The 65,432-nt window shown below is 33.7% G+C and overlaps 1 protein-coding gene across 1 annotated transcript; it reads right to left on the bottom strand.

Moving 5' to 3' along the window:
• Positions 1-11,449: 11,449 nt before the first annotated feature.
• On the bottom strand, positions 11,450-16,687 carry LOC131851826 (uncharacterized). The gene has a single exon (XM_059202389.1). It carries the CDS (start codon positions 16,685-16,687, stop codon positions 11,450-11,452), a length of 5,238 nt encoding a protein of 1,745 aa, XP_059058372.1.
• Between the last annotated feature and the right edge of the window lie 48,745 nt (positions 16,688-65,432).

The raw sequence follows: 65,432 nt of genomic DNA, 5'->3' as shown, positions 1-65,432 counted from the left end.
ATATTTACTAAAGTAAATACTTATTGTTTAATTTGTGTCTGCAATTAAAAAACAATTTTATACTCTCTCGGCATTACACTTGAATTATACCACAACATCCTCACATTATCTTATATATAAAATTCTCGTATCACAATGTTAGTTACCATACTCCTCCGAAACGACTTGACCGATTTTTATGAAATTCTATATCCATATTCAGTAGGTCTGAGAATCGGCTACTATTTTCTATTGCCCCAAAATGATAAGGGTTGTTTTTTTTTATTTCTTGGACAAATTTTTATGTAGCTTTAAAAAATACATAAAACCCTTAATTTTCACCCTTCAATCACCAACACCAACCCCTATTATTTAATAGCGATTTTAATTTATATGACAAAACAACATTTGCGAGGTCAACTAGTATTTGTATACGACCCTGTATATCTTACTTGGAGATATAAGAAAATACGCGTCGTACTGCACGGCGCTATTAAATTAATACAAATTACCTGAAATCCTTCTATGTTGGGGTGAGTGCAAGTTTATGTTATATATAAACGTGTTATATATAAATATATCTCGGGGTAGTTATAAAATACGTGCACAAACGTATGACGTGCACAAGAACTAGAAAGGTCGTATTTTAATAAATGAGTTTGAATAGAAAACAACCAAATACCAGATGCTTTAACAACATATATACATTTGACTGTAAATTGGAGGGCCTTAGTGATATAAAGAGAATGAAAGTAAGTCAAACTCTACTACGGCAATTAGGAAGCATATGTGTACACTGTCGAGATACAAGAGTAACTATTTGTATATTATTTGTATAACTTTATATTTTAGCATGTCCCCAGTGTACTCTGGCGAAAGTTTTAAACACACTTCGTTGAAATGTGTACGCGTAACTAACTATACATATATTGTGTAACCGCTAGGAAGGGAGAAAAGTTTGTATAAGTATATTAGATAAGCCATACTGGAGAAGTGGTGGTTACAATAACGGTTGGAGAATATGAGATGAGATAATTACAATGCAGACATATAGTATATGAACATACTTTCCTATTTCATGTAATATAGGTACTATATATAATACATTTTCATAACTAGTCTATACATATAGAAATAGAGATCTTTTCTAGAGACTAAAACTCACCCCCAGACTGTCAACAATCATTTTCCATTTAGATCACCCTTCGTAGCTACACACGTTCTTTGAAAGTCGCAATATTTTTTATTATATTTGCTCTCTGTCTCCTTGCCTAGCTCATTCTTTAAATGCTCACTTTTTTCTGTCTCACTTCGTATATGCTTCTACTTATTACTTTGGATTTATTTTGTTTAATGCTGCTACAATTAATGACATTATCGATAGCGGAATTAAACAAAATAATATAAATCCAATAAATAATGAAATGCACTTCCGTAAAATATCATCTATTTCGATAAAATTTCTACCTATTTTTATTTATTTTTTTATTGTCTAAAATTATAATTTTCTAATTTATTTATTTATTTCCCCTCACAAACATGGATGGCAACAAATACGACTACATGTAGTATATTTTATAATATAATATATAAATTTACTATAATAATCAATATCCTGTGAGGAGCTGTTGTCTCAAATAGGTATAACCTCTAATATCACTAGGCCCCAAACCGAATATACTGTGTTATAAGTTCGTGACCACGACTAGTGCAACCTAGTCGAAACGTCGAGAGAGGTAAATACCTTCATTTGCCATAAAATCATTCGTGTTAAGACCCAGTTAATAATATAAGTTAGAATGGTTTTTGTTTCCATAATACGAAAGGGCGTCTGGAATAATGTTACGTCGAGAATGCTTCTTGGGATTGCGTTCTGATTAGTACCAACAGCACGGACATCTTTAAGTAATTGTTCCCGTCTTATCTACTAAAGCCAATGCAAATGGCGGCGATATTAAACCCGCAGTGGTCTAATTGCGGTTCGGCACAGATACCTAAATGTGATGCTAGCTTTACAGTCTGTGTACTATGAGCCACGAGTAAACATAATATCTATGTTCTATAGTTTTAAGTTCACCGCCAAAAATAAACTGCGTATAACATATACATATATATTTTTTCAGTTATCTATATAAAGAGAATACAGATTACTTACAGAGAACAGATAAATACGCAACAACATTAAAAAAAAATTATTTAAGTTTTGAAAAATTTTACCTTAGTTTTTCTGATTCAATCATCGAATAAGCAAAGGTTGTGTGAAGAGGAAAGTAAGAAGAATATTATGTGACTTTGGAATGTAAGCATTATCCCAATGCGGAATATTGGGCGTATATCATAATATTTTCCTAATATTATGAGGCATAGATCATAAAGAAAAAAAAGTATACGTGTGTAGAACATAGAGAAGGCAAAAGATTTCAGATATGGCGCTAGTACAGAATAATATTCTATACTAGCGCTAGCGCTAGTGAATTTAAAACTAATACTTCATTTTTTATTAAATATAGAACTTTAGTTGTACAAACTAATGTTATAAAAAAAAATACAAAATATTTTCTTTATACAATAAACCAAGAAAATAGTGTCCAAACTGAAATCGCTATTGTTTTCACAATTGCAATTTATGGCAGTATTATATTTAAAGAAAACAAAGTTGCCTACCCACTTATTTCCCAGGTGTATCAGAAGTCATGTTGACGCAACGATACCCAAAAGAGCGGGAAGAAACCCCCACAGCCACCCTCGATGTTCTCGTGATTAAAAATTGTTGCCTGCTTCAAGACTTACCGTTCCCTAGAGGGGTAGATGTGGTTGAATCAGCGCGGCTAACGCGTGAAATAGAAAAATGGCCGCAGACAGTTCGCTTCATCTTAGATTACTACGAGTATAAAAATTCAATGCTGTTCGTAATTACTCTACGGATTTTTAATCTATAGCAACAGCATTATTATTCACGTAAGTGTTTTTTATATGGTACACATATTTCATGATTACAACATAAGACTTCGAAATGTTTTAGCAAAAGTATTGTTATTTACGTAAATGTTTTTTTATATGGTTCAGGATATTTCGTTATAACAACATATTAGTTGGATGTGTTTTAATATGAATCTAAATGAACTGTCCAGTTAAAACTCCGTATAAAAAATACTTCAATAGTAACACGTTGATGGTGTGAAAAATGGTGCTTCAAATAAACGTGGTCATTAGAGGCCGATATCATTAAATTTAAAATGGAACTTACGACATTGCCTAAATGTTGGTAACTCGAAAATAAATCTAATGTCAAATATTTAAAAACTAATATAACTATAGGTTTTTTTATTTTTTTTTATACCACGTAGGTGGCAAACAAGCATACGGCCCATCTGATGGTAAACGGTCACCGCAGCCTATGGACGCCTGAAACACCAGGGGTGTCACATGCGCGTTGCCGACCCTAACTTACATAAATAATAAATACTGTAATAATAAAACAATAAAGATTAATTCATGGAGCGACGATGTATGTAAGATTTCAGGTAAAGATTGGACGAGAGGGGTTCGTGAACGTGCTCAGTTGTGTGCCTTGGGAAAGGCCACGTCTAGCAGTGGACAGCAGTGGGCTGATGATGATGAAAGATTCATTCTTAGATATATTTATTATTTTACATTATAAGTAAAACAAAATTTTGTCTGTTTTACAATAAACAATCCAATCCAAATCCAGATGCGTAATAGAAGCAACGATATTGAATAACTTTAGCTAAAATTAGAATTTCTTAAAAGTTACTTTGTAGATTTAGTACCTAGTTAGCAACTATTTATACCCGTTGAAATGCGAATAAATTGTATGCAAATTACTCCCAACACACCAATTTACTTTTTAAAGGATTCCCGCAAATTAAAAGCGTCTTAATTGCTATAAAAGTTATATTCAATATTAATCACATTCAATGACACACAGAGAGGCGTCGGCCCGATCCTTGACACGAACGAGGACCCTTGACCCGCTGGAAGCTGCACTGCACAAAATATATTAATCTGCAGTGAATCTTATTGCTGCTTTTACTCTAAACTCTAACCAAATGATGAAACACCATTTGAATAGACAGATGTAAAGATTTTCGTTATATTACTAATATTATAAATGCGAAAGTTTGTGCCAATGGATGGATGGATGAATGGTTGTAATCTCATGCTTATCCAGCACTAGTGCTACGTGTAGTATATATGTGTACCGTTAGTACAGGCGCTTGTACCATTCCATTATGATCTATTTAAAAAACTCATCAAGCTAACTACAGCTTAATACGTAAGCTGCTTAGCTGCTGGAATAGGTACACAACGGAACCCACGCAGACGACTTCTACAAAGTCTTTAGTTAAAATATGATACATGTCTATACATGTATGTTAATAAAAGAGATTGCATGCGCGCATTCTATACAATATGAGCAGTATTACAGAATTTAAATTAGTTTCCTACCTACCGCTTTGTTTCTGTCGGATAAAGCAATTCAAAAAGGAAAACGAAATACGTGCCTTAACAACCATGAGACTTACACTCAACATAATTTCTTTGCCCGTTGCAAATAAAAAAGGCCATTTGTTTAACTCTATTTACTCCACGGCATTTATACCCTAAAGTGCCTTAATAAAATTGCATTATTTCTCTCAGTGTCGCTTAATTATAAGGGCGACTACGCGTTCAGTTAATTCGTATTAACGACTTTAATGTCCGCCGAAACGACTGTTTAGGTAAAGGTGTGTAACGAACAAAACTGCTAAATCCGTTGTTTATATTAAAAAAAAGTTTACGTTTACAACGCAGATTCTAGAGTAAATAATTTTGAATTAAGATTAAGCAATGTAATTGCTTAATCTCAATTCAATATTCGAATAGTCTGTGAAAAGTGTTTATTCTATTTTACATTTTAATCTAGATTGATGTGGTAAATCCATATCGTAGTAATAATATTTAATCGAGAAACATTATTATTTAAGCATTGCAACGAATTTATGATTACAAATATTTGTTTTCATTGTCGGCATGAATTCAGCAAATACCTTAAATAATTTAATTTGAAGAAATGTTAATATTATATACAAAGACAAAATCAAACATTTATTTAGGTTCATAATTGTGTAACATTTGTTGTCACTGTTCAATGAATTTGGATTAAATTTTGATGCTATTATTCTTATAATTGTAAAGATATCTGTGTACTTAATTACAGATGATTTAAACTCAATGTGTTGAGCCTGGTATTATGGTATACTCTGCAATAAGAGTATATTGCTAAGACAATAAGAGCATAAGCGAAAACAATATCTTACGTCGAACTTTGTAATGTCCATAGTCCAGCCCAGTAGTGGAATAGTGAACGAAATGATCAAATAAACGATTTATCTAAGATTATACATTTATGACATTTTAAATATGAAGGTGGAGATTATATACATTTGATGCTGTTTTTACTCTAGTAAAAAACAACCCTTGTAAAGAAAGCGGTTAGTAGCTCAACGGCATTAAGGCGTCACGTGCGCATTGTCTACCCTTGGGCAACCTTTCCATGCCCTTTGAAGAATCCCATGTTCTCTGGGGAAAACGATGGGGAGCTCATTTTAGAACCTGAATGTTTGCGATTTTAGTGTATTCTAATAGGATCATCCATGTAAAATATGTAATTCAAGTAATATATTATTTGGTGATCCCAAAATCCATCTATAGACCTCACTACAGAACTAATGTTAAAATCTATTTGCAAACTTCCATATGTAGTACTACCATCACTCTAGACGATGATTTGATAAAATAATTCACATTTAGAGAGGTATATTGACATTATCTCACAATTTAATTTCATGCTTCCTGTAATCTATAGTTGAGAATGCACAATAATTGTTATTTGTGCTTGTGAACACCAGAAAATTGTGTTGTAAAAAGTCATTAGCAAATTCATTTACGTTCTTACAATTCAGATATTTGCAAAGTATATTGATGTTTTGCTCGTAAATTGGAGATGCGTATAATAATGAAATTGTAATGACTGTCATTAATCAAAGTCACATTTTGCCGCCATTACATTAAACAGACATTCCGTTTGGTCGTTAACATCCGTAGAGTGGTTATCGAGCACTTATAATATTTAAAATTAGATTGGAAAGCAAAATATACTGTAGGCTATGCATAACCCGAAATAGTACCTACTACATATCTACAAATATCAACGTACCAAGTATCAATCCTTGTGGAACACCCAAAATACTGGATCAAGGTAAGTTATGAGAAATCCAGGGAATTATAAAACTATAAAAACTAATTTTCATTACTGTCCCCATATAGCTAAACGTAACTCACATAATTGTTATAATTCTGTCCGATGTAACAAACGTAGTTATAAATCCCAAGACTGCAGTAAATTTTCCCTTAGGAGTTGTTTTGCTGAAACGTTAAATCCAATAGTTTGGACTATGCTATTTATTATAAGTCAATCAATTCTCTACTCTCCAAAAGAAATTAGACAGTTTAATTAATATTACTAACAAACAGTACCTACCACTAGGTATAAATATTATAAATGATTATCATTTATCGAGCTTCTTTTGTTGAGATTCTGTAGCATGTCATGTCGTAGCATGTGATATACAATCATGCAATTTTCTATGTATATTTGTATGTATGTGTTAATTTAGCACATGGTTCTTGATATATTACATCCTATATTATATAGTAACCTACCGAAATTCAATGTCTATTAGTACTAACAAAGGTACCATCTGTTTAATTACTCCTGTTACATCACAAACATACCATGGTAACAGGTTGTCCAATATTATGTGTAATTTCATGCATATTGTGCAACAACGATACACTGAAGACGTTTACAGGATTTACTACCGTATAACGTTTTCATAAGTCTATAATTTGAATTATAGTAGTAATATCAATGTATCTGTTTACGATAAAGAATGAGGGCAAGAACTTCAGTGCTTTCTATCTATATCAAAGAGGAATAAATATGCCAAAATAACAGTTTCATTAATTGGATTCTGTATTTTCCTGTTCTATAAAGACAGCGATGTAAGTATTATTATTTATACGTACATTCTTACAGTTCTTAATGTATTTTAACTATATATTTTTAGTGTGTATTAAATATTTTTATTACAATTATTGTTCGGCATATTAATATGTATATAAATTTCGTTCGCTTACTGGATTATACAAATTTGAAAACTGACATTGATTAAAGTGGAATAATAATTATTTATGAAAAAGAAAATAAGAGAAACAAAACAAAAAATGTTGATATAAACTCTAAAAATGAGATGACAATCGATGACATGTGAAATAACGCAATAGAGAATAGAAAAGAGTGAAAAATAACAGGTAAAAACCTACCGTACCGATCCCAAAGCCCGAAGGATAATGATTATGATTATGGCTGGCTATAGACGTTTGGATCGTTTGAAGGGGTTAAGTAAGCACTATTGAAACTGGACAAAATGTTTTATGAAACTTACTGGTATTTCTTGTCATCATACAATAAAGACTATAGTAAAAATATGTATTACATAAAACTGCACACAAGAAATTGTGATATATACGTAAGTACTTATTTTCGATATGGTAAATATTATAGCTTAGGTGGTCTAGCGATTTAGCACTTTACTTTTTGCCTGATGGTCGCGGGTTCGATTCCTCGCACGATATAAATATGTTTTATTTTAACATTTACTTAACATTTACTTTACATTATATTTACTTTACATTTTAGGTGAGACTGAGTTACCCACGTAGGCAGCTTTGTACAAAGTCTAACTTGGTAAGAAAAACATGATTTTATAATCGAAGACTAGGAGAACTTCGAAATAAATATTAGACCACAGTTTTAGTTTAAAAATATTGCAGCAAACACGCGTGAAGTTTAACATATACTATACACAGTTCATTTATATACAATTGGTTTCATTATAAAAAAAGCTATAAAAGCGAACACACGTCACAAACTGTATACGATCCTACCCTTGCCACACACAATAAATCCACCGACATAACACAGGCTATCAATGAAACCCGCAATGAATGTAGATAAGGGAGAGCCTTAGTCGAAATACTCGTAAAACCCAAATAAATATTCCACATATACCAAAGCCAGGCTGATGTGAAACTTATTCCTTTTTATATGGTTTTGGCTACAGGAATACAACGGATTATAGTTCAATTCGCGGATGGTACGAATCTGTGCGTCAAAACAGCAGCAAAGCCGCTGAAAATAGTATTAATTATTTCAAATACTGAAACGGTTTCTCGTTTAGTTAATAATAGATCTGAGTATGTCAATAAGGAATTGGCACATTATTTTACTTCTAATGGTATCAAACGTGAAATTAAATAGGACGTGTAGTGGCGTTTCCTCTTCAATTCCAAACGGAAGAGGTAACGCCGCTATACAACCGATGTAGTTGTAGCCCACTCATGCATAAACGAAATATCTCCATTGGAAAGTACACACTCTATTCTTAGAAGATAAAAACCATCGTTTGTAAGAATATCTTTCAATTTTTGTCCCTGAAAGGCCGGGAAAGGAGGCAGCGAACTCAAAAAAGAGGATAGGGCAAGCACAATAGATGGTACACGTCTCTGTAGCACCAACAATTAGTCCAAACGTCTTAATAAAAAATATCATGAAACAATAGTGCCAGTGAAGTAAGCAAAACGAGGTGAGTGAACGATGTAACCATAGAATTCCAACATTCATCATTACGGAAAATAAAAATCTAGTGGTCAAATCTAGATGCCAGAAAAGATATTCAAATTACCTGTAGCGTAAATCTACAAAAAACACAATATTGTTTTGCTTTATTTTGTACTCTTAATATTTTAGGGTATTTTTATTTTGTTTTAGTTTTTACATTGTACTGTGTTCTATATACAAATTTCTTATTATGTATTAAAATTTCTCGTTGTATATTAAGCCTCTTGTTTCTCTAGTCGAATGCTTACCGCATAAATGTTATTTAATTTATTTTTATATTGCGACTACAACTTCATTTCAACAGTTTTCCATGTTACGAACTATTGAAGAAAGCAGTTTATTGGAAAACAGAAATTTCCCAGCAGTTTGTAAGTGTAGATTCCTTAGAGGCCGGTAGCTTGTGTTGAAACTGTCCAACTTACACGGTAAATCAATTCGTGTTCCACACTCGTGGAGACCAAATGAAAAAAGGTGAATTTCTTTATTACCTCCACGGGAATAGTGGGACGTTGTACGTTGTAACGACGGCATGCTCGGCTGTCGTACCAGAATATATGGGCCTCCATTACTGTTTCCGCTCCGTCGCCATGCTTCCAGGGATCTAAACTTGTATTAGCTTTAGAAATTCACAATGAATCATGTTTGTTGATCTCTTCGTGAGGGCCTTGACAATGAAGTATATAAGCAACCTTTAAATTAAAAATAATTATATTTTTCATAGAAATTTTATTTACAATATGAGTGTAGATTCAATGACGTTCAGAAATGTATTAGTAATAGGAAATGTCGTAATGCTTCTAGTAGCGTTGATCAGTACAATATTGAATTATCTAAAAAATCACAAACTTTGGAAAATCTACGCTACAGCATTATCTTTAAAGTCTAATTTCAATTTTTTTTTTAATTTATGTCCTAATTTTTTATTGTAGTACTAGGTTTGCATTTTTGGTTTCACACGTACTAATGGTAGCGGAATTATATAAAATTATATCAATGCATTAACTAGACATTTTTTCATGTTACTTTCACCTAATGGTAAACATCGTTTATACCTTATATACCTTATTATACATTAATATGCTCTCATGCATTGCCTTTCCTAAACTCCAATGTTATCCATATCTAATTCATATTTGCAGTATAAACAAAATAATTTACATAAAATAAAACCTAACACTAGTAATATCTCTGGCATAGCAATATCAAAAAATATTCAGCTTATCAGAAATAAATAGGAACATAACTCAAAAGGAAACTGCTAGTGACAAAAATAGGTAATTCAGAGATACACACGCAAACAACGTTTATTGTAGACTACATTTTAAAGTAGATGAAGTAGAAGTATCTCAATTCCAACCTACTTCCTACGACGAGGTGCAATCTAGGTTAAAACGTCACGTGGGTAATAAAAGCAAAATGTTTAAAAGTCCGCTTTGCGAGAATAATAATAGGATTCATTTTGTATAACCTGCTAAGTTTAATGGGTCTTTCTCATTGAAGGAGTAATATAAAAGGACTAGTATATAGTATAGTATTTTTATTTGTATTCAAAAGTATTCAAATTTTTTTTTATTATTTTATGTACACAACTGCAAATGTACCAAAAATATTTACTGAATGTTGGAGGGAACTGGCTTTTATGGCACAGGTTCACCTATATCGAAAGCCAGGGCTAGCTATATTTAATTGTACCGTACATTTATGAACAAAGTTTATTATTATTATATTATCTTTATCAGTGTTTTTTCATGGTTGAAGTAGTTCTTTTTTGAGGTATTAAATTTACTCAATAATAAACAAAAACTTAAGATATTTCAGGTGTAAGTTAATCCTAGCAAAATAGTAGTAAATAAAAATATATTAAAAGAACTACATTCAGTAACTTAACCAATGTCTTACATATCAGTTTAAATTAATATAGATGTCATAATATTATTAGTCTCACTACTAATATTACAAAAACTGTTTCTTTACAGTTGGCTTGTAAAAGATAGTGATACGTATGTAAAACCTTTTTAACATTCAAAATAATTGCATTTATTTCCAACAAAACACATTAATTTGTTTCGACTATTTTGTAAGCAAAAAAACAAAATATTAGAACTAACATTTTAATTACTGTTAATTTTGTATATATTAGTGGTATTCGGTGGTAATAATTTCGTCACCTATTCTTCACCCCGCGTTAAAGTCGCTGGTTCAGGGCGTTTACAAATATACCTCTGCCGATGCCTATTATCTAATCACTTTTGTGTACACGAAATAATAAATAAAATATAAAATTGTCCCTATACTCACCCCAAATACACCAAAAATCCGCCAATTTGCACCAAGTTTTTAATATGACCGCCGTAACCGCTGTTCGTTCCCGCGATCGAATGTGTCACTAGTGTTGCGCGCCGCGTCCGCCAGAGGGCAGGATTTTTTCATATCCCCAACATTAAGACTTTATAGGGACGTATATATACATTTATAGTGTAGGTGTGTTGTGGTATGTTGAAGGTGTAGTGCCGCGAAAAATGACAATAATTGCAGGAAAATTACACATCCCCCTGCCCGAGAAAGGCTGATTGCCTTTATCAAAACAAAAAGTAAATAAATACAGAAAAACAAAAATTATAAAATTATATAGACCGCTCATGTACAGAATTCGCTAAAAATACCGCAAGAAAACTAACACAATAAGATTTTTAAAAAATAATGAAATAAATAAATATGAAACCATTAGTTAGTGGGGAGTCTACAAATCTTCACAACCGGACGAGTTATAGTGCCTGTTGAAGTGATAAGCCTTACCACTCGTACTACACCATCTTTACCCGGCAACAATTCTACAATCCTGCCCAATCTCCACTTTAAAGGAGGTAAATTTTCCTCTTTAATTAGGACCAAGTCATCCACCTTAGGAGGATCTATAGGAGACGTCCATTTATTCCGCATTTGAAGAGAATGGAGGTACCGCTCACTCCATTTTCTCCAGAATCTCTGTGAAAGAGCCTGAATTAGATTGTACCGACTCAACCGTGAGTTTGGGATGTCTTCAAAATTATATTCCGGTACAGATAATAACGAGCGTCCGATTAAAAAATGCGCAGGTGTTAACACCTCCAAATCTTGGGGATCCTGCGTCAGAGGACACAACGGGCGACAATTGAGGACGGCTTCAACTTTAGTGAATATAGTTACTAGCTCCTCAAATGTCAATATCTGGTCACCGATGACTCTCCGCAATAAAGTCTTCGCCGCCTTTACAGTTGCCTCAAAAAGACCGCCAAAATGAGGCGCTGCAGGTGCATTAAAACGCCAGGTAATATCGCGTTTACCTGCGCTACTACTAAGTTGCGATTGTACTTCCCGAGAAGCTAAATACCTTTGTACCTCATCTAAGTGTCGATTGGTACCTACATAGTTAGTGCCGTTATCCGAACGAATCACACGAGGTAGTCCGCGTCGAGACGTAAATCTCGTTAGAGCCGCAAGAAAACCCTCTGTCGAGAGGTCCGTAACACATTCAAGATGAACGCACTTAGTCGAAGAACAAATGAAAACACAAAGATATGCTTTCAATGGTTTTGCGTTACGTAAACGAGAAGATTTTATTATAAATGGTCCGGCAAAATCCGTTTGCACGGTATGAAAAACTCCAGTAGCAACTACTCTATCCGTAGGTAAGGCAGACATTAATGGTTCTGTAGGTTTAGCCTTTGTCCGAAAACAAGAAATACATTTAAAAATTCTGGTACGTATAGCTTGTCGTGCCGAAATGATCCAAAATTGAGTCTGTAAAATGGCTTGCAAGGCAGTCGATCCCGCATGACAGTGAATTTTATGATGATGATCTATAATTAAACTCGTTAATGGATGATCCTTTGGCAAAAGAACCGGATGCTTTCGATTATATGACAAATCGGAATGATTTAAGCGTCCTCCGACACGCAAAAGGCCCTCCCCGCAAATAAAAGGCATAAGCCGCCTTAAACGTAAAGAACAAAAACTACTCCGCTTGAGGCAACTTAAATCATCCGCAAACTCCGCAATTTGGACTAGTTTTATCAACCGCAGTAAAACCGATTGTCGTTCTTTTGTTGTCAAAACTCCGGTAACCTTATGGTTTGGATTTTTACAATTACTAAAAAACCTATAACAATACGCCACTACCGCTAACAGCATATTCAAAGAACTAAACCGCAAAAAAATAGGATCTCTCTTGACCATCACCGCGTGAACCTTCACCACCGTCTTTCGAATACCAGGTAAGTCATACTCAGTTTTATTAATTTCACTCAAAGGCCAGGTATCCGCATGACCTTGAAGCCAGGAGGGGCCCCACCACAATTTGTGCTCGAGCAGTTCCGAAGCTCGACAACCACGACTTGCTATGTCGGCAGGGTTCAGTTCCGAGGGTACGTGTCGCCACGTTATATTCAAACCGCAATTAATAATTTGTGAGACTCTGTTTCCTTCAAATGTCTGTAAAAGATGGGGTGATATCCGCAACCAAGAAAGTACGATAGTACTATCAGACCAGCACACAACATCCTCAATGTTCACATGCTCGTTAATTGAATCCACCACGTACTTTACAAGCCGCACAAGTAAAGCTGCTCCGCAAAGCTCCAGTTTCGGAATAGTAAGCCTTGACTTTACAGGTGAAACCCGTGATTTAGCCATCATTAAAACGATCTTAACTTGACCGCTTTTTCCCACTGTTCTCAAATAAACAGCAGCCCCATATCCAAGTTCAGACGCATCCGCAAAACCATGTATAGAACACGTTCCAGAGTTTCCCAATGCAAATCGTTCCATTTTAAGATTTCCAATCATAGGCAGATTGTTTAAAATACCTTGCCATTCCGCAACAACGTCTGCCGGAGGTTTGTCATCCCATGACAACCTTAACAACCATAGACGTTGCATTAAAATCTTTCCCTGAAAAATTACAGGGGAGATCCAACCCAATGGGTCAAAGGTCCGTGCTAATGTCGATAAGATCGATCGTTTTGTACAAATTTCCATATCATTAAATCTGGTATGGTAAGAAAAACTGTCACTACTTGGATCCCATTGGATTCCCAATAGCTTAATGAAGCTAGGCCCATCCGCGTTGTCTTTAAAAATTCGAGGTTTCTCCAAATGTTCCGCTGGAATGTCTTTTAACAAATCCGTAGTATTTGACGTCCATTTACTGAGTTCAAATCCGCCAGACTTCAGTAAATCCACTACGTCCCGCTTAAGACTTTGAGTCTCCTCCAGGGTATCCGCACCGCCCAAAATATCGTCCATATAAACTGAAGACCGGAGAAGACGCGCCGCCGCCGGAAATCGTCTTTCTTCGTCATCCGCTAATTGTCTCAACGTCCGTATTGCGAGATAAGGACTAGACTTCATGCCATACGTTACTGTGTTCAATTCATACAGTTGAAGGGGCATATCAGGAGACTCCCTCCAGAAGATGAGTTGATGTGCACGATCTTTCGGAGTAATTAAAATCTGTCGGAACATCATTCGGATATCCGTAGTGAATACATATTTATGTAGTCTAAATCTGCAAATGATCTCCATAATATCACGTTGTAACTTTGGTCCAGCATGTAAACAGTCATTAAGACTTACTCCGTTGCTAGTCTTGCCGCTAGCATCAAATACGACTCTTATATTATCTGAATCTGTTTTAAAGATTCCATGGTGACATATAATATAACAACCGGAATCATAGTCTTCTGGTTTTCCGACACAGAGTGACATATGTCCCTTTTCCGCATATTCCCGCATAAAATCTACATATTTTTTCCGCAGCGACTCATTTAACTGCAGTTTTCGTTCCATTGTGAAAAAACGCCTTTTAGCCAATAAAACTGAATCTCCAAGAGACGGCCTGTTCGATAAAAAAGGTAAGTTTACGACATACCTTCCGCTCTCGTACCGCTGATGAGTACCAACAAACATAGACTCGCATTCCATATCCTTAGGATCTTCCACTGCGCTAGGAATATCTTCCACCTCCCAAAATCGCTCCAAAATGCTATCGGTTGAAATATTACAGCAAAAAGTTTGCAAAAAATGAGTCTCCTGAGAAGCTGGTTCCGCAACCGGACAAATAACAGGCCCAGTCAACACATGCCCGAACACCGTATTCATGGCACGAGGTAAATTATCATGTATCTTTATAGTACCATCCCCCAAATAAATATCTGCAATAAGATCCGCACCAATTAAAATATCAATTCCCCGACTGATATAAAATTGTTCATCAGCAAGAAGTATACCTCTATAACTTTCCGCTAAATGAGGAGATAAGGAAAAACCTGGCAAATTTCGCGTGATCTTATTTAACACTGTAGCTGCAGTGTAAAGAACAGGTAGATCTGTGTACCTAGGCATTATATTTAAATTAACTACTCCCTTGCAGCCAGTTACAGGAATACCACTCAGTCCCGTGACTGATATAACATTAGACCTCAACCGCTTTAAGCCCAGTCTGTTGGCACAATGTTCCGAAATAAAGGTACCCTGACTGCCGCCATCTAGTAATGCACGTGCCTCCTGGTAATAACCGTGTTTATCCAGTACTCGTATGATAGCCGTTGACAGTAATACCGTCCGTTGATAAGTACCAGTGGCCTGTGATGCCATTCCTCCAAACACCTCATTGCTGCCTGTACTTGCCGATGAAACCCTAGCTGTAGGAGCCGTCTCCTGAGGCGGATGTTCCGTAGCATCCGTCTTGCTTGGGACATTATTAATAGATAAACGGGGTTGACGTTCCCGTGACCCCGCAGGTATGTCAAAATGTAATAAGGAATGATGTTTAGGTGAACTGCATTTATAACAATTTCGATTATATTGGCAATTAGCAATGTTATGACTATTAAGGCATCGAAAGCATAAGTTAGTGGATATTACGTGTCGCTTTCGGATGGTAGGCTTTAAACTCAAAAACTTCTCGCACTTAGCGATGAAGTGACCGCTCTTTCCGCAGTATTTACATACCGAGCTAACTTCATTGTGAACTACCGAATGTACAGCCCGTACCGCTGGAGCTGACGTTCTACGCCGCATATGAGCACTGGAATCAGGATCCGCACTAGATTCCAATTTACGAATCTCACCTTCTAAAAATTTCAATAAATCTTCAAAGGCAGGTAGTTCCTTTTCATCAAACTTATTTTCAAAATCCCTTTTTAAGTTACTATCTAATTTTTGAAAATTTATGTAAAATAATATATAAGACCACGAATCTACTGGAAAATTCATCTTTTCTAAAGCCTTCGTATTTTCGAGCAAAGTATTCACAAACAATTTTAGTCCACTCAAATTTTTATATGTGACGGGCGCCGCGCTTAATAAATTGTGTAATAATTTATCCGCTAACAAACGTTTATTATTATAACGTGCCTTAAGTAATTCTAATGCAATGGAGTAATTATCACCGACAATAGATAAATGCTGAATTAATGTTTTTGGTTCTCCTACTAAAGAACTAGATAAATAATACAATTTTTCAGTATTAGTTAATGTTACATCTTGATCAATCAATGATTGAAAAAGTTCCATGAAGGAATTAAATTCCTGTAATTTCCCTGAAAATGAGGGCAGCGCTAACCTAGGTAAAATCACTTTAGACTTGAGATTAGTGTCGGTCTTTATATTGTCACCACAGTAATCCGCTTTAGTTTCAAGAGATAACTCAATATATCGCCGCTTTATAAAATAATACTTCTTATTATATGTCTCAAAGACCGTCTTAAGTTTCTCTAACTCCGATTCATCCGCCTTGAGTTGCATCTCCGAATGCATAGAATCAAATTCTTGATAATTATTTTCTAAGTCCGCATACCTAACTTGAAACTCAGTCTTTTGTTCCAATGTTAACGAATCTGTCCGCACGAGATCATAAATGTAATCAATATTGTGAGTGGCTTTATCGTACCTAAATTGAATTTTCTTAACCGCCGTTGTCATTTTCGATAGTAAGTGACAAAACAAACAAACGTAAGTAAAACAAAACCCCAATTCAAAAAAACGTAAGCAAACGCGAACTATCAATTTTGTAAAAGTACTTAATATATAATAAACTCAAGTTTAATTTACTTATAAATATTTAAAAAATAACACAAATTATACTTATACAAATACCTTCAACTGGCACTATAACTTATACTAAACAAGTATATTCAGTAACAACAATTACATAAAAAACAAAGTAAGTTATGCCTAAACTACTACAGGAATAATACTTAATTTTCCGATTCAAGTATTAAAAACTATCGCAAATATCTAACGCTCATTAATCGACAATAAACCACAAAATAGTTATTAATGTAAACTATTTCTAAAGACACCTAATTACAAATTAGCTTAGTTACACTGTTTGCAAAAATTATGAAAATAATAATAAAAAAAAAAAAAAAAAAAAAAAAATATATTATACAAATACACTGAAATTTTATAACAAACCCCAAGGAATAACGTAAATAATAAAATAAACAAAAAAAAACAAAAACAGTTGTTGGGATTTGAAGTACCAACTTAATAATACGAAGTCGAACTATTGAACGCAAGGCCAATTAATGTATAGTCAAAGTAATGAAATTAGAATACTATATCTACTACCATTTAACAATAATTTATTACCAAAAGTAAATAAGACCGTCTTTATTTACTTTGGATTTAAAATAAAACACACACAAAACTAATAACAATATAACCCCTAATATCCAGGAGACAATAATTTAACCGCAATTAAACTACAAAATATCAAATATGCCGGTAAGGTGAAGTATTTGTCATGTAAAAGTAATGAAATTGTGAAAGTATAATTATATGGGAGGGAACCAAAACATATATATACCAATGCCTAACACTGAAACATAAATATTACCGCAAATTATGTGTATAGTGTGCAATTAGTTTTTAAATTATGATAATTTTATTACGTAGGTAGGAATAACCTCAAATATAGTGTATCCGCGATTTTATGTGTTTTTCTGTAAATGATTAGAAATAAACAACGACAAAGGATAAACTCCGATCCGTCTCGAAGTGACCAATGTTAATTTTATATATATTAGTGGTATTCGGTGGTAATAATTTCGTCACCTTTTCTTCACCCCGCGTTAAAGTCGCTGGTTCAGGGCGTTTACAAATATACCTCTGCCGATGCCTATTATCTAATCACTTTTGTGTACACGAAATAATAAATAAAATATAAAATTGTCCCTATACTCACCCCAAATACACCAAAAATCCGCCAATTTGCACCAAGTTTTTAATATGACCGCCGTAACCGCTGTTCGTTCCCGCGATCGAATGTGTCACTAGTGTTGCGCGCCGCGTCCGCCAGAGGGCAGGATTTTTTCATATCCCCAACATTAAGACTTTTGGTTGGTCTATATCGGACCGCAGTTATAGTTATGTGTGTTTCTGCCGGTCGGCCACCGTTTGTGTACATTACAGTCAGTCGCCAAAATACAACCGTTATGGTTGGTCTATATCGGACCGCAGTTATAGTTATGTGTGTTTCTGCCGGTCGGCCACCGTTTGTGTACATTACAGTCAGTCGCCAAAATACAACCGTGAAGACACGTCGTTTCATTTAAATTTAAGTACAAAATTTCCACTTCTCCCAAAGCAAACAGAAAGCAGCTTTAACACAATCACCATATGGTCGAAATCGAGCCGGATTGCAATTGCATTGTTTACCTGCGTTGAGAACAAAAGACACACTGTAACTCGGGTCTCAAGACAAAAGGAGTTCGAGAAACATCTAATTTTTGTGAGTTATAATGAATAATAGAATTACAACGTTTTAAAACTTGAACATTATAAACATATTCAAGCTGTTTATTGCTGTTGGGAGTGAGCAGCAATACAAAGTGGATTTTAGAATATTTGAAGTGTTTACGAAACGTCGTTTTAAACAAGATGTCCGTTGTTGAACAATACATGACAGTAATAGAAGACACAGCAAGCTTATTACAAAGAGCACAAATCAATTTAAAGAAGTGTCCAAAGCAACGATTAACACAAGGGTACATAGAAACTAGATTAAAATGCATAGAAGAATATTGGAACACTTTCAAAGAAGCTAATCAAAATCTATGCAAATCTACACCTCGAGATAAACGTGCCGAAATACCTTACTTTGTCAATGAAGATTATTTTATTATAGAAGACCTGTATTTGTGTTTAGAAGCGGACCTGAAAGATATGTTACGTGGTATGCAGACTCGAAGCAAAGAGCAACAATCGACTTCGTATAGCAATGTAGACGTTGAAGAAAGGACTTCACAAGTGAAATTACCCAGAATTGAAATCCCCGCATTCCAAGGGAAATATGAGGACTGGGCTACATATCATGATTTGTTCACATCATTGGTGCATAATAACACATCACTTAGTAACGTGCAAAAGTTACATTATCTGAAGACCAGTACTGCCGGGGAAGCAGCTTACCTGTTGAAACACATACAAGTTACAGATAACAATTACAATCAAGCATGGGATATTCTCAAAAACAGGTATGGAAACAGGCGTATGATACTTGCCTCCATTTTAAAGCGATTGTTTGGCCAGAAAAAGATATCTACACAGTCAGCCTACACTATAAGATCATTACTAGATACCACTTCAGAATGTATTAATAATTTACATAATTTATCTATATCTACGGACTCTTGGGATCCAGTAATTATATATTTGGTGGTGCAAAAATTGGACTTGGAGTCACATAAGGAGTGGGAAGAGTATGCGTACAAAGAAAACTCAGAAGATTTACCTTCGTGGACGGAGCTGAAGAAGTTTCTGGAATCTAAATTTCGTACATTGGAGCTTGTTAATCCCTATACATCATCATCAATAAAAGAAAGGCCAGTAGCTACTAAGGAACGAACTTTTCATGCTACAACTACTGAAAAAACGTGTTTCATGTGCAAAGAGAATCATACACTGTGTCATTGTAAAGAATTTGCAAAAATGGACCCTCAACAAAGAAGTCACTACGTGAAAACCAATAATTTATGTTATAATTGTTTATTGCCCGGACATACAGTATTTAAATGTCGAATAGCCATGACATGTCGCATATGTCATAGGCGCCATCACTCTCTACTGCATGAAGATAAGAATAACAACGCTAACACGTCGGGTCACCTGGAGAAGTCATTACAACCTAACGTGTCAGCGCATTTTAGAGTAGAGGAGCGAGATTACAATACAGTGATTGCGTCGAATTATAGCAGTAATTGCGGGAAGAAGACAGCCTTTTTAGCAACCGCAATGGTGACAGTGAAGAATAAAAAAGGACATGCTGTTGTATTAAGGGCATTAATTGATCAAGGGTCTGAACAGAGTTTTATAAGTGAAAAGGCGGCTCAATTATTACAATTAGAGAGAACACCAATTAAGGCAACTGTGGTTGGAATGGGATCTATGAAGTCACAATTAAAGCAAGTGGTGCAGGATCAGGTTTCATCTAAATGGGACAACAATAGCAGTCATCATATATCAGCATATGTGATGTCAAAACAACTGACCACCAAAATACCACAGAGGGTTGTCACTGGACATAAGTGGCAACATATACAAGGACTTATCTTAGCCGATCCAACATACTACAAACCTGGGGTAATTGATTTGCTTCTGGATGTGAAGGTTTATTCAAGAATAATAGAAAATCAATTAATCAAAGGGCCACCAGGGACTCCTAGTGCACAAAAAACATCCCTGGGCTGGATCCTATTTGGAGAAATAAATACAGCACCGAGCAATGAACCGCTCGTTGTAATGCATGCTCAAGTAGATGTAGAAGAAAACATAAAAATTCGGAATGGAAACACAGAAAATACAGTAAGAGAACGTAACAAAAATCCAAAATTCAAAGAGAAATGTACAACATTTATGGAACATGCACCTCAAAATGAGATTAATATTAAAAAATGTACAGGATGTTCTTATTTACCAAAGCATGATCAAACATTGTACAGTGTAGTTTTAAGTTACATTTGTAAAAAGGACTTACAGTCCTTTTGGTGGGCGGTATGGTTGGTCTATATCGGACCGCAGTTATAGTTATGTGTGTTTCTGCCGGTCGGCCACCGTTTGTGTACATTACAGTCAGTCGCCAAAATACAACCGTAAAGACATAACGTCGTGTCATTTAAATTTAAGTACAAAATTTCCACTTCTCCCAAAGCAAACAGAAAGCAGCTTTAACACAATCAACAACTTTATAGGGACGTATATATACATTTATAGTGTAGGTGTGTTGTAGTATGTTGAAGGTGTAGTGCCGCGAAAAATGACAATAATTGCAGGAAAATTACACAATTACTTAATGTTGACGGCTTCGGTGCTCTAACGGTTAACGACACACCGGTTTACTGCCGATGGTTGCGGGTTCGATTCGTCGCACGTGCAAACATTTGTATTCGTGATTATGATTGTTTGTATCGGTCTGGGTGTAAATATTACATATGTATTTACAATTTTTTTTTTGTAAATACCGTTTTGTAATTTATATCAGTTGTCTATTGTCCTAACACAAGCTCTGCTTACCGTGAGCTTACTAGCTGGCGCTATGTTAATTGTCCAGGGGTTAATTAATACATATCAGACAGGCATGGAGAAAAAACGATATTATAGGAAGTTGGTTAGAAATAAATTGCACCGTGCGCTTTTATGTACATCTTTAAAAACCTTAATGATATTAAGAACTAGACACTTGAACCGCAATAACGATTTTATTGTTATGACGCACGTTTCTGAGTTTTATTAAGGTGCTTTAAACACAGGCATTATGGGAAGATAAGGAGTAAATTGAGGAACAGCAGAAAAACGAAATATACCAAATTAAGGACATAGAAATAAGGTTTATGTAGCTACTAGTTGATAAAAATAAGAAGCATAAATGTAAGCAAAATAGGTTGGAGGAATAATAAAAACATGGAGCTGTTCAGAATATGCAGATTACTGGACTTAAAAAATAAAAAGTAATTTATTCTTTTGATGATTATTGGATGTAAAAAATAAAAAGTAAATTATTAATTTTAATGTAACTTTTTAAGAATAATATTTAAATTTAATGTTATTCATAAAATGTAATTACATTGTAAATTATATATTAAAACATGGATCAAAATGTAATTTTGATCCAATATATTATATGTTACCTACCAAAAAATATTAGATTATTAGATAACGTAACAAAAAGTTATTTAAGAAAATAGATAATATTTTCGTAACCCTGTTTATTTTGTGCTTATGATTTTGTATAAAAATTCGTGTCAAAAATAAAATTAAAAAAAAAAACTAGTCGTTATTTTTTGGAATGGCAAATGAGTTGAGGGGTCACTTAAAATGGCAACTGTCGCATATAGGAACAGCAACGCAGACATACCGTCATCACGTCATCACAATTATACCCCTCATGCGTTGCCATTCCGAGGGACTAAAGTGTTACGCCTCGGTAACCTGTAATTTAACTGCCATATACCCAGACCGCTTCAAAGATCTAGTACATTGCTTTACTACCGATGGCGCGGGTTCAATTCCTTGCACGGTACAAACATTTGTATTCATAAGTATGGTGTTTTATATGTATATTATGTATGTATTTAAAAACATATATAAGTATTTATATCACAATAACCAAGCAGACCAATACAAGCTCTGCTTACCAGATGGCGTTGTGTGAATTGTCCATGGGTATTATTATTATTATATCGCAATACACTTTCAGCTTATAATGTAATTATTTAATGAATATTCTAGAAACTCAGATGTTCCGCTCAGCACACTCAGCAACCTATACCTAATCTAGGTACAGGATTTGTTTAAAATTCCTCACAAATTGCCAACAAATTGGAGTTGTTGCCAAGGGATTTCAAATAATATCCAATCAACGTATACTATTATTTCTTGCGGTCAGCACCACACTAAAAGGAGGGGAATTGTCTCGCTTATCCACAAGAGTGAAAAAGAGATAGCGGTATAAAATCCCCTATAGTTTATCGCTCTTTGGAATATAAATGTTAGGGAACAAGTAAAGGTGAGAATTTGTACCCTAGCAAAATGTTGTCTACGGTCGGATATTGGTTAATAAGTATCAAGGAATTCCTTGAGTTCTATTATAATAGATAGACCTGACAGATGACATAATTAGATAGCGGTAATCGATGAGACACCGTAAATTTTACAAGGCAAATTAGTATTACCACAACTTTGATGAATTATATTATTTTCACGGCTAGTATGCGATGTCTAAATTAAACAATCGAAATAATCGATTTAAATTTAGACTATTTAATGGTGAGTAAATAATCACTACGTTTTCATTTTATATTATTGTATATAATATAAAATGAAAACGTAGTGGTAATATAGTTGCATTGTAAATTTATGTCGCGATCCAACTTCAACAAACTATTTTAAAAGGTTTTATTTCGAAAATGGAACATATCGTTACGTTATTTTATATTTTCTAATTAAATAAATAAATTAGCAAGTATCGTGTAGTTTGTAGTACACTGTAGTACTGTACAATTTGTTATACATAGTAAATAAATGCAATATAACATTAATAAATTAAAATATTTTTGAAAATAGAACATGACATGTTTTACTTTTTCTGTATAAATAAATATATACGGTAGCGTCCGAATATAATAAAAAAATATTTTAAGAGCAATTTCTGAAATAAGAAGCAGACTAATAGTAATGCAAATAAGTAATTGAAAAAACTAATATACAATAATAAAGTAATGACTCCGAAACACAATATTAAAAACAATAACGGTTGTAGATTAGTAAAACAGCTTTATTAATCATAAAACAAATGGAGCTGTTTCACCACAAGTACTGAAGCTATTTTGAATATAAATAAACCATAACCTTCATTTTTTCTTCATAAAATAAAAATTTGCAATTTTAATTCGACCCCGGCGTATAAAGTTTGCACGAGTTTTGAGAGCGAGTGGTTGTACAAAGAAAGCATTATTCAAGCCTTAATACATTTTATAAAAGCCAAATTTATTATGTAACAACAGGGTGTAAAATTAAAATATTCCTATCACGAAACGTCATGATCCGCCAACTCGTTTACGCGCCAACTTTCGGGCAAGTTCATTTACCTACGAATAAAACTCGCGGGCACAGACTAAACGTCACAAGTATCTCAATCGATATAACAAAAACATGCAGACATGGCTGTATGTACGCAGTTCCCTTTGCCTTTCTTTCAAAGAAACCCAAAAAAATTGTAATAACTTGAGCGTTTTTTTAAAATTATTGTCGCGAACTTTATTAATAGAAAAAACCAATCAAATTGAACCTTAAAATTTAATCTTTCTAATGTTTTTTTATCCTGTCTATCAAAACTTGTAGTGGCCCGTAATAGCTTCCCCCGGGTCCATTTTATATACATGCTGCCACTTTTTAATAATAAACCTTCTAATAATGACAGTATTTCTTAAATTGCAATGAGTCCGGAATTTATTTACCTTATAACTGTGACTACTTTTGCTGATTAATAAATGATACAACCAACAAATTTAATGTATTGAATTACAATTATTGGAGTTCTTGTTAAAAAATTGTGTATATGAAAAGTCATTTACACAATTTTTGAAGAAGTACATACCGGTTCCGATGTTCAGAAACATATATCGGAATTCCGAAATACTAGTGTAGAACTCATAACAATTAGATATATATTTCGATATATATTTATTTACGTTTTTATTTCGGGTCGAAATATATTTATCAGTATACTAATCAACTTTAACAACATCCTAGCAGACTGGCATGTTGTTTTCAAAAAATTTCAAATATCTATAAAAAAAATTTTTGTTTCAATAGACAACGAATATTTTGTTTTCAAAATGACGAAATTTATGCATTATCACTATCGGATTGTACTGTATTGTAACATAATGTACTATACTGTACGTACACATTCATTGTACACATTGTACATGTATTACGAAGTTAAATTGTCTACCCACGTTTGAAAGAAATAGCGAAAGCATAAAAGCACGTAGACACTAGTATTTCCCCTACGTACACTCGCAATTACGTATCGACTTTGCATCGAAACAAATTTCCGGGTCACTGGCGGCGCAACATCGCGATCGTTGAAAGTTACATGAAAGTACTCACTGGAGGACCGATAATAGTTTACTGGAAATGTTTCGAGGGTGAACACTTAAAAAACAAAAGAAGATACAATACAAATGTATTGAAAAAAATATTACCATAACAATATGTATGGTTTTATATATATAAAGTCTAGCGGTTTAAGGTTCAATAAGAGTCACTGGCAGTTTTTATATTCCTTTATCCATTTTTAAAATATGAGAGTTTTTTATATACATTTTGTTTTATAGCACTTCTTACACTGCGCTCTTCTATAATCAACGTCTAAAAAGCACCTCTTAAGTTTCATCCATTATTACTTTCATGAATATGATTACGTTATAGCTATCCTAGCCGCTAGACCAACCAGATTGTGACTAAACTTGAACTATTATAACGTTTTTTATGTAAGTGGCAAACCAGTTAACACCAACCATTTGTAACTGGCAACTGTCATACATACATGATCTGCTCTCAATATAAAAGTGCAGCATTTCGTGGAAGTTTTAAATATACTGCCACAAAAAGCTGGAACAATTTACCTGCCTTCCCGGTACAAAATACTACAGTCAGTTTCGTCTTTTAAACATCATTCAAAGAATATTTACTACAAGTACAAAAATACCAAAAATCTTAAGTAATATGTTGCTTGTATTTTATTTAAGTTAGGTATATTGCACAATTAGGACTTCAACACAATTTTTTTCGTTATATATTTTTCTTCCATTAATTACACATACTTTTAATTCATCCATTTAACTTACTCTTCATTTTATATATTTTATAGTCAATAATATTAAGAATGCCTTTTCTTTTTTTCGAGTGGCTCCACCGAAAATCAGCGCTGCAGTGACACGATGCGGTACCAACTGTGTGGCACCATTTCAGCACATAGCGCGATATTAGCTTATAAGTTTTTCTATAATTTTACTCTGTGTTATGTTATGCTGAATAAATGATTATTATTATTAAAATCATGTTATGTCATTTCAGAGGACTGTACTGCCTTGTTACCTTTTAATTTCACTGTATAATCTCACCGTTCAACTGAAACAGGTTGTAAAGATGCTCTGTCGTATATATACGCTGAGTAACTTACCTGAAACAAATATAAAATATTGTTAGACATAGTCTTCTAGAATTAAAATATTAGAAAATAATAATATGAAAATAAATAAACAGTTGAGAAGGTGAAAGCCCTATGTAAACCGTAAAATCCAGAACATTCTACAACAACCTAATACAAAACAAAAAAAATATCAGTATACCTAGAATGTAAAATACTGAGAAATGTTCAATTATTCATAATACAAAGCCTAGAAACCGTACATACAGAACTAGACCCTTTTCAATCTTTTAACTACGTACTGACAGCTCGATCATTAATCAATTAGTAATACTGTAGAAGTTCTGATCCTATTAGGGTTCACGTACATTTCCGATAAGAGTCGGACGGCCCGTGCCGACGATCAACCTCGGTAGATTGGTGCATTAGTTAATCAAGGCGCTCTCTTTCTAAACACGGTATCAAATGGCGCAGTAGTTGCTCTCTTTGGAAATACGTCATGCGAAGGGTCGGCACGGGTCGTCCGGACTGAACCTGACAATGTGAGCTCAGGTTAATGTATCATCGATTCGATTACAAGTACGTAAATAAAGATTTTAATTTGTTTGACAATTTACATATAATCTTTACAGTATTACAAAAAGGAAAACAAATTAAATTAAATATTTATTTCCTGAAATTTAATGTTGACGTCTGATACCATTTTTCCCCCCGCTTCACATTTAATTTGGCCGTTCCCGCCATTTTCCAATACAGACTCTATAAACTGCACAGAATATGTTATAAACATCATAGATTATACATAGATTATATTATGCTATATAATTATATATTAGACATAGATTATACAAAAGACTATATATACTACAATCAGATATATACAATCTTCGTAATCCACTCCATTAGTAAATATGTTGAGTCATCACGAATAATAATCAGAAGTCGGCGTATACAGTAAGTACATAGGGACCTAGTGCCGCCAACCGCAGTGCAACGAGTCAATGACCGTGTTAACGATCGTAGTCACATGCGATCAGGGTTGCCAACAAATACCATAATTCGTCATTCCAATTTCAAAAAAATATTTCAAAAGGAGAAAATATTTTTTTTAAATTGGACGTTGACGACATTTTGGAATGTGGTACCTTCGTTTACATACATGAATCACGGACATTAGAAAATAAACGTTTCCCAAATGCTAAGTTTCTGTACTTCCGGTATTCTGTAATTTCACTAATACAATTTATCCTGCAAATCACAGCTTACTCGAAACTTGAACGACAACAGAATTAGGAGCGATAGAAATACCAATGCAGACTTTTACTTCATTACATAGTATAAAACAAAGTCGCTGTCGCTGTCTGTCCGTCCCTATGTATGCTTAAATCTTTAAAACTACGCAACGGATTTTGAAGCGGTTTTTTTAAATAGATAGAGTGGTTCTACAGGAAGGTTTATATATATAATACATGTACACCCGTGCGAAGCCAGGGGTAAGCCAGCTAGTATTTATTATAAAAATAAATGGATAAAGATTTTGTATAAAATTATTTTTACAATATTTTTTTAATTTAGCAATTTTTTTTCACTCTACCATTACGAATTTTGTACAGTCTCAATCAAATCACAGTATATTAACAAAATATATTGGCAGCAATGGACCAGACTTCTATATTAACAATCTCCTTCCCCTTTTTGTACATAGGAAAAATCCTCACTGAAACTCGCCTACAGCCGGTACTGCCGGCCTCTTACCGGCTAAAAAACTCGGGCTGTTCTCCACTTGCTTTTGATCGGCGCGAGGTCTCGCTAGCATTCTACCACGGCCCTGGCAGCGCGGCCTATGGACCTCACTCCTCGAGTGGCTTCCGAGGACACCACGAACATGAACTCCAGGTCTTTATTCTGCATAGCTGGCAGCGGGCGCCACGGGGCCGTGCGATATAATGCGTGCCCTATGAATATGTTTGAGTGTATACAAACATAGTGTATATAGTATCTACATTTCAACATCACTATTATATTTTGATACAGTTTCATTACTATGAGTTTTACTATGTACATACAATAAGGAAACAGTAAATATAGGATATTTACAGAACGTTCGCGGACAGCTCTGTAAACATCTGCCACGTATTGTATAGAAAAACATATCGAAGTGAATACAGTGAGGAGTACAGCGGATACTCTTTTAACCAACTACAAAGTCTTAATCAGGTTTAAAATATTAAAAATGATTTTGACTATGGTTATGCCTCGACCAGACTAAAAGTCTAATCACTACTTTCAACTCTAAGAATAGGTATTATCAGGTAGCGCTCTCTTCTAGGTAGAAGAGAGCGCTATGTAGACGTAAATCGTCTGCGTATCTATGACTCAGCCATATGAACCATCCGCAAAGCAGCTTCTTTGTTAGTAGTGGTGTTTTTGGCTATGACTCTGTGAACTGTTTTGGCTGAGGGTGAAATATGGTAGTAAATTATAAAGTACGGAGCCACTATGGCTCTGTACTTTATAATTTAGTTCTCTCTCTTTAACCTAAGTTATCTGGAATAAGAACGCATAATAGTTTCTATTTCTATCCCATAAGGGGTAAGAGTGGCGTCACAAGATAACGTGACGTCGTTGGAGCTTTTCACATAGATAGACGACCATTGTCATTTATCACCAGGTGGACCGTCGATATTCCGTATAAAATTGTAAGTTGTGCGAGCAAGTCCTTATGAGCCCCCGGATACGGACCACGAGTCTACACTCTGTACCCGGGCGTACTGCTAGGATGAACCACCCAAGCGTCGCCTCGTTTGTTTTCCTTGTAAGTTGTTCTTATACCTCGTACCGAAGACAAAAAATCTCGTACCGGTACGAAGATCCTCGTTCGATCGATTGTCAGCTCTGTTCGCAATGTCGTACCGAGTACGACATTTTTGCGTAACTTTCGACGTTTCGTACCGAATAACTCTGATACTTTTACCGTATTTATTACTTCAGAGTTGGACGGATCGGGGAGAATCCCACCTTCTATTACGTAATTACTTTCTTATGGGTCACTGATAACTTTGTTTTGTTTTTTTTTTGCGTAAAATCACTTTGTAGCAATTTCTTGAAATCTGTTTCTCTTCATTATAGAACCTTTGTGCAATCTAGGTAAGGTACACTAATTAAAAATAGTTTGCTCTTGGGTATACACTTAGAATTACAATTTATTTATTGTACGTTTGGCTATAACATTGGCTATTAATGACTATTTATATAGTAGAGGTCGAGGATTCGATTCTTCGCATGATAAAAATATTTGTATTAGTCTGGCTATTTTGTATGTATATTATATACGTATGTATTTAACATTTCTATATTTATTTATATATAATTTAGGAGTCATAGTACAAGCACTGCTGCATTTGGGAGTAGACGACGCAGTGTGAAATGTCCAGAGTAGTTATTATTATACTTAGAATGTCGTTAAATACAGTTTAAATAGAAAATTGTTTTCAACATACATTTATTTAATATCGTAGGACCCAGCTTATATTTACCCAATATATATATTTTTAATTTCATCTTAACAATGTTACCTGTATAGTCATTGGCCATAGCTAATTCGTATCTGTCATTGATAATAATAATAAAAATATCATGGATTAACAACCATTGATTCTTGTCTAAAGGCCAATGTTTTTCAGTCTCTTTCTGTCTCAATTATTTTAGCCGACAAACTGCCAACCTTTCTTTGAAAGCTGTATTTCGGTTATAGGATAAGACGCAAGACATGGGATTTAATTAATTACTTATCAATATATGAAACTTTGTTTTAATTTAAAGTTAGCATTATTGTATCTAATTATATCATAAAGGCTACAACGTTTTTATTACATATCTAAGTTTTAATTTTAAATTTGTAAGTAATAAAATGTTCCCAGTTTTACGGCATAAACCCTCTTCAAATGTTTGAAGGTAATTTTACATTGCTATAAGGCTTCAATTCAATCTGTTAAGTTATGAGGTCGCTGTTACCATTATTATTAACATCAATAAAAGGTTTTACAATACGTTGTACAGCTTAGAAATAAATACTAAAACATTTAGTATTTCATTTCTTTTCTACAATATTTATAAATAGAATCGCAGGTATAAAGACTTTCTGTGAATTCTTTAATAACGAAATACGAGTTTGACCGAAATCTGACCTGATGTCAAGCGATGATGTCGTCTGAGCTGTTACATCAAGCTCAAAAAGTGCCTATTCACTCTTGATTTGAAAGACCCAATGTTGTATTCACCTGTACCTTTTTGACACTATTTTATAAAGATTTTGGCTCGCAGATAGAAAATATTACAAAGAGTAGCTTAAACTACATTTATTTTAGAAATTTTATATTTGTATTTTTATATATTTATACACAATATGAATAAAAAAAGAAAATCAATGGGGACGAAGTCGCGAGTAACAGTTAGTTTCAAATAACTGAACCCTTATCCTTCAACCCATCGCGTAGTACTACCCTTGTGCTATTTCTTCTTCTGTATCGATTAGAGTTCATTCTGACTTTTTCTCTATTTGCTCGATTCTTAAGTGTTCGTAGCTAGATGTTTATTATATAACATTCTTTCGTAATTGAGCTATAAAATGTAAAGTTTTTTATTACATAATAATGCGTCAAAAATCTCTACAATCTTCTATATTAGTATAGATAGACTTTATAAAAGGTCCACATAATAAACAATAGAAAACAAACTTCATGGATCATTAATTGAATAGCTATATCTATTTCGCTCTGGTACTCTGCGTTTATTAATGAGTGAGAGAGCTAGCTGGAGCCTCCTTAGCATTCAAGAAGCTTTCCTCTTCGGCTGTAAGTGACAGTGCCGCCTTTGTTCCAAGTGAATGGCGACATTATCCCAGGTGTCTTGGTATAACTAGGTCAACGCATTATTTTATTCTATCACCATTATACATATATAATTATATCTATCTACACCTTCACGGCATAAAGTGTGATAAAATTTGGACTGTGTTTTTTTTATTACTATACTAGCTACTCGCCCCGGTGTACATGTAGGTATTATACATATAAACCTTCCTCTAGAATCACTCTATCGTAGTTTTAAAGATTTAAGCATACATAGGGACAGACAGCGACAGTGATTTGACACCTAATATTAAGCGATGATGCGATCTAATCTGTTACACGCAAGCTCAAATAATGCCTATACACTCTTGACTTGTAAGACTCAATGTTGTATGAGGCAGGAAACATAGACGTTCGGAGAGAGTTCCACTCCTTAGCTGCTCGCATAAGGAAAGATGATGCAAATCAGTTGGCACGAGCAGCAGGGATGTCAATAGTGCATGGGTGGTGTCGCTACCTACGTCTTGTTGTATTGTGGTGAAATGGTGTTAGAGGTATGAAGTGATGTTAGGCTATCAAGTTTCTGAGCACATTCGCCGAAAGGCAAACGATAGAACACCGATAGGCGAAGACTCTCAAGCTACTTAGACACAAGCTTCGGTAACTAATAGAATATTTAGCCGTTTTAGCCCATAAGAATCCGACAGTCACCATTGGTCTCATCCCTAAACCGATGGTGCTCTATGAATATTTTCTTTAAGTTAAAAAAGATACATATATTTATATCTGCTAAGTATCTTTTTTATAATATTTATGTAATAGAAACAAATATTCGAATGCTTCAATATTAAATATTAATTTAGTTGAATCACTGAACTGAATATACGCTCTCGTACACCTACGTGATAAGGTACTGGTACTCGTATGTGTACAGGATGTTAATTGATTTAACAAATCCCTTTTGTCCCAAAACTGAGGCGCACCCTCAGAAAATTACGTTTATGATATTTCGCAAATACGAGTAGATACATGTATTATATATACATTTGTATATAGTCGTACATACTTGGCACTTAACATGGCAATGGCTCTTCCATTGCCATTATTAAGTGGCAAATATGGCAATGGAAGGGAATTTTCAGTAATGGTTCAGGTTGACCTCCATGTAATCTAGGATTTTTTTTGTGAATTTCACTACTTCAGTTGTGCTTTGCTACAATATCATTCACTGTTTCATCATCAGCATCAGGTTGATCGTTACGTAGTAACTCCTGAAAACCATCGTGATAAGTTCCTGGAATTTGCAACGATGTAGTACCTGACTTGAACTCATTACCTTATCATCCTCCATGCCACGATGGACTTGAACTCATCATCTTATCATCCTCCACAGTTGCCCCGCCAGCGTATACCGTTAGCTCAGGCAGGTGCATCATTCCATTATCATCAATTAAATAATATACTTGTAATATGAAATAAGGTCGTATGCTTTTTATTTATTCAGCTTCAGTAGTGAAGGTTATGGAAGGCTTGTGTGAACGTTTCTTATATTACACATGAAATTTAATGAAGTTATAAGACAGATTACATGTTTAATTTTCAGTAAAAACATCTTACAATCATAATCTCAGGACAATTCACACAGCGCCATCTAGACCTAACTTAAGCTAGCTAGAGCGTATTATACATAAAACACCCAGACCGATACAAACAATCATAGTCATGAATACAAATATTTGTGCCATGCGATGAATCGAACCCGCGACCATAGGAAGTAAGGCGGTGTGCTAAACCGCTGGATCACCGAGGCCAATCTATGATTACAACTATTTAATGTAATTACAAGAGTTACCATCACAGTCCACATCAACGTCAGTGGCTAATATAATAAATTATTATATTAAAGGTAGTTTGACCTGCAAACGGTACTAAGGAAAGCCGTCATTAATTCTTGCTAAATAGCGCATATATACAATAAATAATTCAAATAGAAGTCCAGTAATGAATTCCCTAAATCCTCCCTCATTAACAATGAACATGATATAATTATTATGACAAACAAAATAAAGGAAATGATGTTGTGCGAACAATCTGTATTTTTTAGCTCGAAACGAGGATTAACAAGTTATATGACTGAACTAGTTCGCAAAGCACCACGTCTCTTACAACCTAGTAAGAGATTTTAAGACTTTAGTATAATTTTCCACTGATGTCTATACAGCGTTTATCGTTAGACCAGACGGTAGCATTATTCTTTCATCAACTTTAAAACAATAATAACTCTAGGACAGTTCAGACAGCGCCATCTAGTCCCAATGTAAGCAGAGCTTGTGCCATGAAAACTAGACAACTGATAGATTTACGTAAATATATATTGTTTGTAAATTCATGCATAGTATACGTAGAGAACATCCAACCAATACAAACAATCGTACTCGTATCGTTATAAATAAGTAAATAACCCTGGACAACACAGCGTCAGCTAGTCCCCCGGTAAGCAGAGCTTATGTTATGTATTTACTAAACAATATAAATATAATACATATTTTTTTTATAAATACATACATACATATACACAGAAAATACTCACACCAATACAAACAATGCAACGCACTTGTAAATACAAATGTTTGTATAGTGCAAGCAACCTGCAACCATCGGACGTAAGGTGGTGCTGAACCGCTAGATCAACAAAGTTGTGAAAAGTAAGGAGATTTTCATGTATTGAATTCAATATTTTACAAATATGCCCTATAAACATAAATACCTTACATTATATCATAAATATGACAATGTTAAGATTTGATTATCCTATACTGACGTCGCACGTATGTACGAATATTATCTCCCCTTATCCACCTCCATTCATGATCTCAGCAGATTACTCAGCATTCGGCGCGGGAAACATTTGAATTCGACTAATTATCGAATACCCCTCGAATCCTGCGACATATAGGGCATGAGTCATCTATAGAATTTAGTCGGATTGTTTTGTACAGTGGGGGAGCGACGTTCGCTTTGTTCGTATTATAATTGGACGATAAATCGTGACGTGATATTGATTTTTGAAATTATGGTAATCCGTTTTATATTGAACGCTACTTTGTTGGGGTAGGTGTGTATATTGCATGTGATACGATGGGAATAGAAATAAGTGGTTATTAGTCACGTTTCAATGGTATATATACTAATACGTGAGACAAAAACTTTGTACCCCTTTTTACGAAAATTGCGCTCACAGAGACGTATATAATTTCGCGCACTTATACATTATCTTCAACCTTAAGTTATGCATAAAAATACATTACACACACACTACCATGTATTTGACACAGATCCATACATACTCTTTCGTTTATTGTTAACTAGCTACCCCCCCGACATCGCACGGGTGTACATGTATTATACATTCTTCTCTTGAATGACTATATCTATTGCTAAAAACTACACTAAAATTCGTTGCGTAGTTTAAAAGATCTAAGCGAACAGACAGCAGAAGTGTTCATTTTATACTGTGTAAAGAAGTCTGTGGTATAATTGAGAATAGATTAACATCATTTGTCTTTAATATTATTTGTCTATAGTCTTACTGAATATTAAATTATCTATGGTCGAATTTCGACAACTGGGCGACCACTATTATGTATAGACACTTGACAGAAATGTATTCATTTTGTATTTAAACTTTATACATTGCAGACTTTGTGCAAAGTTGTTTGCCTCTATTATATTAATTTCAATGAGTCATAGCTTCTTTGTAAGTTGTGTTTAATTTGGGAACAAATTATTATAAAGGAAATTACAAACAAAGAAACCAATGTTGTTTGTTAAATGTATGAAAATTAATTAGAGAAAAATACATAATATTTTAAATTTTATATATCTTTTGTAGTGTTTGTTTTTCCATTTATAGGTATTTTCCATTTTAATTACCTACTCTTTTTCTCAAATCTTCACCATCTACCTAAATTGCTTAGCGATAAGGCAGGCTTTTGTACTTATTATTGTGTATACATATACATATTTATATATTAATTAATATTTTTCTGTATGTGGTGCAATAAATGGTATAAATAAACAATGTACCTAATTTCGAGAATTTTTTTCTAAAGGTTCACATATATATGTTTATTCTATATACATGTAGGTGTAAACAACCCTCGTCCGAGGGTTACTAGTAATCCCCACCCAGAATGAATACCCTAATACAGTCCAAAATCCAGTTATGAAAGCCGTGAAATTGGACGAATTTCTAAAGAATATAATTCGCATCAATGTCAAAACTTTCTCGAACCTTTCATATGAGTTTATTCTAAACTACCGTTCAATACCGTTCGAAATATGCATACGAAAAGTCTGTCCGTCCTTTGTGCATGTTATATTATATGAAACATACACAGAGGACAGCGCTTTGTCTTTTGAAATGTAACTATTGAATATGCTTACAAACTTGTTCTGTACTGAATTTTGTTATTTACATGTAATTTTAGTATACTACTTAAATGGTATTATGAAATTAAGTTTTGATAAATGGAATAATACATAAATATTAATAACTGTAATTACAGATAATAACAGCAAAAATATCAGCACAAAAAGGTCAAAAGTGTCGCACTATACGAAGACAAGTTTACGTCAAATAAAAAAATTCACGCATTCGTTTTTTTGTGAGAGAAATTACTCAATAATCGGCACAAAAACGTCGAATGTATATTTTTAAATTTCGAAACTCGACCCTCACACTAATGAACGCTAAATTTTACGTCAAATAAAACAATACACACATTCGCCTTTTTGTGAGGGAAATTATTAAATAATAGACACAAAACTTCGATTGTATATTTTCGAATTTCGAAACTCAACGCTCACACAACTGTAGGCTAGAGAAGTTTACGTTTATTAAAACAATACACACATTCGCCTTTTTGTGAGGGAAATTATTAAATAATAGACACAAAAGTTCGAATGTGTATTTTCGAATTTAGAAACTGTACTCTCACACAACTGTAGGCTAGAAAAGTTTACGTTTATTAAAACAATACACACATTCGACTTTTTGTAAGGAAAATTATTCAATAATCGGCACAAAAAGGTCGAATGTATATTTTCGAATTTCGAAACTCACTCTCACACAACTGTAGGCTAGAGAAGTTTACGTTTATTAAAACAATACACACATTCGCCTTTTTGTAAGGAAAATAATACAATAATCGACAAAAAAGGTAGAATGTATATTTTCGATTTTCGAAACTCAACGCTCTCACTGCTGAAGGTTAAATAAGTTGACATCAAGTAAAACAATACACACATTCGTCTTTTTGTGAGGAAAATTATTCAATAATCGGCACAAAAAGGTCGAATGTATATTCTCGATTTTCGAAACTCAACGCTCTCACTGCTGAAGGTTAAATAAGTTGACATAAAGTAAAACAATACATACATTCGTCTTTTTGTGAGGAAAATTATTCAATAATCGGCACAAAAAGGTAGAATGTATATTCTCGAATTTCCAAACTCAACCCTCACACTATACGAAAGCTAGAGAAGTTTACGTTAAATAAAACAGTTGATGCCGAGGCTAACGTAACACAATTGCTTCGCGGGGAAGCTCGCTAAAAATAACCTCTCCGGCTCAACGCTGTCACGACTCACGATTACAGTCCACACCCCAGTGTTTCGCAAGTTATTATTGTTCCGCTGCTTCGCTTCACAAAGCTTGCTACTCGCATCCTAAAATGTTGTAGTTTTCAAATTACTTCGGTCTGTCGCCTTTGTTTTATAGCAGCTTTGATCAAAGAAGCAACAGTGGTGAGTACTAATTTTATTATTAAGATTTTTATGTATGGAATTTAACTATCATCTTTCTTGTATTGTAAAGATACCTTTATGGATAATGACAGACTGACCAAATGATATACCCCGTCCTAGAAATTAGCCAAAACTCGTCTAAAGTTTAGGTGTTTTTGTATCGCATAATAATACTTTTTAATTATTGAGACCTCGCAAATATCATTGCATCCCGTTTACATAATGTGTACAATTCCTGGAAATTGACAAATTCTTGCTACGATTGTGTAGATTTGTAACGAAAAATCTATTTCAAGATAATTACATTAATTGTTAAATCACTTCAAATTGGATGGTGAAAACCGGTTTGATTGTAAACATAAACTAGACAAACAGTTATTCCATTGGAATGAAGGATAATTGTGATAAAATTACTATTTAACTTATCTGTTTTCTCTCCTACGTATATTAAAGGTTAAACATATGAAAGAGAGAGAGAGAGAGAGAGCTGAGTCCAGGCAGGTACTGTCACCGGTGACATATATAAAAATAAATAAAAAATAGTGAAATCTACAAAAAAAAACCAAGATTTAAATATTTCTTTCTCTATGTCTTCTTTATGTTTTGAGATAAAGAAGACATAGAGGAAGAAAGGGGGCTAAGTTCAGGCAGGTATTGACAACAGTGGAACATATAAAATAAATAAAAAAATGTGAAATATCTGTAGATTATCTCTCACTATTTTTTATTAAAAACATTTAAAGCTACACAGTCAATCAATACAGGCTTTGGATAAAACGATAAATAACCTTGTCTGGCACGCAATAACGTCTAGAGTCTAGACTACACCCATACGGGATCGCTTCCACATTTCGACTTGGAGAATTGTGGTCTCATTAGCGAGCCGGGAGGCATGCAAAATGGCCACCATCAATATTTTAGAGAGTTCAAAACGTTTGGAAATTGAGCTATGAAAATGGAGTGTGCGTTTAAATGAAAAACTGAAACTCACGACGTATCCGTATTGGATATTACTTCCATTTCGTTCATATTTCATAATTGTTTATGGAGTAAGCATAAAGATGGCTATACCAGACGGTATGAGAGTACGACGGCTTCGGTGGTCTAGTGGTTTAGCACAACGCTTTACTTCCAATAGTCGCGAGTTCGATTCCTCATATTCATGAGTATGACTGTTTGTATCGGTTTGGGTGTTTTCTATGTATATTATGTTTGTAACCAAGTATTCTATCAGTTGTCTAATACCCATAACACAAGCTCTACTTAGCTTGAGATTAAATGGTGCTGTGTATAGTCCCCAGTGATATTATATTTATATTTATAGGGTAGTAATAATTATTCCGTGCAATTGACACAGTGTTATCTAGTCCCAAGATAAGAAGAACTAAAAAAACTGATAGAAATACTTATATAATATACATAGAAAGCTCCCAGGCCGATATAAACAATCATACTCATTAATACAAATTTTTGCATTGTGCGAAGAATCGAAACCGCGACCATCAAATACTAAGGCGGTGTGATGAACCGCTAAAACATAGAGGTCGTCATCTAGTTTGATAATATATTATTTTTGGGTAATTATGGATTGGATATATTATTTTGATGACTTTAATGAGTTACCAATCCATATGATTATATATACATATACTCGTCAACTGATATACTGATATATAATTACGACAAATAAGGCAACCATATTTTCATAGAATAGATATATATATAATTCTAACAAATGGGACGCAAGAATTTTCCACCATATGATCTAATTAGAAGTAATGCTTACTTTGATATTCCAGTTTACTAAGTTCCTTCTCTTACGTCGTTCATAAATGTTTCAAATTTAGAATTTAATAATACTAATACGAATATGGAATTAAATTAATATCTAGAATTTAGTTGGACAAACTAACTTTTAAATTCATTACATACAAATTATTAACTAACGGAATCTCTACTTGACACCAACTTTCAGATTAAATTATAAAATGTTTGATTAAAAGTTATATTACTTAGGTTAAGAACATATTTTTTTCATCATTTCTGTTTTTATTTTAGAATAGATAGATATAGATAAATAAATTGACGACCCATCAATCGTCGTCTACATGCATGAATAAAAAACTGGACAAGTAGAGATTCACTTAACACCAACTTTCAAATAAAATTTTGAAATGTTTGATAAATGTTACTATACATTACTTAATTTAACAACAATCTGCAGATTTTGCCAAGCAGAAGAGGAAACGCCACTACACATCCTATGTGGCTACAGCCCACTCATGCATAAACGTAATGTCTTCTTTGGAAAGGATACACTCTATCCTGAGGAGATAAAAACCATCGCTCCTAAGAATATCCCTCAATTCTTGTCTCTGACGGGTCTAGGTAGTGAACTTTGAAAAAGGGCGAACACAATAGATCTATGGAGGTCGCTGTCTTATAGGTCTTAGAACCTAACAATAGCCCAAAACTCCCAATAAAAAAAATACATTACTGAGTAAATTGTTAACTTAATATAATCACTACTTTTCAACGCCAACAATTTTCAATTGAAATTACTTTTCTCTTTCACTGACTGACTATTTAATCTAAAGGACAACAGAAGATTGAACTCTCCAAATCTATGACTGATACTAAACCTGTAGTTTATATACTCATGAATTTCATGTAATTACAGATTACTTTAACCAGGAAAGTTTGTATTATGCAAATATGTCTATGTCTTGAGAAACTACAGAGACATAAGATTTTTAAAGGGTACTAAGTTTTCTTTAGTAATGTTTCAGTCGTTCATAGATTACCGTAACCGTTTCTACCAGATGGGCCGTATGCTTGTTTACCACCATTGCAGTACAAAAAAAACTTTATTCTACTGCAAAATAGCTTGCTGTGTGAACTATTTTCCGGTTGATAGCAATGAGATACTGTCGTGAAAGTATATGTTACCAAGGCATGATACCTCAGTTCTCAGGAATAGCAACGTATTAATAGTACCACAATTGTCACATGACTACAATTGTCCAATTTCTTATTGATACATATAGGTGAGTTCCTTTGCTATTCCAACAGCATAAAAAATAGAAATTATAGCAAACTGAGAATGCAGTGAGATTGAAACTGGACAGATAATTATAAGAAGACAAAAGAAGATGAAAGAAATAAAAAGGACGAATAATGGATAAATTTAAATAACTTGAAATAGCTAAAATAAGTTATAGTGAAATTAACTTAGGCTTATAAATATAATACATAAATCTTGATGATATGGATCATATATAATCTCAATGGGTTTATGATTCCCTGATGACACACCTCAGAGCTCGTCTTTATTAAGGAATTTATATCAACCCTATAAAAATATAAACATTAAATTTCTCTGACGTAAAAAGGTTATATCAGAAAGCCATGACGTAAATGCTGGTTTTTGAACACGCACATGTTTCTATTTTAGGAGACTATTATATAGAAACCACATTTAAAAAAATAAATGTTACAAATTCGATTAAATTCTAAACGAATATGTAACATTAAATGTGGTTTCTATTTAAAACATGTAGTATAAAAATGATTTACATTATAAATTCAATTCTTTTTCTTATATAATAACAAACCGCAAAAATACAATTTCTTATAAGAAATACAATAAGGCCGTAAACATAGAAATTGGAACCTTTTCATCGATTTCCTTTACTCTCCTTAAACGTAGCTGAACAGCTCCAATTTCCAAATAAACTATCTTTCAGTTTAAGAACAATAGTGATTACATACGTACACCACATAAGTAAATGTTTCAAACATATTTCTACCATCAGGCTTTTGTATCAGGAGTTAATACACAAAATATATCTCCCCGATCGTCATCTCGCTTCCCAAAGAAATACCGTATCAACTTACATCACAAGCGGCACGCGATAAATCCAATTCGATCACTGATAAAGAAATCCATTCAATGCCGCGTGCTTGCGGCGTTCATATCACAGTTAATAACGGCACTAGCACTGGTCACACGTTAAAAAAAACTACCGTTTACCGTCACTGCAGGGTTCGCTACGCGTTCTACAGCTGACGTAGCGGTGCTACGTGTATAGATGGCGAGTGGGAAGGGGCAACTGCGGCGGGAGGCGCGCCGGGAGATCGACGCATGCGCGTTGTCTCTGCGTAAGGATGGATTCGCATAATGGTCGTGTCAAACCTATTTCGTTGCCCAATAGGTTATATTATTTGTAGGAATAAATACGTCTGTATTGTTTAAGTCGATTTATTGAGATTAGATTGCTAAGTCATCTCTATTTTTAATGCATTGCATGTATAAGGTTAGGTTTGCCGCATAGCGTTTTCTGTGTCCTATAATTATATGAAAATGATTTCTATTTGTACACGTATAGGTGTTGTTTTATAAGCAGTGTACCTATTTGTATTTTATACAAATATCTTTAGCTCACTGCAGTCCATTGCTGGACTTACAAAGATGCCTAGTAACAATATTGTACTTATATAAACTAAAATATATATATGTATAAATATTTTCACGATAGGTTCCTGCCGAGTAGCTAATTATTCTATTTAAGCGACTTCAAAAAAGACACTATTTTTTGTATTTAAATATTTTGATATGTTTTTTTTTATTGGAAACTGGAGCTTACAGCTTTCTTACTTTCATATATGCATATGAAAGTATAATTTATATAAAAACATATATAACATAAAATAGATTTGTGAATGAGTGAACATCCAGTCAAAATCGGTTTACTCGGAACCGATTTTGACTGGATTTACACAGACAAATAACTAATATTATAATAGGCTACTTTTATTTTAGAAATTTTATTTATTTTGCTATTACTCTCATTAAGGTAATAGCAGTACAATAATTAATTCTAAATTTATTTTTATAAATTTGCTTTTTTTTTCAAATATAATATGATGGATGAATGAATGAAGAAAGGTAACATCATCAATCAAACACGAGTTTGAACCCAGCCGTTCTACGCACGCTGTCTCCCCTCGTAGATACCGCTACGGTACATTATAAAAATAAGAATTGGTTACTTTCATAACACCGTAGCAATAGAAAATTTTATTATTTTAATTTCGTTATATCAGAGAAGTAAAGAGCCCAGACTATACTTTGTAAATTGTATCATAGAGAACTATATATCTATACATATATATTTATATAATTATATACGAGGTCTTACTATTATATAATTATACAACTTCTAACTAGGCAGTATGGACCGTGCTCTTCGCCTGTTCGTATTGAACGAATTTTAGTAAGTAAAACCAAGTTTAGTAGGTAATACGAGATATTAGATTGATTGTTATCAACGACCAGGGCGTCCAGGAAACCACTGAGGATCCTGGGGATCTCGCCTCGGTGGACTAACTAACCCTGTTTAATTCTCATAATATATTCTTCCACTGGTGACTCGACAGATATCAGTAGCATAGATGAAGCACTGTTTCGTTGCCATACATATGAAAATAATCGACGGCCTCGGAGGTCCAGCAGGTTTAGCACACCGCCTTACTTCCGATGGTCGCAGGTTCTATTCCTCGTACGGCACAAAACATTTGTATCTATGAGTATAATTATTTGCATGGGTCTGGGTGTTTACTATGTATAATATGTATGTATTTAGGAAACAAAAATTGTTGTTGTTAAGATAATTCATAAATACAATTTACTAGCGAATCGTATATTTCCAATCATTTTTATATAACAGTATTTTTAAAACAACTCACTACTGTAATCCACTTCATTTACAAATAAAAATGAACATGAAACTTAATGAGACTATCAAAAACCATTCCTGGCACGTTAAATTTTAAAAGAAAATCATATTTTATTTGATTTGAAACATATACAATATTTCAAATGCTCTATTCTATTAAATATAAAATAAAGAAACGTATCGTGGCTATTAAATATCAACACTGCCACGTTTAATTTCGCAAAAGAAAAATACAGAACTATTTTCTTATATTTCAAACAATTCATCGCGCTAATTCATTCCATTTACAAACAAATAAACGTCAACGTAAAACCAAATGAGGCTATTAAAAACCAACACTGGCAGGTTTTATTTTACAAGAGAAAAAAAGTTAATAACCTCCCATACCCAGGTCGCAGTTTTTAATTTCCAAATGTCCTTTGTCTGCAATTGCAGCCACTACCGCGATAATAATGAACCGTAGAGTAGAGACTCTATAGAAATGTTTCATTCTAGTAAAAAGCGTGCTCCATGCTCTATGGCTCTAGGCGTTAATGAAAAAACTTCACGTCACTATTAGAAAACATCTCTCGCATGAGTTGCAAATCTTATTTATAAGGTGCTTCCTGTTTATAATTTTAATATTCTTTTATTATTTTTTCTTATATTCCTTTATCATACTTTTTTTATACATAGAGCGTTTTTGTTTAGTCGTTACAGTCAATGTTCGAATCAGACCGATACATAAAAATATTCAATTTATACATATAAATAAAATTGGAGTGTCTGTTTGTAATATTGAAATAACCGTTTTTTACTACATGCATATGAATATAAATACGGTACATACACCAAAATAATATATTTTACAATTTTTGTCTGTCTATTTGTTCCGGCTAATCCCTGAAATGGCTGGACCGATCTTAACGGGACTTTTATTGGCAGGTAGCTAATGTAATAAGGAGTAACTTAGGATACTTTTATATTAGAAAAATTCTCTAAATAACTTTTTTGTTAAATTCCACGCGGACGAAGTCGCAGGTACAGCTAGTTAGTTTAATATACATATAATGACTTTCCACAATGTTTTTAGTATTACCACTACGCCACTATATTCTCTAAATAAATAGTAGCAGTAAAAGAAAGCATTTTTTTAAATAATCAACATTTAAATCAAATCCAGTTCATTAAGAACGTACTTTTGTACTAGACTGCTCTCAAAAGATTGTTGGAAAACCTCCAGGGAAACCAATCAGTGCGGATAATCCACAATAATCAGAAAAACAAAGCAGGAAGAATTCAGTAGTGTTTTAATGATCGGCGAGACTCACTAGCTAAATCGTGGTGTAATTTCAACGATAATGAAACAAAGCACCTAACTACACGCGGCAATACGTGTGAGATTAGGCTGCATCCCTAATTACCCCCATGATGGATCTCATTTAGTAACGGTGGGCCGCTGTGGGGTGAACGTTGGTGAATTTTTACACGCGTTTATAGTCCCTACACGGTTTATTTCTCGTTTCAATTCTGAGCGAGTGCATCACACTTAAATCAAATTTAGAATTCGGTGCAAAAGCTTTAATATAACATGTTCTATTTTTAGCGTATTCGAAATTTGAACAAGTAAATTGATAGCTTATTTTAGCATCGAATTCCAAATATAAATTTATTGTTAAAAAAACAAATTAAAAAGTTATTTATTTTCCCGCTATTATTTTTTTCTTTTTCGAGAAGCTATTCTGAGAACATTACACAAACTTTTTTGTTAACGTTAATACAGATTCCATTTTTTATATTGGTTAAGAAATAAAAGTTTAAATATAGAAAACTAGTTAACTTCTTTTTATTAGGAATAACAATTTATTATATTGTTTTTTAGTTATTCGGCCCAAGACGAATCGGTGCATTTATTGTATAAATCTTATGTTTTTAAAAAACATAAACCTGTATTATGTATGGATTAAAAAAAACTGTATTACTAGTACTAGTATCCAGATGTTATTTATTTTCTAGCTATTTTGTCAATCTGTTCGGAAATCGTGGAAACTACTGTTCACGAATAGAACCATGGCTTGCATTTTTCATTTATTCGATTCTCTTCCAGAAGACTGACGGCAAAGCTGAAATACACAGTGCCGATTCTGAATAAACCAGCGGATTGATTTTTTAAAATGATCGTATCAGAAACAAGTTACAAGACGTCAATAGAATTCAAAATTCAATTTTAATCATTTTAAGTGAATGGAATGTGAAATAACCTGTAGAGCTATTCTGTAAGCATCACTTACGAATACGAAGGTAAGATTGTACGTTAGTATTCTGTAAAATTCGACAGCAACTGCAGTGCTACACGTTCGAGATCGGGATGGAGGTAAAACAGGCACTTTTTTTTAAATATAAGCAAACTCGATAGCTCAGTAGGAACTTTAAATTTGCAAATAGATACGAATGCCTTGAGTGAAGCGATGAGTGAAATGAGACCGATGCCCATCTAATATATAAAGAAAGAAAGAAAATTGTTTATTTGGTACACTGAAAATAATTTTAAATTTTTATATATATTTTATCGGTTTATATTAATTTTACAGTACCAAATAGGTCTCCGCTCAGCATATGTTGTGATGGGGTGCCACGACGCTGGTTTTCTGCGGATACCTTCATATATAATAAATATAATAATAATACACATACATACATTATAGTATAATAATGTATAGATCACGTCACATGAATACATCACGTCTTCAGGTGACGTAGTAACTCATCCGTTGTCTTTTAAGCCCTATATTTTCGCACTATTTATTATAACTATAATTTAAGATAGAGAGAATATATTTTATTTGTAACATACAGTAAAAAAATAAACAATATATTAAATAATCAATGTATGGTTACAATACGGCGACCTTATTGGCGGACGGAATCTTTTCATGGCGACCTGGATTGGAGCGAAATGGATTTGATATTACTGACATCGAAATAAAAAATGCACTAAAATATATATATATACCACATATGCACACATATGCTTGTGATATAAATTTTCTATGAATAAAAAGTATATAATAAAAAATAGCAAATAGTATTTTTAATTCATCTAATTCACGGGATATCAATACCCTATTAGGTTCAGTCACAACAATACCTACATTTTTTTTATACAACCCATGCTCCTGGAAAATTTTATTCTATTTCAGCCGCCAAACAGATTGTCCGTTTTACTTGATGAGTTCAGATGTGGAAGTCACATTACAGGGTACGAGATTTTATTAGTCTTTTCGAATGGCAACATATAGGTATACATACCAGATTGCACGACCGATGTACCCTTAGGACTCACCTGGGGACAGGAAGCCCGTGATACTGCTATAATGAAGGCGACGGTTCCCATTTACCATCAAACTGACCGGGAGCTCGTTTTATCTTTGTCTATAAATTATACCTTGTCTATGGAAGAAGGAAGTCAGCACTTGTTATCATTTGAATAACAAGTGCTGACTTTCTTCTCTTTCTTCTCCTGCGTTGTCTCCACTCTACACTCCTTTGAATGTACGTAGTTTACTTACCTGAAACAAAAGACAATATATTTTGTTAGAAAATTATAAATTAATAGATGTAATCTAAATATACATAACTCAAAGGTGACTGACGTAGTGATCTATCAACGCATAGCCCAAACCACTGGCCGGATCCGGCTGAAATTTGGCATGCAGGTAGATGTTATGACGTAGGAATCCGCTAAGAAAGGATTTTGATTAATTCTACCTCTAAAGGGATAGGTGATCAAAGTTTATATGAAACTTTGTCAATTTTAAACCGATCGGGCTGAGACTTTGCATGCATAAAGCTACAATGACATAGGCATCCCCTAAGAAAGAATTTTGATAAATGCCACCCCTAAGGGGATAAATTAACGCGAGCGAAGCCGCGGGCAAAAGCTAATAGAACATAAGACTATTCTATAGAAGATATCATTCTCGAAACATCCAAGTTTGTTTAAATAATGAAGATTATGAAAGTTAGTTGCTTGTTGAACTGTGAACTATTGAAACCTGTGTAAACATGAGTTATGAAAGATGAAGCAACAGATTAGATACAGGTATGAGGATGTAGGCTTTTGCTGTTATTTCTCTTTAGCTCTATCTCTTTCGTCAGAGCCTAAAATGGTGTACAGGTTAGGTTCTGATGAAAGAGATTGTTAAATTAGTGTAATATTAATTGTGTTTGACTTGCGTCACTACAAAATCTTACATAAATAAATATTTTTTTAATACGATTTTTAAGTATCACTTCAGCAATAAATATAAAATTCACTTCACTTCACATATAAATTGTACCAAATTTCATAAAATTGAGTTTACTACTATAGTTCCGGTATATCCCAGACAAAAACTTCGACGTGATATTTTTGTATTATACATATTTTAATACATTTTTTTCTTATTCAATTTTATATATATATATAAGGATATTCATAGAGTAGATTTTAATAACTAAATGGTTAGTTATAAAATACAGATTATAGCGCACATAAGCTAGAACTACATAGGGACTGCATAATGTTAGAAACTAATCGATATCCGTGCAGTGGTTTTACCGACTTTAGTACGTGGAAGTCGAGACATACAAAAACAACTTGAGTTCTGAACACTGAAATTAAAGTGTCTATAGTGAAACCACTAATGTGTACTGAGGTAGTCTAATGGATAATAATTCTATAACTATTGATATTGTTAATAAATCTACAACTGGCAATGTTAAAACTCGTAATCAATTTTCAACTGTTTGCTTGCGTTTAATGGTTAACCTTAAATTTCTCTTAAATAATCACTTTCTAGGGTACCTCCTTATCACTAATTTAGTTTCTAATGTTTTTTGTTTTATTTATTTTTTTATTTTAATAACTTTAATGCACGTCATACCAAAGTAAAGAGTACATATGGCGGACTTAACACCTAATGGCATTTTCTACCAGTCAACCATGAGTTGTGCAGAGATAAGTTGTTGGCGGTACAAATAATATTTTTATAGAATATACATAAATACATAACGAATAATCTGACAATGAAATAGTGATTACAGCCAACAGTGTAAGCATATTACAACATAGTAATATATACAAGTATATATAAATATATATATATATTTATGTTTAGTAGCATTGTTCTAAAAAGGCCCTGACTTACTGACTAGAATATCTCTTTGAATTGGTGACAAAGAGATACTAATATTACTTAGTTATTATATAAACAATATATTCTTAAAAACAAAATAGAATTTTGAAAATATATCACAATTGATGAATATACGATGACAAGTACAAACTGCAATTGAACATAGAACCTCTTTTTGTGATGTCGGTTAAAACCAACAAGCTTCGTTAGAATATTAAGAAAAAATAAAAGTGCCAGACAAAAAGTTTTTAGTCTTTAATAAAATTCAGAATAGCGTAGACTACGAAAGTGAACCTAGCAACAACTGGTAACTGAGACCGTAGACGGCAAATGGCAACGAACTTTGTATTTAGTTAGGAATCACCGCCCATTGGAGAGAAAGTTTAAATCGTAGCTTGTGAAACAAAACGAGCGTGGCAGATCTGTTAAGGTTTCAAAGGAAACTGTTGCTTTTCATGCCATAGTAATGGCTAAGAATCTGTGATGGTATACCTTTCTAAAACTGGTAACGTCGTTTATAAATCTGTTATATTTAAGTAGAAATAGCTTATCATATTATCTTCACGTCAAATATTAAGATATGATTGTGATTTTGTAATGAAAAGATAAACAAACAGACACATTTTCGCATTTATAAGAAATAGAAATGATCTTAATTCAAATAAACTTAATATAGGATTTGTTTTTTATTATACCACTCATTCGGAATGCACTCATCATAAAAAAAAAAATTACAAAGAAACTTACGTCTTGCTCTTTTAAATAAATTTTGTTCTAAGTAAATACATTAACAAGGACGTGGCATGCGACAATCAATATAAAAACCGCTATTAAGCACTATGAACTTTAAGTTAGTTTTTTTTCTACTTACCTCTGTTCACTTATATCTTTTTTTGCACAACGAATTTTAATCCAGTTTTAATCAATATATATTTTTTAATTACGTACATACACCAAATTATTTTTTTTTACAATTTTTGTCTATCTGTCTGTTTGTTCCGCCTAATCTCCGAAATGGCTGGACCAAATTTGACGGGACTTTTTTTGGCAGGTAGCTGATAAAATAAGGAGTAACTTAGGCTACTTTTATTTTAGAAAAAAATAAAGTTAAATTACACGCAGATAATGTCGCGGGAACAGTTAGTATGTAATAAAATTAAATATCCTTTAAAACAGGAAGTTGCATTATATGGAGGGTGTATGGCAGTAACAATGTCGATCACACGGCAATATGGGGCTGGCCGGACGGACATCGACCCCCAGGCGCCAACTGTACTGTAAACTAAGAGATTACAGTGATAAAGACATAGTGCTGCGAAGTAACGGTACGGTATTGAATATAGAGCTGTTATAATATAACGTTTATATAATATAATATAATCATTTGTGTTGCCTTTTACTTGGTATATATATCGGTAAGGAGTTAAATTGCGTAAATACACAAAAAAATATTTATACTTAAAGGGGTTGGAGGATGGAAAGAATTAGCTGGAAAGGTAAAGTTAGAAAAGAAGTACCTACTACATAGGGTGAAAGTAAAAAGGCAGATATTTAACACTATAGAAAATAGACGAGAAAAAATGTTAGGACACTTCATACATACATACATACCATGAATTTATAAAAAATATTACCGAGGGAAGTATAGAAGGAAAGAGGAGGAAGGCAAAACCAAGGCACAGCTACATCAAGCAAATTACAGACAAAATTAGAATCGTCTCGTATCAACATTTAAGGAAAATGATGAAAGATCGTGTAAAGTGGCAAGGACGTGGCTCTTAAATTAGAAACAAATTAATTATTACACTTAAAATCTGGTAAATATTTTTGATAAATTCATGGGGAATTTCCCACGATGGGCTAACTAACCTGATCATATCTTATCCTCCACTGGTGCCCAGCCAGCGTAAACCGTTAGCGCAGGCGGGTGCGCCATTCCATTATCATCCATAAGAAAAAAATATACTAATAAACAATACTAGCTTATACAATTACCAGGAATAAAACAGCGACTAGTACCATAAAAAAAGTGAAGTAAAATAAATAAAAATCGGTGACTTAAAAACCGGTGAGTGGGTTCAGATTGCCGACACCCCAGCACAACAGTTCACAAATAAACGACTGGAATGTACCCAACAGTTTACTCGATGGGGAATTGTAAATGTGTCTTGCATTTTAATGAATGAATATTTTAGATAATGTGCAAGTACAAATCGGGGATACAGAATGGCTAGATGTGAACGACTTTGCCTACGTACAATAGTAGCATAATATATATAATTATCATTTTAATTTGTATTATTCCGATGGATCCCCCGTCCAATTCAAATGGGGGTCGATATTACCACGGCCTGAGTCGAAGTTCGAACCCCTAGCGGTGGCCTCAGACTAAAGTCGTATCTGTCAGGCGGGAGTTGGCCCTCAGCTGTTCCATAAGTTCGTCTGAGGATCTGGAGTGCCATCTGCACTCGCTCCCTGTCATCCGGTGAACCTGTAAAGACCAGCTGCGGGCCAACAGCATTGCAGTAGTCGGAAAAAAAAAAGTATTATTTTTTCTAAATTAGATGGGTACTTTCGTAGATTACCTCCCCGAATTTCCTTTTATCTCAGTATTTTATTTATCTTATATAAAAATTCTCGTGTCACAGTTTTCGAATTTGCATGAAATTTTGTGATATTGAGTCAGAATATTTTGTTTATTCTTATATATATTTACATATTCTACTATGCCGTTTTTTCTCTACGGTCCAAAGGTCGTCTGGAAGAAATTGCTTGCTTGCGATAAGTCTACCTTTTGGGCTTCAAAATCTCTTGTCAGTATTATTCCTGTATTGATGTTTGGTGCAATAAATAGTTTACAAATAAATAAATATTTTAGCAAAAGACGGCGTGGTATCTAGAAACAGTGTTTGCCTACAATAGTTCTGTGTTAACATGCTTTATTATCATAAAAATTGTCTATGAATGTATTCTAACTGCAATAATTTTGAATGGCATGTACCTCTTTCTTATCATGTCTTTGTTGCCTTCACAATAATATAATTTCAAAAAAAATTCTTTTGCTGTCTTAACCTAATTTCTGAACCGCTGTGTTATTGAAACCTGAAACTGAAAAGAGCTTGAAAAGCAGCAACACGCCAGTAATTGCTTACTATTAGGTGAGCAGCAAGCTTATTTGTCCCTATGCTATAAAAAACCTATCTAACAAAATTACACTTTGAATAGCAGTTTATACGTAGATAGAAAGTTTACTGAAAAAAAAAAATGGTGTACATACGGATCAATAAATCTGGTAACACTGTTGGTACCGTCTCCCAAGTCTACAATGTACCATTCACCTCATCGTAAACTTTAATTCGGTCGTAACATCTTATATCTGGGGGTGGCAGGGTTGCCATTACACGTGTTTTATGCGATTCCATTCCTTTATGCAAAATCTAGACTTAGGTACAGCGTTATCTAAGGTGAAGTGAAATTGGATTTTTGTGTAGCATTATTTTTGTAATATTCGTGAAAGAATTGAAAATTCAACGTGTTTTAGTAATAATAATAATACAGAACAATTCACACAACACTATCTAGATAGTGTTGTGTGAATTGTTGATTCTATTCGATTGGGACTAGTCCCAAGGTAAACAGAGCTTGTGTATGCTATAGGTGCTAGACAAATGATAAAAATATTTAAAAAAATTCGTAAATAACTACATACATATTATACAAAGAACACACCTAGATCAATACAAACAATCGTTCTCAGGAATACAAATCGCGCGAAAAATCTAATGAAATCCGCGACTGAAAGTACTACTGTGCTAACTCGCTAAACCACCGAGGACGTGATATAGATGTATGTCGTCATATATGACTGAATTGAAAAAAATAAACCTAGTCCAAAACAATTATTTATACCGGAAATAAATTGAATCCGCCACCATAGGAAGTAAGACGGTATGCTTAACCGCAAAACCACCGAGGCCGTCATACATAAGATATATACATTATGACTGAATTTCCAATAATACACCCAGACTAAATACAAATAATAATACAAATTATTATATTGAGTACAAATCGAATCCGCGACCATCGGAAGTAAATGAGTGTACCAAACCCTCTAGACCACCGAGATTGTAAAGGCGGTATATAGTGTATAAGTAGTTGTCACGGATCACTGAACACCAGATACGGTTGTGGCCATAATAAACAGAAACGTTTATAAAGACAGCTGAGCAAAGGAAACATGGCCATAAATCTATCAGTTTGCTCACCCCACCTGACGGGATACTGACGAAGGTCTACAAGCGATTTTGTTTGAATTATATCTCGATCATCAATTAATATTCCTTGACAATTGAAGTTTTTAATTATATCCTAAAACTAATTGTTACCTGAGACTTAGCCCGCTTATATTTAACTTAAAAAAAAACACAATTAAAAGTAACCAAAATAACTTCTTACATTAGCTATCTACGAGTGAAAGTCTCATTAAATTAGTTTTATGAGATTAGCAAAAACGAACAGACAGACAAAAAAACTTGAATATTTTTTATGTCAATAGGGTGTTTATTTATTTTTTATAAATTTATTAATACCTGAAAAAATATAACAATCAAAATAATGAAGGTACAAAAGACGTTCATATTGCTTAAGGGATCTCTTCCAGACAACCTTTGGGTAGAGGAGTAAATAATATACATATGTACTTTCATATGCATTTAATGAAAAGATATTTATTTGAAATTTGAAACAGAAATTAAAATTTTATTTATTTGTATTGATATTTTGGTCATGGAAACTGGTAATTTTGAGTTAAGTGTGATTGCTGTTCTGATACACTTGTGGTATCCCGTGACTTTGTTCGCGTCTATATTTCTAAACGCCATCTATTAATCAAACGACAAAAATATTTATTTAAAGTCGTTGTTAATGTTACCATTAACACAATTTTCTTAAACAAAAACCGACTTCAAACACTCTAATAAAATGGGACCAATCTGACAGTATACTCTTTCAAATTATTTAATAAATAACCGAATTATAAAGTAACACACATAAAAAAATACAGCCGAATTCAGAACCATCTCCTTTTTTTTAGAGTTGGTAAAAAAATAAGACTTCTAATATCAGATGATTGGCCGTTACCAATTATCCTAAAAGAGGAGCACGATAAAAACGGGCCTTATTTAGCGGAAAATTTAAGCCTTACATAAATTGGCAAAAACAATATCTGTTAACAGTGAGTATGCGATAGTATTGTATTGCGAAATCTAATAATATGACAAAAATATGTATAAGAAACTTTTGCGTAACGCCATCTATTATTTCAATGATAAATTAATTAACAATAGCAGATGGTAAATTTACGATTAATAAAAAAAGAAATAATCTACTACTGGATTCTTCATCATCTTTATATAGCATAAAACAAGGTCAATTGCTGTCTGTCCGTCCCTATGTATGTTTAAATCTTTAAAACTACGCAACGAATTTTGAAGCGGTTTTTTAATAGATAGAGTGATTCTAGAGGAAGGTTTATATTTGTATGTATTTTAAGTTTATATGTATACTACATGAACACCCGCGCGAAACTGGGGCGAGTAGTTAGAGTACATAGTATAAAATAAAGTTTGTGGCTGTCTGTCCATGCCTATGTATGCTTAAATTTGTAAAATAACGCAACGGATTTTGAAGTGGTTTTTTTAAACAGAGTGATTCAAGAGGAAGGTTTATATATATAATACATGTACAGCCGTACGAAGCCGGAGCGAGTAACTAGATTAGAATATACATTGACCCATATTCAAGAGAGATGAACTTCTTAGCATTCACCGTACAGTTGCCGGGTTCATCGTGTGGCAGAGACGGAAACTGTTGATTGTTCATAATGTGGATTGATAACCCCATTGCTAGCAATGTACCATATCAGGTCGACCTCCATGCGGTTCCCCCCGGAAACCATCGTGTTAAATTCTTGGTATTTGTCACGATGGGCTAACTGATCTGACCTCATGCTCATCTTATCATCCTCCACTGGTAACGCCAGCTTAAACTGTTAGCGCAGACGGATGCACCATTAAAATAAAAAAAATATATAGACTGTAACTTATATAAAAAAACCTTTACCGCATCCAACCCGACACAACCAATCATACCCATGAATACAAATATTTGTACCCTGCGAGGAATCGAACCGACGACCATCAAAAGTAAGGCGTCCTAAACCGCTACAACCGTCCTAGACCACCGAGACCGTCAACAAAATACAATAATCTGTATAAATAGGTGAATACAATATTTAAAGTATTGTTAATTAGACAAAACAACATACATATATATATTCAGGATGGGAAAGGCGAAAATTTCATTAGAATAAATGGGAAATCTAAAATGTCTATGTATTCCAAATATTGTTATACCACATGCCACAGAGCAGCACACGGCTCTGACGTGATGCGTGCCGCCGACGTCACGCGACGTGTTCACCATTATTAAACATGACTGTATTGTAAATATCGTAACCACAACTCGTTTTATATTAATGTCATGTTTAACATATTACTCCCCATATAACGTGCTTCTAATATACTTTGAAAATCTCATACACACAGTGTGCAAGTATAGTCATTAAGTTATATAAATGATATATAGAAAATCCAGCCCAAGGAAAGTGAACCGTATTTAATCGACTTCAGAAACGGATAAGTTTGTTTTATATCTGTGTGAGTTATATAAAAAATATATAGTAAATCCAGTCAAAGGAAATTAAGTGGACCGTGTTTTATATTCGTGTTAGGGTGCAGACATACGTCTGTGCAACACAGATGCGAATCGCTTCAGAATGCAAAGTAACGACCAAAGGCGACACGTGACGGCCTCAAAGCAAGCCTGATAGAAATCCGCACCACCGTCACCTGGTATTAGATTTTAAGGCTGGATTTCACCAATCTCAGTATAAACAAATTCAAAGAAACTGAGTTCAGCGTAAACTCGAAAAAAGATCGACGTTGATCTCGTTTTATTTTAAATGGAATTCACCTGCATTATATAGATCACGTTTACCAAACCCAAATTTAGATTTTCATTCATTCACAGTGTTACACGCTCATAAAATTATATTTAATGCAAAGGGTAATCTAACTAAAAAATTTTACGAAATATTTGTAATTCAATCACATAATAATTAGGATAAGTTTTTTAGTTTTTAATTCAATAAGTACTGTTGACTACAAAATATATAACAACAATCGTTAACTATAAATAAAGTAAAACATTATTTTATTGGGGTTTTTTTATCTACTACTTGCAATTTTCTTTTTATTCCCGATATTATATTGTCAAAAATTTGATTGATGACTATTTGACAATGACAGCTGCTTAAAACACGTTTAAAGAGTTAACCGTAGGAAATCGGTCGTACAGAATTTGTAAACGAATTTAGCGTAAACTAGTTCAAATTGTGGCAGTGAAATGATGATTCAAAATGAACCTTTGAAGAGTTCGACCTAAACGGGATTAGTCTCTCTGGTGAAATCCGGCCTAAATGGCGTTGTCTAAAGCTCGTTTCGAAAAGGTTCTGGATTCTTACAAATCGTACCTACAAGAATATAATATTCTATGACCAGCGCCTGTTACGCATACTTCACCATATGCAGTACAGTAATAACTCTGGACAATTCATACAACGCATTTCCAAACTAAGCAGAGCTTGTTTTTAATACTAATCTACTGATAGAAATACTAAAATTCTATTTTTTGGGAATAGGTACAATTGTACATGGTATATATTACTACGTATAATAATCTGGGTGTTTTATAGATAGGTATACATATATATAATCAAACACCCAGACTAATACAATCATTCATTCTCCTGAATACAAACATTTGTATGGTGCCAGGAATCGAATACGCGACCATCGGTAGTAAGGTAAACCGCTATTCCACAAAGACTAGACGATTGTAGTGTGATTATAAAAAAATAAATTATATTTTTAACTAAACATATAACCTCTAAGAAACTTACTATGCACTACCATGCTACTATAGATATTTATTTATATGTGTACTTCTTTATAAAGAAGAATTAATATTTAAAAAGAAGTATACATACAAAATACATATAAATAAATAGATAAATGTAATACAAACATACATACACTTAATATGTATATTGCGCGCTGTTCGAATGGTCAATTATTAAATGATGAGGCAGTATGACTGTAACTTACCTTTCAAATTAAAATAAAAGTAATAAGCAATAATTGTTTTACTAAAATAGGTTTAAAATGAATAAAGGTTTGTTTTATCAAATTATACATGGTGGAAGTATTCTCACACCAATTTCGTGTGGTCGATCGAACAGATGGGGGATCATATTACCTTGATTTCCCGCGGGTGACCCCTTGTTACCTCAAGTAAAGACGTAATCTTGCTTACAATATTGTTTCCGTACGGCGGGGCCATTATATTACGCTATTTATATTATTACGTTTGACATTCCATTGTTTCTGCCTAACCTGATGAGACACAGGCGTGAAAACAAGAGCGGATCCAGTCTTGGAGCCAGGACGGGGTCACATAGTCGGGGTCAAGTCAAGAACTTATAATTCAATTTTAAAAACAATAGATACAAGTAAAAAGTAGGTATTTTATTAATGTACAAAATTATTATATTATATTAACTTAATTAAATATTGAAGGTATGTAGTTACATAAAATCTGTATGGTGACAAAATATATAAATAAAATCATTATGTTCAATTAGTGGTTCACCTAAGTCCTGAAACCAACTTGGGGGAGGGGGAGGGGGGTCAATGACCCCATGACCCCCCATCCCTGGATCCGCCGTTGCGTGAAGATATATGTAAGAATATACATGGGTATATATATTTATTTAACTTCATTGCACACAATACAAAATCCCCTGACTTGGGAAGGGGAATATTACTAATGTGGAGTCTTAATCCCATTGCTAACAATGTACCATGTCAGATTGACGCGGTTACTCCTGGAAAACATAGTGATTAATTCCAGATGAATTTATCACGATAGGCTAACTGAACTGACCTTATTCTCATATTATCATCTTCCACTGATGCCCCACCAGCGTTAACGGTTAGCGCAGGTGCACCATTTCATTATCGTATAAAAAAATATAAGTCAGTTCATTTGGAGGACTTAACACCATGCGACATTTTCTACCTGTCAACTATATAATGGTATATACAATAGGCGGCAAATGAACCTGCGACCCATTTGACGGTTACCGTAGTTTATGGACGCCTGATTCACAAGGAGTATCACGTGCGTGTTGCTGAAACGTTAACATAACTTTGAGAACCCCCATGGCGTAATCTCTAGAGAAAACCGCAGCGGGCAGTTCATTCCACAATCTAGGCATGCGCGAAGGTAGCATCTCTGAAACCGCAATGTTCTACAACTTTTGACCGTCTACCAATACTCAACTCTTTCTTGTAGGGAATGGATTCTCAACTACCACCTCTTTTTTCATATAATTGGATTAACAAGCAATATTATTATATACTTACTTAGTATTTTTATCATTATATTTCGCCAAATTTTCATATTATTTTATTTAATTATATGATATCCAAAATATAGAATTAAATTTTTGAATTGAAACACATTTATCGCCTGATAGCTTAGGGTATGAGAAATAGATTACGTCCAATTCTCAGACCTCCGAACCTCAGACAAGTTTATAAGAAAATGTAACTTACGTAACATTTTATCTTTGAGTCCGTACTAGGCTATGCCTGTATTGTGGAAGTTAGAGTAAGTTTAACAGTTAACGTTACATTAGTATGGCGATCAGTGATGATAATATTTTGCGTTTATATAATAGTAATACTGATAATGTATACCAAAAAGTGTTTATATTATTTTCTATTGTACTAATATTTCGAATGATAATGCATCAACTAACACGGATATAACATATGATGACGTGATGCTGTATGTAGGCGACGGTTACGATCAAGCAGGAAAAATTTCCAAACCCGACACAATTTAAAAAAGTGTATTTCCCGAATGGAAATGGTGTGCCCTAATTTACTCAAACCTACTACTGTGCAACTTCAGTCGGCAACGTCAACGAGCTTAACGTTTTTTTCGTTTAACTTATCTAAATGATTAAACCTTTTAATTTTGGTCTTGGTTCATTCATTTGAAATTGAGTCGTACAGTTAATTATACCAAGATTGTATTTTCACGCGATCAACTCGTTTGGAACTGGCCGTTCGTGTTTTGTAAGTCTTAATTTTCTTCCTTTATATTGTTGATAATTCGTGAAAGTTCACCTCATTCTGTAAAAATATTTTAGGCGAAATACTTAGGTGCAAACTTAGGTAATACAAAAAGGTAGATGGAAATATTATTATCTAATTTGACTCAGCTTTCTGATAGAAAATTCGATTAATCATGAATGAACTAAATTATAAGATTGGTAACCTTATAATTTAAATATATATGTGTGTCAATCGCACGGTAGTATGTGTAATATTGTTTAAATAATATAATTTAGTTTTAATATCTTTAATTATTAGCTGTCACTAGTATAAAGAGTACTACTTACAACGTTGTTACTTTGCGTATATATTATGATTACCGAGTTCCTGATATTTGGACAGTGACAACCACGTCGTAAATTCCTAATGCACTTGTAAAATCCTATGTCTATGTATCAAAGTGAAGTTTACGGCGACAAATTAAACGATTCGCTGTAACCGATCGCACGGATAATCCCATTAGATTCAGATCCGTTCAGATCCGTTGGAATCCCGACGTAGCTTCTGCCGGAATTCTATTAGAGATCTGAAAATCGAGGAGGTACAGTCTCTAATCGTTTTAAAATACTATTGGGTAGTTTTCTTTGGACAAGATGTTAGATAAAATGGTTACACTGAGTACAATACAAAGGTATCTAACTACCAGAGGTAGAATATAAAAACTCGTCTGCATGGGTACATCAGTCTGTCTCACCTATTTCTGCCTTAAATTATGACAATAGAGCAATCAATATAGAAGATAACAAATAATAAAAAACCATATGTCTAACTATTACAGTTATGTCACAATAACTACTTTTTCATATTAAAATATTCAATAGTACAAACTATCAAAATATCTTTATTCATGTAGGTTACAGCCTCTTATGTCAAATGTACCATCAATTCGGAATGAATTTGAGATGAGAAGAACTGACAAGAATCTCAGCTCGTAATCTTTTCAACACACTCATTTTTAAATTCAAATTTGGGAGAATACAGTGACCACCAGCATATGCTATAGCAATTTTGTCAAAAGCAAAGTCTAATCAGTGTTCGTAACCCGAGCGGACCAATCCCCACAAATAGCACCCGTTCACGAGTATGACGGATGAGCCAGCCAGTTAAACTATGATTATTATTTTTATTAAATAACCGTGCCATGTCAGGACGGACTTTAGTTATAGTGTTTGTAACAAAACTCCTCCGAAGTGGCTTATTGAATTCTTATGAAATTTTGTATGTATATTCAGTATATAGTATTTGTTTAGATTAAATTAGGGCTCGTAAGGCTGTAGCATGCGGCTCACGCAACGCAGTACAGGCGGCCGACGCACGTGGCGGCATGCGACCCCTATTTCATTTATGAATCGAATTCTCCAAGGACAGTTTCTCAGGCCAATCTATACTAATATTATAAAGCTGAAGAGTTTGTTGGTTTGAACGAGCTAATCTAAGGAACTACTGGTTTGAATTGAAAAATAATTTTTGTGTTGGATAGTCCATTTGTCGAGAAAGGCTTTATAACATTACGCTACGACCAATAGGAGCGGAGCTGCAATGAAAAATATTGCAAAAGGTGGGGAAATGAAACGCACACGAAGTTACGCTGGTCAGCTAGTCTAAAGTTACGTAACGTATAGGTATATACTTTAGTAAGTATTTGCTGAGTGTAGTCTAGGAAATTTTGAATAGAATTTAATTATTTTGTTGTAATAATGAAGTAAAAAAAAATAAACAACCATTCACAACACAGAGTCAATTTGTACCACGAATCAGCTTAATACTGAAAATATGGTTTCCAGTTGGGGCTACAGTATGTACGGACAAAAGATAAACACAAACTACAATTTAAAATCAATAAATATAAATATATAAAATTATTATCGAGTCTTATTAATATATAATATTAATAAGACTCGATAATAATTTTATATAAGGGAATCGATAATAAACGCGAAAGTTTGTGATTATGTTATGGATGGATGGATATTTGTTACTCTTTCACTCAGTTGTTTTCTTTTTACAGCTATAGCTGTATCCGCGATTTCACCCGTATGAAATTTATGTGCTATTCTGATGCATAGATGTATATTACTGTAAAGTTTCATCATAATCCATTCAGTAGTTTTTCCGTAGATATTTATATTTTATTATAAATTATAGTTACTAATAAAAGTATAAATTTGTAGGTAATATAACAGTATCTTTGATATGTTTACGTATCAATCGATTACCTATATAATAAATTATTTTAACAACGAAAGAGCCGTTGTGAGGTAAAAAATAATTTTCTCATAATTTGCATTTTTTTCATAAACATATTTTTTAGAGTACCAGTATCCGAACAATGCTTAATTTATTTTTATAATTAGAATAGGTATCATAGAAAATAATAAAGAGACCACAGAGCAAACTTAAAAATTTTCTAAGAAAAAATCCATTGAGCACAGATAAATTAAACGTTCTAATAAGTACGCCTACACTTTTAATAAACCATCTTAAATTTATTCTTATTCGAAATATAATATTAGGTGCAGACGTATAAAACGCCTTTGTTTTTATTTGCCTTTACATTCTGTTATTTTACTATATTAAAAACGTGAGGTAGATTTTTATGTGAAAACACTAAACAATATCAAAAAAGAAAGAAAACATTAACAAACATTCACATATTCAATTATTCATATAAACAACGAAATATTAAGATACATATAAATATATATAATAAAAGCTACCATTTTTTTCATGGATGATAATGGAATGGTGTAATCACCTGCGCTAATGGTTTACTCTGGCGGGGCACCAGTGGAGGATGATAAGATGATGAGGTCAGGTCAGTTTCCCCATCGTGACATTCTCTAGGAATTTGTTGCCATAGTTTCCAGGGGGAACCGAGTGGAGGTCATCCTGACATGAAACATTGCTAGCAATAGGATCATCGATCCATTACTAACAATCCTCTTTCTCTACAATGCATATTGTAAATACAACACCAACATCTGTTATATATCTTTAACACAATACATATGTTCATGACTGTAATTTGAGTCGGAATGGTTAGCCATCATTAACCGTCGACGTTGGGGGAAAAGGGAATTGTTAGTTATGTCAACTGATGATCCCATTGCTAGCAATGTACCTACTATGTCAGATTCACCTTCGCTGGCAACCTTCATCATAAATTCCTGGTGAATTTACCACGTTCGGACAAACCTTATTCATCATCATCATCATCGCAGCCCGGATGACGTTCACTGCTGGACATAGACCTCCCCCAAAGATCTATTTTGCACTGCTCGCATCCATTGCCTACTAGCGATCTTGACCATATCGTCGGTCCACCTTGCTGGCTTTATTATTTATGAAAAATGTAGTCAATTCTCAGACCTATTGCACATGCGTATGAAATTTCATAAAAATTGGTTAAGCCGTATCGAGTATAGTAACTAACATTGTGACATGAGAATTTTATATATAGGTATAAGACATTGTGTCAAGTGATTGAAGCACACTAACGTAGCAAGTGACAACATGAATCGACTATTTAAAGTTTAGAGCGTCGTAACAAATTACTATAAACTTTATGGGCGTTGTAATAACATGCGTAATAGAATAATTCGTTTGTGCGCCAGCTCGCAGCGGCAAATTTCAGTGTTAACTCCGCTTACCTTATTAAATTCCGTATTAGAGCGTTGCAATAAATTAGCAAATGTCCCGCCTCCCGGCACTCGAGCCGTAATGAAAATATATTGAGGTGAGAGAGATAACCGATGGAAATTTTAGGTGACAAACGTAATAAATATTTAAGACGTTCCACGCATAAAATGATGCTGATTTAATTGTTCGTAAATACCATGGATTAATTATTACTGACGTAAACGTAGTGACGACGGTCCTAGGTTCTTATTAATAATAATAACCCAAGACAATTGAAATAAATTCTATAATTTATGTTTAATTCAGCGTCATTTAGTACCAAACTATGCAGAGAATTTGTTATGGGTACTGGACTTCTGATACAAAGACATAGATACATTTTTTGTAAATATATACATAGAAAAAACCCAGACCTATACAAACAATAGAACTCATGAAGTACCGTGCGAGGATTCGAACCCGCGAAGTTCAGCGCTGTGCTAAACTACTAGACGAACGAAGTCGTCACGTTTAGATAGAGGCAGTTAACTTTTCCTTCTCTACCTAAAAGTTGGAAGAGATTGCTTAGCGATAAAACTTCCTCATGTATTATATTCACGTAAATTGATTAGTTGAAATCTTTTATGTATCTGGTGCAATAAAGTGTATAAATTATTTAATAATTGTATTAACTAAAAAGTGGGCTATTGAATTTTGACTGTAACATTATTTATAACAATTAGAGATAAGACCGACCGTGGGCTAATAGAAGAAGTTAAAAGTAAATTGTTCAAAGCCTTTGACTGTGCGATAAAATTTTCCAGAACGACGCCGAAAAATAAATTGTGAAAACGCAACTCCGACTGGCTTTTCATCGCTGTGGATACACAAGGAACCAAATTACAGACTTAACCGTTGTAGGTACTAACTCGAAAGAACTAAATAAAATAACTTTTTAAAATAATTTAATTATTGTCGAATAAATGTCGAAAAACTATTAAATAGACATTCAGACAAGATACTTCATAGAAGTACTCCCAACAACAAATAATTATATATATATTTCATGAATTTTCAAAAATCAATCCCTTTGGAGAGAGAGGGGATTAATGATTAACGCGAGCGAAACGACGGGCAAAAGCAAGTAAATGCTAAATTATTAATCAAGTACAATAATATCCAGTTCAGACATGCGAATGTGTATCTAGTGTCATTCGGCCCGCCAGGCGCAGTGATGCAGTTGAAATTTATTACTATCACACTATAAACTACACTATTAACATAACGGCCCATATTATATCGCTGAATATAAAGTTTTTTATGACTATAATTTGAATATATGCGACAATTTGACAAAAAAAAAATCAGATAAAGATTACCCGCTATTTCGACTGCCCGCTATTTTCGTCCCCTATTTTCTTCCTCATTATTTTTAGACATAAAAACTTCATTGAAATACGTTCGACCGTTTGGTCGTCAAAGATAATAAACAGACAGACATTGTCAATTATCTATAACAGTCTAAATATATATTATAGATATGCCTTTAAAATTTAAATTTTCTACAAACCACGCAATCCAATTATTAAATAATAAATAAATAAGGCTTACAATTAAAATAAATCTTGTAACAGCAAAATAACGAAATTACATAAAGACTACTATTGTTTACCAAAATATGAATAAATACACACACAAATATATAACCGATAAATCCTGAATTGTATCCTTTTTCTTGTCTTTTTAACAACAACGACGTTATACGTAGTTTTAATAAACGATATTCCTTGGTGTTATAAATATCTCGATATTTAAGATATAAATATCTTAATTCTAAAAGTAAACAGCCAAGTTAATTTAATTACTTCGAGAACTGTTTATAACGTGGCTTTGAGAGGCATTGAAATTGTTACAAATTAGTTATAAATTGTTAAAAATTATTACAAATTATGACAAATTAATCTTTAATCTGTTCTCCATAGTCTGGTTTTATTTAGGGGCCATCCATAAAGGGGTCGCCAAAGTGTGTTGTATGACAAGGGTTTCGAGTAAACACAAAGTTCTTGACAAAATCTTTAATTCTAGAACCCTAATAGGGTCGTAGGAGATCCTCTCCTACGACCCTATTAGGGTTAGATTTTGAGATAAATAAATTTCAATTGTAGTATTTAAACACGAAATTTTAATTAATAATATGTGGCCAGCTGTGACATAGGGACAAAGAGGAGCCGGAAGGAGGAATTACTGAATTTGGCATGTGCGTCATGGTATATATACATACGTACATAGATATGTACGTATACTTAGATAAGTATGACAAACAATTAACTAAGTTAACCGTTCCATCTGTTTTGTTTCAAGTAACGTTATATAGGAGACTGGCTCTACCCCGAAGTTTTTTTTAAGATAAACGATGACATTATATGCTTAGCACTGTATATAAGCGACCTATTTTTTTTTAATTAATCATAATGGAATGGTGCACCCGCTTGCGCTAACGGTTTACGCTGGCGCGGCACTAGTGGAGGTTAAGACAAACATGAGGTCAGCACAGTTAGCTCATCGTGAGAAATTCTAAGTAAATAAGTTATCACACTATTTCCAGAGAGAGTACCGCCTGGAGGTCAACATAACATGGTGCATTGTCGGCATACTAGCAGATTCTCCGTCGTCTTGTTTGATATTCCATTTCTCCATTTTGCATAAAAAAGGAAATGATATGTGTTAAGATTTTCTTTTTTATTCTCCTAGTCTAATATACCTAAAGACCATGGAATATAGAAAATAAATAATTAACTAAAAATGGCTAAATTGGTAATTTATCTTGTAGCGAAATCATTACAGTCTTCTAATAGATCTTCGCCTGTCTAGAACTGCTGCGAGTTCTATACTAGAACGTGTATCTAAAGGTGATAGGCTCCTACCAGATTTGCCTAGGCAGGGAGAGAAATACGAGTGATGAAGGTGAGTGTTACCGTATGTCAGCAAGGAGCCCCTTAAACCTACACCTGGGCCACAAGTCCTGCAGGGAACTGCTACGATTTTCTCTCTCTGCCATACGATGGACCCGGCTCCAGCATGGTGAATCCATGGAATACTATGAAGTATTTAATAATTCTGGTGACGGTTAAATACAGTACAAAACCCCGTATGTCCCCGCTCTGCTGATTGGGTTCGTTTGCAAACGTCAGAACTTGTCGGCAGACCGGTGGATCCTCTCCATTGATATTGGATTTAAATAATGCTATTGTCAGTCTCCAACGCAGTCCTCTGTTTATTTCTTTATGTATTTTATGTACAAATTGACGCTGTATTTACATCTGTAGTTAAAAAAAAGAGTTTCTTAATTTAAATAATAAGTTTTTTTTATAATGTATTATGGAATTGTATATACATATGTATATACCCTTGGACGTTAACGGTATATTCCAGAGCACCAGTGAAGTTTGGGGAACGAGTAAAGGATGTTAGGATGAGAATAAAGTCAAGTTGGTTAGGTTAGGTTGGTTAGTTTACTCTCAATGTCTCTATATTCATCATCAGCCCACTGCCACAAAGCCCACAACTGGACAAAGGGCGACAAGCGAACGGACTAAGCGTGTCTTATACTTCATTTCTCTATTCCTGTTGCTACCCATTATCTTACGTATGACGTTACTCCATCCCATATATGATTTCGTTTCAATTCAATCAAAACTTAGACTGCCGGGAATGGATATGACTTACGTGAGATAAGAGGCAGCTGTACTCAAATAATTGACTATATTTTATGTAAACAATGGTTAAACAAGCTTACTCAACCCATGGAAAGTGGCCATGAAAAGCTGGAACCGCACCAACGATAACCTTCAAGTGATAACGTTTCTATAGACTAAGTTTTTATGCTTTGGCATCCAGTAATTACAATAACATATATCACAATTCAAGTCTGCAAGCTGTTTAATTATAGGGATAAAAGAGACCGGTACCCAAACAGACTGATACTTCGAACAAAGTCTACAAACTATTAACAATCTTCCTTTTAAATATAGAT

The sequence above is a fragment of the Achroia grisella genome, unplaced genomic scaffold (genome assembly GCF_030625045.1).
Source record: "Achroia grisella isolate CSIRO2021 unplaced genomic scaffold, CSIRO_AGI_Agris_v1 utg808, whole genome shotgun sequence".
Classification (NCBI taxonomy): Eukaryota; Metazoa; Arthropoda; class Insecta; order Lepidoptera; family Pyralidae; genus Achroia; species Achroia grisella.
This window is presented reverse-complemented; position numbering and strand designations above follow the sequence as displayed.

Bases quoted from the DNA above. Each gene is read 5' to 3' on its own strand.
- LOC131851826 (XM_059202389.1), bottom strand. From the start codon at position 16,687: ATGACAACGGCGGTTAAGAAAATTCAATTTAGGTACGATAAAGCCACT.